The sequence below is a fragment of the Xenopus laevis genome, chromosome 3L, assembly GCF_017654675.1.
Source record: "Xenopus laevis strain J_2021 chromosome 3L, Xenopus_laevis_v10.1, whole genome shotgun sequence".
Classification (NCBI taxonomy): domain Eukaryota; kingdom Metazoa; phylum Chordata; class Amphibia; order Anura; family Pipidae; genus Xenopus; species Xenopus laevis.
The window spans coordinates 42,243,945-42,316,033 of record NC_054375.1 but is presented as its reverse complement, the minus strand read 5'-3'; positions in this window follow the sequence as shown (position 1 = coordinate 42,316,033).

Genomic DNA, 72,089 nt, shown 5'->3' with positions numbered 1-72,089 from the left:
TTTTCAGCAGGATTCGGATTCGGTCGAATCCTTCTGCCCGGCCGAACCGAATCCGAATCCTAATTTGCATATGTAAATTAGGGGCGGGGAGGGAAATCTCGTGACTTTTTGTCACAAAACAAGGAAGTAAAAAATGTTTTCCCCTTCCCATCCCTAATTTGCATATGCAAATTAGGGTTCGGATTCGGTTCGGTATTCGGCCGAATCTTTTGCAAAGGATTCGGGGGTTCGGCCGAATCCAAAAAAGTGGATTCGGTGCATCCCTACCAATTAAACATACAGGTAAAGAGATATACGTTCTAATAGTGCAAAATGTTTACACAACCATGGTGTCACAGTACTTTTAACATTTATAACCCTAATTTGGTTACTGTCTCTTTAAATAGCAATTTACCCTTGGCAATCCAGGGGCCCTGAGTCCCTTTTGCATATGAAAAGTACCAGGAACTGGGAATTACAGTGCAGTGCCTTCACTTAGTGAACACTGAGGAACACACCTCAGGGGGATTCCACTAGGAATAATAAAACACACACAGTTTGCAAATTAAACAAATATAAACGTTATATAAACTGCAGTAAAACTTGGGCAAACTAATACACCATGCACTCCTACAATGGGGACACGTGGGACACTACCTAAATCACTAGTAGGTACCTCCAACACAGTCCTTTTTAATATCAAAGTCCCTATCCTCCGGAATGGGTTAATAACCACACAGTTCAAATGAAATGTCCCTTCCCCAGAGCTCTTATTCCCCAGGTAGCGCTACTATTTCCCAAAATTACCTCTCCCATTGAAATTTAGCAGCAGCTCTCACGTAGCAGGTGAATACACAAGACTTGTCTTCACTTTGGGGCCCCACGCTTGTATCCATGCCAGTATCCTCCCTTGGGTGGCTTACACACCGGGGTGCTCTCAGAGGCAATCACATTGGAGATTACAGGCAGCTCTGCAGCAGGATAAATCTCACCAGTGGCACCTTTCTCCTTCTGAGTCTCTAGCAGCTTGGCAGGGAACAGGCTGGACTCAATCTGTACCTCCACAGATTCCACAGATTTAACAGCTTCTCTGTACTTGACAGTCTTACAGCTATTCATGCTGGCTCTGTTCTGTTCTCTGGGAGACCCCATACATTTGGCTCCAAAGTCAGGCACACCCTCTCTCCCAAGGATGCACTGGGGTGCCCAGCCAATCGGATCGCTCTCCAGCCTGTAACTGGGCTGGATGATGTCACAGGCAGAAAAACAGGGGAAGGATTCCTCTTGTCCCCTACACATTCACCTTAATAATATCAATTAAAAATGTGCTTTTATTATAATTCAATGGTAATTGTATAAAAGACCAGCAAATTCCACAGTACTGTAGATAGGGTTTATTAAAAATAGACACAGACAATCGAAGACAGTAGCTAATGAGACCTTCACATAAAGAATTACAATCTAAAGGGAGTGTGAATAAGTTAGACACAACTGAGAAAAAAAGGTTAAAAAAATGGAGGATGTCAACTTTAGGCATAGTTGCTTAATGCTTACCTGTTACAAGAATTTTTTGACCCATATAAAGGCATGAAAGGCCAAGTACTTTTACACTGGTCAAGGAACTTAAAATTGTATGTCAAATATCCTCATATTTTACAACAGGGGGGCATATTATTTATAAAACTAAACAAGTTTCATTAAATCATGTGACAGAAATTATATTACCAAGCAATTATTAGGGACCATTTATAAAGACATCATTTACAGGATATTATTTTAAGTCTTCTTCTGACTGCTTACGGCTTTCAAAAGGGGAGTTTGCTGACCTCAGCAGCCAAAAAAATGTTGCTCTGTGAGGCTGCTGTTTTATTGTTACTTTTCTCATGATTTTTATTTCCTATTCATACAGTATAATAGTCTAATTTAATTCACTGGTTGCTAGGGTAAACCAGAAATCATATTTGCAACCAGATACAGCTATGGGAAGTTATCTGGAAATCCGTTATACAGAAAGCTCTCCTATAAATAATATAAAATAATAAATAAAAAGTCACAAAGAATACTTTTCCAATACAATTTTTTATTCATCATTAGACAGGTGTGCATTGCCCCTTCAGTGGGTTTTGTCTATCAACATGTCTCAATCAAGAAACCTTGTCAATATCTATACATTTCTAGAAAGTTTTAGTAGCTGTTGGCTTAAGGATATTTCTTAAAAGAAAGCCCTCTAACATTTAATTGTTGTACATTTTCACTGACTTTTCATGAATCTTCTAAACTATTTCCCAACTTCAGTATTATTGCTGCTATTTATTGCTGATGCTGAAGTAAAGGTTTAAGGGTTAGGCCCTTCAAAAAACAAAACAATGATTTAACATTAAAGTGTTTTTCAGAATGAGGCACAAACATTTAAGACACAAAACAATGATAACTAAACAAATTATACATTGAAAAATAAACTATATAATGCTCCTATCTTCTGCCTGACTTCTTCACTGCAGGTCTATGTGGCATTTAGAGAAATGTCAAATATGGTATCTGAAATAGTTAGCAAATACACAGTAAATTGGGATTATTTTAAATAAAGCAGCATTAAAGACAAAGCTGAATCTAAACCAGTACAGTTTCAAGTATAATAAATTGACCAGACATAATAGAACAAAGTGCTCCCTGTAGCATCATGACAATGATTATTTTGTAATTCTGGTGATAGCTCATGTCAGGCGATTCTGAAGATGTTTACACAATTTCAGCACCATAGGGGAAGCAATATCCTAGCACTAGCCATTTTATTTGCTCTCCTTGAGATATTGATTTTGAGAGTATGTTCTCTATTTTGTCAATGAGACCTATTTAGATAGAATTTGCCTAGATCTCCTGAAACAAAACAACAGCCAAATAAAATAAAATGGCTGCAAACCAAGATTCATTTTGAAGTATCTTGTGATGCTGTGAAATACATTACACAATGATATTGCCAAAAAGGAATTATAGAGATTCAATTCAAGGGAAAATCACATAGTTTGAACTAAAACAATATTAATACAAAGTTATGTAACAACTAAAGAAAATAACACAAAGTAGTGAGACATCTTCAATCACATTTTGGAAATTACATAATAATTAAAAAACAACCTACAGCTCCAAAATAATTCCTTACAGCTCTAAAATGTTCTGCAAAGACATTGAAGAATCTGCTCCCCCCTCTTTGTTTTAATGAATATGCACTTATCTTCTGATCTTAATACTATTCCCCCCTACCCGCTCTCCTGGCCTAGATAATTCATTACCACTCATCAACTATATTAGTGCCTTCCTGTACTCTTTTTACTAGTGATGCCACATTGTGTGTTCACTGTACCTTTCAGAAAGGAAATTAAAATGAAATTGTCCACTGTAATTTCTGAGTATGAATCTTAGGGCTCCTCTGCAAACAATTGCAGAGTTGGCTGCCCCATTGTACAAAGCTGTATATATCGCAACCATGTGTTATTACAAGAATACTTCATGTTTAGCCAGTAGTTAAGGGGGTTTGTGTTGCACATTAGTTCTGTCCATTGCAGAAATACGAATACCTATTTTAGCCTCTGACAGATGAATGTGTTTATTTAGGGCTCTTACACATGAATGCACATGAATGCTTGAATGCCAAACATCTTTCTGACATTAATACACACAAGGACACTAATGTTTCTAAACATTTCTTAACAGCCTGGGTGGTAACTTGTCAAAAATCCTTTCCAAGAGAGAAGTTTTCTGTATTTTTAATCTTAAAACCAGGATACCTTTTGGTATGAATTCTGAATTTGATGTGTCATGCCATTATTCTTGAAATTATGTCAACACTTGTCGTTATATGTAGTATAATCTAATGAAAATATTTTTAACAACTAGTGTGTTTTCTACTTTGTTTACATATATTTTGTGCATTCTTGTTGTCATGATTCATGTCCATGCCTTGTTCTTTTATATATATATATATATATATATATATATATATATATATATATATATATATATATATATATATATATATATATATAATATACATATAATACACAAAAGCCATGAATATCTTGTAAATTATATCCTTATAAACACTGACTAGTGATGTCATCGGTTATAAACGGTGAGTAGTGATGTCATTTTTGTCACATGACTCACTAAACTTGTGTATTATAATAAATAAAGTACCCCTTGTTGGAAAATATGTATGTATGTATGTATATTTTTAGTAACAAAGTAACAAACAAGGGGTCATTGAAATAAAAAGGAACAATAAGTGCATTATTAAAAATACAATTCACGTAAATATAAAATATAATTACAATACAGATCAGGTGCTCAGTGTCAAGGAGATAAAAGGCTGGAGGACCCTACCCGTTGGGCTTACAATCTAAATGCGAGGGTAACAGACAGACACAATTCGGAGGGGTATTAAAGTACTGTAGGTTACAATTTGTTACACTGTTAAATAAGTGCCAGTTCCCAGTTCAGGTGTTATCCAGGTGCTCCCAGAGGTAGTCTTTGAGTTTAGTTTTAAAAACATTGAAGGGGGATTCTCTCTGGAGAGTTTCAGTTCTCTCTGGAGAGTTTCAGGAATGACATTCCAAATATAAGGAGCCACAAGAGAGAAAGGCTTAATACAGGAAACAGCAGTAGAAGTGTGGGGTACAACCAAGTGGTTGCTCTGAGAGGAGCGGAGGTTTCGGCCAGTAACATATAGAGAAACAAGAGATGAGATGTAGTTAGGTGCAGAGGAATGAAGGGCTTTGAAGGTTATAAGGAGGAGTTTATAAGATATTCTTTGTTTTATAGGAAGCCATGATAAGGACTTCAGCAGGGGAGGGGCCTGTACCCTTTTGGATGAGAGGAGGATAATTCTGGCAGCAGTGTTTAATACAGACTGTAGGCGGGTGAGATGGGAGTTAGGGAGGCCAGTCAGTAGAAGGTTACAGTAATCTAGTCGGGATAGGATGAGAGCATGCATGAGCATCTTGGATGTATCAGGTGAAAGGAAGGGACGGATTTTGGCAATATTGCACAAAAAAAGTGACAGGTTTTGACAGTGGTGTTAATATGATAAGAGAAGGAGAGAGAGGAGTCAAAGATTACCCCCAGCCAGCTAGCTGAGTTGACAGGGTTAATGAGCATGCCATCAATAGAGATAGTAAAAAGGGGAGTAGGCCCAGGCTTAGGTGGAATGATGATTAGTTCAGTTTTTGTTAGGCTGAGTTTGAGGTAGCGCTGGTTCATCTAATTTGAGATAGCCAGGAGGCAGTTAGAGATTTAAGGATATTAGAAGTCACCTCTGACCTGTATATGGTCATGGAACTCCTCAGTGACTTATAATATCCTTATATTTTATAATAGGGGGTACTTTATTCACTATATTTTTATTGTAAAAATCTATCGGATACGTTGTAATTTTTGGTAAATTTTTTTTTCATGTATTTACTTAGAGACCTATATGACAGACTGTCTCTTTAAGGATTGTTTTGCTCTTTTTTCTTTTTATTTGTGTTTCAAAAAAAAAATTTAGAGTGCGACAAAAAAATGTTGACGCCAATAGACTTTAATGGGCGTCGGCAACATTTCACTGGCCGCAAATTTTGCCGAAACAAAATGGGTCAAATTCGCCCATCCCTAGTCAGCATATGTAAGATAGAATAATTTAAAAAAAAAGGTGGGACACATTGTGGTATGTGGTTAAGCATACAGAGTGTTCAGGAAAAAATTACAGCTTAAAGATCTGAATAATTAATATACATGTCAAGGTTTCTTTAAATACCACACACACAACTAAGTTTTAAAATGCTGATACCATAGCTCATAAACAACCATAGCTCTGTAACGTCTATTATGAGAATGATAGCGTTACACGGCTAAGTAGAATGAATGGATGAAATCAAAGGATCTGATTATCCAGAGGTTCTGGATCAAGGGCAGTGAAGCATTATCTCCTAGAAGATCCCCCAGGGCTGTGCAGATACTATATGTAAGAACAACACTTAATGAATTAGGATGTTGATGTGTGTTTATTACACTCCTACTAAGCTACCAACCTAATAAAGTCTAATGTGAGAGCGGGAGCTAATATTGCAGCTGTCTGTGTTAAATTGTCTTCTCAGATATATTCTTTTAAGTTCTAAAATAAAAGGCAGACTCATTTATCTCCACTTACTACTCTCCTAGCATGTAGCTGCAAGCTCTAGGTTATTAGCCTCTGTATATTATTATGTCTAAAGATCTAAAGACATTTTCTTTTTTAAATATACTATATATTGAAATTTGATACTTTAATATTAAAATTGTAAAAAAAAAATGTAATACTTATGAACTTATCTCAGTCAATAAATACCAGATTATTTTATAAATCAATGGATTTGTGTTTCTAGTTTATATTTGATATTTTGTTTTACTTGTATGTGTCTGAAGTGCACCACTGTAAACTGTGTGCATGTTGTCTAGTTCATCAAAACTAACACAATTGCACAAGCTTTTTTTCATTAATTAGACACATTGTGGTTAACCTTTTCATAGTGGGGATGCCATTATTTTTGGCATTCAGTGATAAATGGCATTAGTATGTGATTTTTTTGGTGCACGTCTGTTGTGCCTATTGACAAAACCCACTTTTGGAACCCTGGAATTACCAGAATGTATAGCTGAGATATGAACTACAAGATTCTTGGCATTTTAAGCTTGGTTCCTTCAACTTGAGTAAAGGCTGTTGTAGGCCTGAAATATTGCTGTGTAGTTGGTGCTGTCTACATTAATCTTGTTGATTTTGGCTGGCCTAGTGCGGTTATCAAGTGACATGTGCCATCAATATTTATTTCCGTCGGTGAGTGCTGACTTCTTATTGTTTGTAGAACAGAACTACACCCACTTGGATTCTTTAATTACCTTGCCAATTGAATGTGAAAAAGTGACCATTGTAGCAGATTCAATTTTGTGGTGGAAAATGTTCTCCATTTTTATGGAGGGAGAGTTTGAAGAAGGGAGGGTTTGTCCCTCTGAAATATTGACTGTGCTTCACTGGTCACTCTGTGGTGCAATAAATTGTTAAAGTTTCTAAATAATCCAAGTGTGTGTAGTTCCTCTTAGCCAAGCGTCCAAAGAACTGAAACACCATGGGAGACTGGTAGAAGAGATGTGCGATTGAGGGTCTATATAGAAGAACCCTGAGATTAACACCACATTCAGAGTGGCAGTAGCTCCAGGGTTCTCAATAGGCATGCTTGTCTTTGCAGGGGATAGGGCAATGAATGAGTGCTCAACACAACTATGAGGAGAGTGTTTAGACCTAAGTACCTTTAATGTAACTTTTACATGCACAGCAGGCTAGGAATTACATTAAAGGGCAACCATACCCTTGAAAAATGGCAGATCTCTATAGAAGCATAGCAAACAAAAGTATTTAAAACATTTTTTCATATAAATATATAATTTTTTTCAACTATACCAAAACAAAACACTTTCAAGAACTACCCTTCTTATACTGCCATTCACCCAAACCCATATGTTGCTAGGTTACATTAACCAAATAAGCAAAATAAAATGTACATCCTTCTTTTGTGAGAGAAAGACCTATTTGAACTTACAAATTTTTATAAATGATGTAATGAAATATCTCTTTTTGAGGTAATGTCCTTGTATTTCTTTTTTTCTTCTTGAAAGCAGCATGCATATACAGCATTTTGTTAAAATATTTAGACCCTTGACCAATTCTTTCATTTGACTTAACGAAAGCTGCAGTAAAATGGTGTTCTCTGTCAAAGAAATAAAATACATTTTTTCCACTGTGACATTGCTGTACATTAAAAGGCCAGATTGGTCCTTGGTCTTTCAGGTTAGTTGCAAGTCAAAATTCAAAGAATGCTACAGACTCTACTAATGTTGGACTGAGATCAGTTTAGGCAAGAGACACTCCAGTTAATCTTTGCTCTTATGCTTGGTGTCATTATCTTGGGGAATAAGCATCACTTTCACCATGACTTTCCCTAAAAACTGTTCATTCAAATTAGAAACCACTACAATATGAAGAATGCAATTATACAATGTAGTGTTATAAGTTTAGTTACAGAGGCCCATGGATAACAGCACCATACCATTATTCCTTCTTCACCCAAGCTGGAATTATGCATTCATGATATCATTCAAAGCCAGTCTCGTCAATCAGGCTGTCATGTCTTTTTTTGTCTTACCTATGGTCAGATTTTCTCAAATTGAACAGGCTGTAGTAATGGGGGGGGGGGGCAGTATACAATTTTTATGGATTTATGTATTACCTTCTGTTCTGGTTTATATACCTCCACCATAAATGTTGAAACTGGCAGTTAAGCCTTACCTTCCAAAATATATGTCACATGGAAGCTATGTGTAGCAGCTTCAAAGACCATGCATTTAGTTAGTAAGGCCACTGTTATTAAGGATCATTAAACCAGGCCTGGTATCCATACCATTAATATTCATGACACAGCAGATCATACTGCTCTGTGCTCAACATGGAACTGAGTTGACTAATAATATAATTCTCAACATTAACTTTTATAATTTGGTAATACCTCTACAAGAGCAGTCCCATCACACAGTCTTTCTCCACTCCATTATCAATCAGAGTTCCCAGCACCAATCCCTTCTCTCCTTCCTTTTAATTTTGTGACAGCAGCCTGTGATAGGTGGGCAGGAGGAATAGGGTAATGGAACTACTTTCAGGCTCATTGGTGTCAGGTGATCCCTACAACCTTGAAAACTTTTTTGCCAGGAGAAACATAAATTGAATAATCTAAAAACACTAGAAAAAATGTATAATGATAAATTGCAAATTTGTTTTATTTACCTTGTTTTAAGCACTTTAAACATGAACCCATGGGCCTTCCTATGGGATCTACAGTATATATGTCAATGGATGGCACAATATTTAATATCAAAGTAATTCAATGTGTATAAGATGTGTATAAGAACATCAACTCTCAGCAAAGTATGTTTTTTCTTAGCCTTATAGACACAAGATGAGATGAGAAGTTAATATTATTTAGAAGTATGCGGAAAATGACAAATTGTGCAAATTCAAAGTCTCCAAAAATCTCTGAGTAAATCAAACAAGCCCTTTCCTCCTTCTCCCTGCTAGTTACCATTACAATAAAATGTGGCATAAATGCGGTAACATTTAAAACAATGGTGATATGAAATAAACACCTTGTTCTACATCATTCTGCAGTTATGTAATATTACCATGTACAACATCTAAATTCTGATGACTTATTTGCAATGAAACACAGTGCGTGCTCACAAGCCATACATAATTAGTCTATCTTGTCCAAGAGAAAATGTATAACTAAGGCATGTACTGTATTACTGAGCAATTCTAATGTGCTCTCTGGTGCCTTTGACAGCTTCACAGATAATTGGAATCTCAAGTCATGAGGTTATATTGGCCTAAAGTAGCCAGTGAGATAATTTCTTTAACATTTGTTTGATATTTCTATCCCTACCTGGCACAAAATACACTGGAGCATCAACCTATTTTTGAGGGGTGATACAGGGATAATTAAAATATGGGAATGACACTATTGATTGCCCACAATTATTTTGTGTATTCTGTACTTTAATCCATAATATTTCATTACTATGCTCCATTACATCAAACATTTTAAATAAAAAAGCAACAAAAGAATGAGATCTATTAAACAGTTGTAATGCATTCATCTGTAGACAATAGATACTTTCCCCTCTGCCATATAATTATACATTAGAAATGAATGTTACATCATTAAAAGGTCAACCACATTTCTCTGTCCATGAGATCTGATATAACTCCTTCACTATTACTCTTGATAGAATTCCTTGTTCAAAATCTAAAGCAGTGACATAAGCAATATCAGTCACTGACATTTGCTGAAAATATTCTGGAGGGGGGAGTAGATAACCAATATAATTAGACCAGTGCTTCCTGGTTATCCTTGACTAAGTGGCAGATTTATCAATAACTGAGGAATCGTCTCACCAGTGAGAATTCCTGTTTTTTTGCTGTCTGTAGTTTCTTATATTTTGCCACCCAATACATTTTTTTTTTGAGTTGCACAATGTTCCCATTGATTTCTGTTGTAGCACAACTCGAGAATTCCTGGGGGTGATCGAAATATTTAAATCCAAACACATGCTGATTTTGTTAATGAATAGTTGGACTTAAGAGCTTCTAAAAATGAATTAGAATATACCAGCAAAAGAGGTGATAACATGTAATAAATAATGCACGACCACTGATCTGCTGTGGAGACTATATATATGATTGCTAGGTATTAAGTTATGGAAGATTTTAAAAAATTAGATACAGCTAAAAGGTCTGTTCTGGAATTATTTCATTTCAGAGCAATACGTTGGCCATCAGTGGGGCCCAGAAAGTGCTTTGGTAAACTTGACGGTAAAAAATACCACCCTATTTTTTTTTTCAACATGAGATCATTTGTTTGGGCTTGTGTAGAAAGGTGGATAAGCACTAGGAGAAACCATTTCCCAACCACACTTACAGTGTTATGCAACCCCTCCCTCACCTTGTTCAATTGTAATGAATTATAGGACATTAGGTCTATCTGCCTTTCATTGTGGGTGGTGCACAGATTTTCTGGAAGCCAGAGAGACTAAGGGGGAAATTTACTAAAGGGTGAAGTGGCTAAAGTTGGCGAAAATTCGCCAGCGTGACGGCATTTTGGCACTTTGCTGATTACTAACGGTAGCTGGCGTAATTTCGCCAAGGAGACAGACTCTTTGGACTCTAACGCCAGGCAAATTTTTGAGTCTGGCAAAAGAGCGTTACTACACAAATTCACGAAGTTTTTGATTTTACTGACCATTACCCCTATCGCCAGACTTGCCTTCACCACCTCAGACCAGGCGAAGTGCAATAGAGTAGCTAGGAGTTCCTCAAAAAAAGTTGAGGAAAAAAAACACTGGCGTTTTTTCCTATTTAAAGGGTGATAGACTGAAAAAGATCGTAAATTTTTTTTGGGGTACCCTCCTTCCCCCCTACATTTGCTAACATATGGCACCTAAACTATACTGTGGGCAGATGTGGAGGGCATTATAACAACTTTATATAATTTTATGAAGGTTCCCTGGCCTTGTGTAGTGCAATGTATTTGCTGCAGTATATACGCTATTGTACTTTAAATGCACGCCGTATGCTAATTATCTAACGCTAGTATAACTTCGAACTACTGAGTGTAATTTCGCCAGCGCTCGGTACCCTGTGCGCAACTTTGGATCTTCGTGAATCAGCGTTGTCCATGTGAATTTATGCCTGGCGAAGTGTTACGATGTGCACGAAGCCAGTGCTGGCAAATTTTCGCCGGTTAGTGAATTTGCCCCTTAGAGTCCCAGACATCCATTCCTTCACAATGGAACAAGGTGAGTGTGGGGTTCATCTATATTGTCAGTCCAAGGTGGTGGGGAAATTGTCCCTGGGAGCAGAGACAGATCATCATGGTTTCCTTTCAATCTGTGGAATCAGGTATGTCTGTTTTAATAAAATACATTTGTAAAAAGTGTTTAAGTACCTTTTCTACATAATCCCAACTAAATTGTTCATGTCAAAAAGGAAGATATATTTTCCCATTAAACTGGATGTTGTTTAAGTGATGGTGCTAATAATAAAGTAGAAATGCGCTTTGGATAATACACAAGAAATGACAGAATTTTGAAACACAGGCATAGTGGTCTAACTACTATGGGCCACTAGGTTTGCCACCTTTTCTGGGAAAAAATTCCGCCTTCCTATATTTTTTGCTGTTTTTTCCTATTGAAAACCTAGGCATCAAGCATCATTGTTACCAGCCAGGCTGGGAAAATACCGGCCAGGTGGCAACCCTATGGTAAAAGGAAAGGCAAAAAGGCCTAGTGAGAGTGACTACCATCTAGCAGACCCTGTCGCCTGTGTCCCTGGGTCTCTCCTTCTGTCGCAGAGTCTGCTGCATGGTAGTTACACCACGGACGAGGCTTTTCCTTATAACACAGTTCCATTATCTCTTTAATTGATCCTTTATTATTCATCATTTTTATCTGTAAGTCTGGCACCGGTATTTTGGGACACCAGTGAAAAACCCAGTGGGCCCCGCTGGGCCAGACCCACTCCCCGCATGAAAATATTGCTGCTGCTCCCGACTTCCCTCTCTGGCATTAGAGAGAAGGTAAAGGCGGGGAGGCCACAGAGGGACAGGGGTCCAGAGGAAACCTTGCAGCTGGGGGGTCTGGTCCCCAGTGGAGTAAAATATTCAAAAAAATTTACAAGTTATATAAGATAACTACTTTTGATTAAAAATGCAAAAACAATTATTGAAACCAATATAAAGTGTAGGTAGAAATCTGGCCAGCCAATACTAGTTACATATTAAATGAATAATACATGGTATATCATATATCTTATCAAACAGGAATGGAGATACCAGTGAATTAGGAGACTGATAACAAACACACTTCCTACTTACTGCACTTACAATCCTTAATTTATTTAAAAGCAATAATGCGGAAACACAACTGTCACACACAGGCAGATAAATTCAATATTTTCACTCACACTCAATTAGAAGCAGACTCAGGCTAACAAGGCCAATCCTTCACACTCACCATGCTGCAGCTCGCTCTAGCTGCCAGTTTCCCTTGCTCCCCCCCCCCCTCCCTTCTTCTGGCTATACTGATCATGTGAGCAGGCTGTGTCCCAGGCTGTCTCTGGATGAAAAGAAACAAAGTAACAAGGAGCAGACTGCTTGCTGCCTGGCTGAGAAAGCCTGCATTGTTATCAGAAGAGAGGCAGAGAATGAGCAGATGCTGCAACCCTTTCAGCATTTAAACAGTATTGCGGGGACCAGGGTCCCCCTGACCTTGTACTGCTTGAACGGAAAACTCTGGGGTGGGAGGGGGGGCACTTCCAATTCACGTGTTTTCGATATAAATTCACAGGCCTAATTTAAAGGGTACAAAAACAATTTGTTGAATACAAATAAGCATTATGGTGTTTTTCCATTTCCCTGCCAATGCCAAGTTAAAACTCCTCCTTTTTTTCCATTCCAACAAACATTTTTTTTTTCTCCTTTTATTAAATAATCATTATAGGCTCATTTTCATCCCTCCTGATGTGTGAATGCCAGAGGTACGTGATTGCTTCTATGCAGGATGGTGGTGTGTGTGTGGGGGGGGGTTAAGGCGAATAGATTATTATCAGAGATCTGGAACACAAGTGGTGAATCACTGGAACGCAGAACGAGCTGTCCAGGGAAGGAGCTATCCAGGGTGATTCGTGTCCATCTGGGCTCTTTTTTCCCCTGGCCTGGAAGCCAAGTGGTAGCTCTCAATCTCCCGTGTAAGTGAGCACTGAAGCTGCAAGCCTGGGGATTGGACATCCTTCTCATTCAGCCCTCGCCCTGTCTTGATTCAGAAGCAGGTTGCACATTACACAGAACTGCAGCGGGTGCTTCTCTTATTTGCCTGGCACTGCATAGTAAGCAAGGGAGATCTGTTCCAAGGTTAGCTGCTCGGAGGGGGGCAAAGCTGATAGATCTCACTGGGCACTGTGGGATATCCTTGTGGTGTTACATTCCTGGACAATTTTGGTGGAGACACACAGCCGGAAAATTGAAGTTACCGCTTTGGATTGCTGTACATAGCAGGCAGGAAGAAATGGTAATAAAATCATATTCTTCCCATGGATTGTTCAGCTATAATTCACATATCTGCTGTTTGTTACTCGGGTTTGAGCTCTTCCGCAATCGGTTTTTCTATTCAGGTTTATTGACATTTATGCAGTTTTTTTTTTCTGTTTCAGCTCCATGTGCGTTTACTATGAGTGTCAGTGCAGAGTTATCTTCAGTGAGTGGGAAGGGGCTGGAGATGTGAGCACTTTAGGAAGTGCAGAGTTCTGTGCTGGGGGTTCTGAATGCCATCATTGATATTGCCTACAATTTTCACTGCTAGGTGAATTGCCCTTTGCTATGGTCACTGTAATTCTGAAGTCTTTTTTTGATAGAAGACCCTCCTGGGATTTCTTACAGTTTTCAGATTAAGGCAGTGGGGATGTGCACGTGATTACATACAGTAGACAAGGATTTTTTTTTTATTTTTTATGGATAGAAAGTCATCTGTATTCTAAATAGATAAGGGATGCTGTGTAGCATCATTGCAGCAGGAGGCATTAATGGACAGCATTACTTGTGCCGTGCTGTTTTGAAAGGATAAACATAGAAGTGCTTTAGTGCCTTTCCTACTATATTGTCTGCATTGACTTAGCTTGCTGCTAAACTGCTCATAATGAAGAATTTCTAATTGGCAAGCTCCATTGTAAAATATTAACATCTTGCTAGGTTGATCTGGAATTGTACAATATTGTAAGACATATATACTGTATATATATATATATATATATATATATATATATATATATATATATATATATATTCTTAGAATAACAGTTAGTTAGATAAAGTTGTAGGTTTCTTTTTTCAAATCTTAGTTGAAGGGAAATCACAGAAGTCAATACGTAATGGCAGGGCAGTATAGTTAGAAACAAATCAATTCTGTTTACAGTTGTAAAATTTCTGTTAACTAAAGCATTATTGATTGTGGAAACCAGCTTTTACACAAACTGCCCAAACAAATAAACAGTTTTAGACTGCTTGCTGGCTGCTATACTAAGACTGAGTATTTTTGCTTTATGTACTGAAAAGAAAAGTTGGAGTTGTAAAGAGGAGTCTGCCGGAATCAAACATCATCAGCTTCACACTGAAAACTGCATTAAATCCTGACTCTGATCCTGACACCTGGGTACCTATCATGGGTTCTCAAGTTGTTGGTTGATCTGAAAGAGCACACTTCTCTCAAATGAGTTCTTTGAACCCTCCTTTCAGGCTTCCACCTGGGCTGGAGGTCCTATTGCAGATTGTCGGTCAACCCAATAAGACCCAGATATTGTCTATTTTCATAACTGAGTGTGTCTCATGGTACTGACCCTCACTAGGTTTCCACTTGGTTTGCAGGTCCCACTGCATGCGGTGGGTCAACCAAATAGGATGTATAGATATTCTTGTCTGTGTTCAAGAATTTAGTAAGCTTCATGTTATCAACTATAATGCTTAGTGCTGTAGCAATAGGCATATGAGACTACTACAGAAAGTCAAGTGAAAGAGGAAGCTTGTTAAGTACTCCCCAGCCTACTCTGTGTAATGTACAGTATTTTCACAGAATGTGAATTGAGATATTAGTTGTATCAAATATTAGAATTAGGTTGAGTTATCCAAATCCCTATTAGGTACCACAGAGAGCGTGTCAAGCTACACTGCAGTCTCATGTATGATTATGACTCTTAATTATGGCCTACTGTACATTGGGTTGTCACCAAAGGTATTGTTGAACATTAGGCCACAAAATTTGTTGCGACTGATGGAGTGTCTTATGGTATAACCTAATTTCTTTTGACATAGTATGATGAATGATTCCTTATATTTCAAAGCAAAGCAAATTAGTTCTGCAGACGGAGCCTTGAAATTTATATCAGAGTTATGTATTGTAGTCTGTAGGGCCAACTGGAAACCTATAAATAGACATGTATATCCCTCAGCAACATTTCTTGTGACGCAACAGTGTAAAGTATAAATGTTGTCTATTGAATTCTTTCTGTAGGGGAAGTTAAGAAAAGTTGAATCATTATGGAAATGCGCCGCTAATGTGTGATTTGTGTTCTTATGATTACATACTGACATAGAAGCCTTTTGGCTTGTCTTTTAGCTGTACTGTGAAAACTATTCAGAGCTTTATGAAATAAAACAGATTCATGATTTCTTGCTTTGCTGATCCTAAATGAACATTTTATTATACCGACCCACATTTAGATGGAAAGTTGGCATAAAAGTCACTGCTGTTCTCGAAATGAAAGAATTATGACCGGTGTTAAATATTCTCATGGTTGTTTGATTCCATAATATAATGAGAGAGAAAAAAAGTCTGCTACTTTATTTCATGAAGAACAAGATTCATCAAATCACGCATTTATTTTTCAAAGCTGTTTTTTTCCCTCTCTAAACGTGATTGTAGATCAATTTACCTGTAGTAGGGCCCACAATGTCTTTTCAAATTATGCTATTTACACTTTAATTACAGATCTCCACAATGGTGTTGGTGGCCACCTAATTTGCGTTCTCATCATGAATATATTTTAGTGACTCAGGCCACAGGTCTGCTCCAAGTATAGTCACCAGTCACTAAAATCTAAGCCAGGAATGTAAGGGACTTTTTCATTAAATCAAAGATGGTGCCCACCAACACCACTCTACAACTCTGTTGCTTTGGACATGTGCAGAGGAACAGTTAAGTTGGGCCAAGTGATGTATTGGGAAGGTGGCAAGGGGTCCTAAGCCAGGTCATTTTTCTACTCCTTTCAAATTAGAATTTAAAATTCGCCAGCTATTTAAATTAAATACTTAGATCATAAACATTGTATCTTGCTGCACATGAACCACAAAAACCTCTAATACAAAACTTTGCCAGGTAAATGTTGTCAAAGTCCTATAGACATCAACGGGAGCTATGATGATCCTATTGGACTGTTTTAAATCAATTTGGACTTTAAGGGGCAGATTTACATAGGGTCGAATATAAATCCTTCAACTTTGAATATCGAAGTCGAAGGATTTACCGCAAATAGTTAGATCGAACGAAAAATTGAATCGTTTGAATCCATCGATCTAATGATTTTTCTTCGACCAAAAAAACATTAGAAAGCCTATGGGGCCTTCCCCATAGGCTAACATTGCACCTCGATATGTTTTAGGTGGCCAGGTAGGGGGTCGATTTTTTTTTAAAGAGACATTACTTCGACTATCGAATGGTCGAATATTCGAATGATTTTTAGTTTGAATCGTTCAATTCGAAGTCGAAGGTTGAAGTAGCCAATTCAATGGTCGATGTAGCCAAAAAAAAAACATTCCAAATTCAAAGTTTTTTTATTCTATTCCTTCACTCGAGCTAAGTAAATGGGCCCTTAAGAGGTTTTCTGTTTTTTTTTTCCCACTAGGTTTATCTCATGGAAACTAAGTAGAAGTAAAGTGGGACATATTTGGATAAGTTAATGGGTTCCCTAAGCTAAATCTTTAAGGAAACCTTAATGTTTGTTGTGCCGACATGTTTGTTGGGCTGTTGTTTATTTTATTAGATGATGCTGTTGTAAATGGTTGGTAATGTTGTAATGCTTTTGAAATTTTAATTAAAACATAATACATTTTAATTGGGAGAAATGTAATAAAAGTAGCAACATTTGAAACAAGCCTGGTGACCTACAGTAACAAATAAGCAGGTAGAATTTACTGGTCAATTGTGTGAAAGCAAACAAAGCATTAGTTGTTATAGGTTGCTAGACCTGGTATACTAGTATACTAGACCTCTTACACCTGTTACAGGAAACGTCATCAAAGCTTAGATCCCCGACTTCCAGACCTTTAAGAGATGACATGCAGGGCAAAATACTCATTTTAAAATAAAACAAAAATTGTTTAAGACAACCAGTTAATATCCCTAAAACTATAAGACTATAATAGACAATTAAAGAACCTTTATAAATAAAAAAATACAGATAGGTAGGCTAATACATATATTAAAGAAACTACTAACAAAAGATACCCAGAAAGTAGAGTATGCTCAAAAATGGGAAATGGAGCTCAATATTAATCTTACTCAGGAAACTTGAATAAACATACAGAGAGACACTTTGCAGAACTTTACATCTATTGGACGACAATGGAATACAACACAACTCTGAATGCTCATGAGAAAAACCAGACTGAAAATAATGGAATCAATTAGCGAATGCTTTTAGGTGCGCTCACAGCTATGTCTCAAATGCGGGTCAAATTAATAAAAAAAAATGTCCATGTGTATGAGCCCTAAAAGACTACAAAAATATTTTACAACTATACATCTACAAACAGCTTTATTGTTAATTCATTGGAGGTGGCAACAAGCTAATCCTTGTACAATATCACAATGGAAGGAATAGAGTAAATAAGATGGAATAAATAATATGGAATGAATATGCTTTTATGATATTATGCTTACCAATAATAACATAAGTAAATATACATATGCTGGAAGCCCTAGACGAAAACACTAGATGAGAGTCAGCTACCTTAGTCCCTCTACAGCATACTAGTATAATTGATGAATAATAGAGATATTGCAAAATATTCATTGTGAACCTAGATCTGTGGCCTATAGTACAATTGGGGGTTGAAGTGAATATGGGTAATTTTATTACTTTTCTCTCTGAAATAACTAAGTTGGACATACTGTATTTTTATTTTCCATACTTACCTTTGACATCTCCACTTGCCTTGCATGATATACTGCTGTTACAGGTGTTCCAGTAGGAGCACCTATAAAGCATACCCTTTTATGAATTTAATTTTAGGACTTAGATTCCCTTCTTGTCCTGCTTATAATGATAAATAAATATATACTGTATATATAATCCAAGACTCTTTTCACCCAGAGTATATATATATGTTTTTGTTTTCTTTCATTGATGGAACTGAACTAGATAAGTAAAAGCTAGCTGCAGATATTTTTTATCACAGTGCATCCTAGATCTTCAGAGGTTTGCAGTTACTACCATCCCTACTAACACATTGTGCTCTCTCTTTTCCATTTGACACACTAGTCTACAAAGGGCTTAGATTAAGTTTTTATCTATCACAACCATTTAAGGGATTGGATCCTTCAAATAAAACCACAACATAGAGCAAGAACCTAAGGCAACGAGAATGAAATCCCAACAGAACTGGTATGAATAGTGGGTCACAAATATGTTTCTGATCCTTGCCAGGTGACAAGTTAAGATGTGAATCTTTTAACTACAGATATGAACCTTTATAGATACTATTTTTTTATTTAATATATTTTATTCAGGTACACAGGTCAGGATTTCATGTTTCAATAAATGTAACAAGGATGTATTTCACACCAGTCCAGCAGGGACGTTTCACATATTACTGAAAAACTTAATCAATGTCTCCATTAACTTCATACCTTTAATTTATAAAGAATGAATCAAGAGTAAGTGAGGTCTTTCTGTTCACTCACTCATCATTCTGTTGAGAGTATTTGCTTAAAATAGTTTCACCAGCAGAATTAAAACCTCTGATCACATTATGAAATAAATCTGCTTTGGTTAAGAATTGTTTCAGCTTTGACCTGTCAGAAGTTCATAGTGGCAATTTTGGCCACTAAGGGATGTAATTTATTTGCATTAGAGACAAACATCACCAGTGATGCTGCCCATAGCTGTATGATTTAAACAGTAACCTTCAAGTTATAAAACAAAAACAAAGATCTGATTGGTTGCTATGGGCAACATCACTGGTGATGTTTTTCTCCAATGGTAATAAATATGCTCCAAAAGTATGTGAACACACCCCATTTTGATCATCCAACATCAGCTCTCAACTTCTTACATGTGAACGAAGGCTTATCCCACCAACAATGTCCCAACAACTAGTTGACAGCCTTTCCCGAACAGTACATTTGCCATTACAATTTTAGTGACATAATGTTGACATACTTTCTATGTTCTACCTTCATACCAAATATTCTCATTCTGAAAGCAGATATTATGCATTTCTCGTAATAAAAAAAGCTTTTGTTTTGACATCATCATTTCTCATTTAAATACCATTTGGCAAACTGGGGATTGCCAAATTGATGCTCCTTTTTTTTAAGAAAATGAACCAGCTTGTGGTACTGTGAACTGAGAACCACAATGCAATCTATTTCATGTTCTATGGGATTCATCATAGTATTGATTCTAATCAATTTAATATAATTAATGATTATGATTAAGGGCAGTTGAGCCCAAAACGCGTCAAGCAGCGTGTATTTTAATATGGTCCAATAAAGATGGTGATTTTTAACTGATGATTTGGTGTGCGGAATCTACCTTCCTTCTCATCTCTGCTAATTAATTTTATATGCCTTGGATTTTACTATGAATGCCGCTTATGCCATGCTATTCCTAACCTCTTGCAAGCAACATATACATTAAGCATTTATACTGCATGATATAGTAATGTTATTCTTTAATAAATAATATAGAACTTAACAATGTCAGGTGAAATATAAGAGTAGGTTTTGAAGGCCAAATACAAACAATGTCATAACGCCCATTCTCCAAATGATGGGCAGAAGATTCACCACAATATCTTGAAGTTCACCATTGCTTAGATTCTTTCTCAAGCTGCCTTTGCAGAAATGTTGCAGAATAGATCATGCTAATGGTCACTAGCGCTGGTGCAAAGTTTGCAACTTTGTTACTACACATTAACTGCTAGATCACCTGTCTGACAGCAAACATCTGATTCTATGGATTGTTTGTTTTTTTTTTTTTGTAACTTGCACTTTATTGATTTTCCAAAGAAAACAAAAAATAGAAAGTACATACATTTCCAGAAATGCCCAACAGTCATGGTAAATAACAACGGCATATTATTAGCAAAAGTCAGGTACATGAAATACACATCCGTGAAAAGAGAAATCATAAATAGCAAACAAGGGAGGGGAGGGGTTAACAAAAAAGAAGAGCCAACCCTAATCGATACCTTCAAGCGTATAAGGCGAAATCAGCCCAGGGATCCAGTCCCTTGCACACACAAAAAAAAAAAAAAAAGGATACAAGAAATCATCAGACTTCGTACGAGTGAGCATCTGCAGTCGTGAGGAAGTAGTTCCAATTACCCCAGACTTTATCATATAAATGTAAGGTGTTACTTATTCGGGAGGTCATTTCCTCAAATTTCTTATTACTATCCAACCGCGAGATGACCTCCCGAATAGTAGGAAGGGTAGAGGACTTCCATTTGGAGGTGATCGCCAACCGTGCCACCGTCGCCACCTGATTAACCCACCGTTGACCAGCGTTGCCGACCCCAGTGACAGGTAGGGCCAATAACAAGTGTGGCATCTCAATAACCAGAGGTTTTTTAAAAACCTTCAGTATCAGCTGAACAATATCCCTCCAGAAAAGTGCTAGTTTCGGACAATCCCATAAAACATGAAATAGAGTGCCCTTGTGTAGGCAGCCCCTCCAGCATAAAGGACTACATTGAGCGAACATTTTAGAGAGGCGGTCCGGGGTAAAATACCACTTCATCATCGTTTTATAGATACTCTCTTTTTGCTGGGTGCACACCGTCATTTTCCGTGCATTCTCCCACATCATCCCCCATTGGGAGGGAGACCATTCCTTCCCCCATACTTTTTCCCAGTATTGCATATAAGTGTGTTTAGGGAATGGCTCTCCTGGAATGGTATTAAGCAGACTATATAATTGAGAAATCAGCCCCTTGCAAGGGAAGCCGCCACTCAATATTCGCTCAAATGGAGTCAGCTCTATCCGGGGGCGATGCCCAAACAAAGATGCAATATAATGTTTGATCTGGAGATATTCCAGCATTTTCCCTGTGTTCCAATTACATTTTCTAAACAATTCGTCATAAGTATACAATTGCTTCTTCAGCGGGTTAACAAAGTCATGTATCCTATTAAACGCATGGGCTGCCCAATCTAACTGATAGGATGGCCCTTGGCCAGGTTGGAAGTCCGGGTTAGCAGAAAGCAACAGCAGGGCAGAGGGGCGTTTGCTAATTCGATATTTCTTTAAGCAACGGTTCCAGACCGAGAGGGTGAAAGCAATAGGCTTCGGGGCCAATGCAGATAACTGGACTCTAGGGTGGTTTGTTAAAATCAGGTTACTGATATGGTAGGGGAGGGTCCACGTGGCTTCCAATCGAGCCCACTTGGTAGGCGCTTGAGGTTGTAACCAGGCCAGAGTTTGGCGCAGATGTGAGGCCTCATAGTATTTGCTTACGTCAGGCACCGCAAGGCCCCCCTGATGCCGCCCCGCTAAGAGCACTGAACGCGGCAATCTGGGTTTCGTTGTTGGATTGTTTGTTTTATAAATGTTTGTGTGTACAAACATTAAAAAACAGAGTGCGCAGCAATCTTATGCAGTTTCAGGCAATCATACTAGATTTATCTAATACAAGTGTATGCTTAAGATATCCTTTGCCATTTTAGACAGTCATCCACTTGCTGGACATTCCCCAAAATATGATGAGCTGTTTTTTATCTTTCAGTAATCAGTATATTGCAATATACTTTATTTCTCATGTAAGTACATATAAATTAGGTTTATGCAACTGTTAATTGTAGCAGTTCACAAATCCAAGGTATAATGGCATTTTGTTATCCATACCTCTGCTCAAAGTTGACCATAATGGTAATAAAATATGCTCACTTTGATATCTAGGATGCATAATAGAAACTCAAAAGGAATGTAAAAGGCCATGATGTTATTTTCTCATCAGGCTCCAATATGCCATTCATATTTTGCACTGCTTTACATGCTTTTCGTGAGCATCTGACATGCATAGATCACATACATTAGTCATTGGCTGGACTGAGGAAGATGGATAGACTTCAAGCACCCTTTTAACAATTAATTAGAATGCATTGAAGCGACAGGCTTTCAGTTAACATTATACAAATTATTTAAAATTATTTAAAAGAAATTAGACTGCAAATCATTAAAATGAACCTACACTATAGATGGAGGATCAATGTACCTTAAATTGAAAAGAGTTTTCTGATACTAGAAGATAAATGGTTTGATTGATTTTTTTTATTAAAAAATGTTAAGCTGTTAGAAGTTTATTTTACATTGAAAAAGTAAAATTTTGTTTGCTAGGCAGAAAAATGCTAATCTGTAATGTACTTCTATACATTGCAGTACACATTTTTATTACATGGTTAAAATGATTCTTTCGTGATTTTTATGGTTTAATTTTAAATTACAGTGTTTGCATTCCAGATAACAAATGTATTTTTAAGCTGTAATATTCATGTGAAGGCAGTCATCTCAGTGTTTTGTGCCCGATTCTGAGTTTTGAGAAGTAGCCAGGGCTGAAATATAGAATAACTTTCAGACAGCTGTACTTCAATACGACCCAGGTTGTGCAATAGCAAAGCAAGTTTTTCCATGCTTGGGTACTATATGGAGCAATGCAAATGAGTTTTGACTTCATTTAGATCTATACAATGCTCATATCTTCTCCAGCCATCAGGAAACCTATTGTTGGGGGTCTGGAGTGTCATAAATTATTGCCTCACATTGTACAAGCTTATTGAGGGAAATGGTACATGAGTTTGTTTTTCCATAGTGTATTTCAGCTGGCAGAGAAATGTGTGAAGCCACCCTAAATTATTGGAAGACTATATATAGAGTTTTGCCGCCTGTTGTTGTGCCATTTGCTAAAATTAGGAAATTAGCAGCAGGGCTATTAGTCCATGGAGGAATTATCAGTTCAGGCAGCTAAATCCTTCAGCAAACTTATTTTAGCAGGTAGCTGCTATCTGGTTAGCTGCCCATTGTTCTTTTGATGGGCTGCTGGGGGAGGAAAGATGGGGGTGATATCACTCCAAATTGCAGAGTAACAGTAAAGACTGACTGAAGTTTATTAGAGCACAAGTCACATAGTCGAGGGCACCTGGGAAATGGACATCATGTCTAGCCCCGTGCCAAATTTTAAAATTAAATATATTTTAAAAAAAATCTTTTTGGTATTGTAAAAAATGTATTTCAGTGCAGAATTCTGCAGGAATTAACAGATTTTTAAAAAAAAAAAAAAAAAAAATTCCTCCACGAGCATCCCTTTTAGAGAGAGGAACAAACATTGCAATAACTAACTTTATACAGTTGTAGAGAGTGTGCTTTATTAGGAGACACTGGATAATAGAGGTCCCAGTCAAATGATTACCTTTGTTACTGAATTTAGTAATTTTTTATGGGGTGCTGCGGGTTCAGAATAAAATATAAAATGAATTCATACTTGAACAGGATATTCTATAAATTTTGTAACAGTCGATATTTGCATGCATATTTGTTCTGAATGCTATGTGTTAGCCTTAGTATCAGTTTCAAAATTATGGCCTCCCTTAATATTTGATAAGCCTTTCTTCAACTGGCAGTTCATGGAGAACTACTGTACAATAGAGAAAGACCCCTGGTCTGCTTCCCCCCACCAAAATAACCAGAGAAGCCAAATTCAGCAAATAAGTGTTAGTTTGGGGAGCAATATGACCAGTGAGTGTACCTTTAATGTTTACAGTTAGGGTTAGAGACTCTATATAAAAAATGAAAGCAAGAACGGGTGGGAGGAGAATTGGTTGAAGAGAGCAGGGAAAAGCAGATATTCTGAACTATTTTTCATCTGTCTACACAACTAAGGAACCAGCTAATGATGGCTTCCTTTTTAATAGACATAATTTTAATAATATAATTATTGATAGATGGGTGAGGGAATTCAAAAGAGGCTAAAACATCTGAAGGTAAACAATGGTGCAGAATAGGATGTTATTCATTCCAGGCTACTAAAAGAGGCTAGTTCTGTGATTGCCAAACCGGATTCCTTGAGTACCAGCATGGTGTAGTGAGATTTGCAAATTGCTGGTGTCATAATTTAAAAATTAATCTTTTGAACTTGATGGACTTTTTACAAGCCAAATTATAAGTTACATATAATGAAGATTGTTTTTATATATATAAGATGATTAAATAACAGGCCCCCAAGAACCTAGAGGTGGGATTTGTTGTATTGTGAAACTGTCTTCAGTTGAACTGTTCTGCACTGTTTAGAACTGAACCTAACCAAAACTATACATACCAATAATGATGAGCAGGCCAATTTACTCTGGTTTTAATTATACAGGTAAGGGATCTGTTATCTGGAAACCCGTTATCCAGAAAGTTCCAAATTACAGAAAGACCATCTGCCATACTCCATTTTAGCTAAATAATCCAGATTTTTAAAAATGATTTCCTTTTTCCTCTGTAAGAATAAAACAGTACCTTATATTTGAGCAAAGCCCAAAGATAAGTTCATGGGGTTTATTTAATGTTTAAATGATTTTCTAGTGGACAGAAGATATGAATATCCAAATTACAGAAAGCCCCATTATCTGGAAAGCCCCAGGTGCCAAGCATTCTGGATATCAGGTCCCATACCTGTATTTTTTTCCACAGGCATATTTGTTACTACAGTACTTATAGTACCCTCATATATGAGAATGTAGTTGATGTATTACAGTATATTTAGTTAATATAAAGCTATATTTATGAATTGTTGTCATCAGTGGTTAGACAGTTTCGTACTTTGTGCAATTTGAATCAATATTGGATTTTGCATATGCACAAACATTTCTCTATAGAGGAGAAATCAACACCAAAAGGATCAATGACCAAATAATTCCCTCTAATTATCTGGCCTATGTTCAGTCCTAATAAGCATGAGCCTGTTTAATTCTGTTCTTCCCTTCATTGTGAAGGCAAACAATTGCATTTTTAGACTATTGTACAAAAACATACTTTTGAATTATGATCATTGATTAGACTGTAATGTCGGAGAAAGAAATGAAATAGTTATTTAATGGGTACTTGCGGGAAAATGGATTGATATAGTAGGTCAGATGGTAATTAATCGTTTTCTTTTGTGTTTATTAAACTGTGTTACTAATCCTGGCAGCAGTTGATGTGAATGTATAAAAGTTATTAATTTTAAAACACTAAAATCTGAACCTGTGTATTCCACCCACTTGTTAATACACAGTAGGAGGAACTAGCAGATACTGATAATACTGTATCATGTCTGTGCTACAGCATGTTGTCTGAGCTAGTTGTTCTTTTATTTATTTTTTTCAAATCTACTTAAAAAAAAACATTACATAAAAACGCAAATTCAGTTCCATTTATCAGTGGAAAAAAGAAGTGGCATTTAGTAACAATTTGCAATCTGTTTTGCATTTATGGAGGAATGGGTTTGCAGCAATTAAAAAAGGCTAAGAAAATTTGACAACCACACTAGGTTATGTACAGTATATGTGTATCAGATTGGTTTGCTTGAGAAATTATACATGTCAAAGAAAAAGATTCATGATAGGCAATGTATATTGTGTCTGCAGCAACTTTAAAGTTCAGCTGAGAAACCGAGGATGTTTCTAAGGCTCGTTGAAATCTGCTGAAGGAAATAGAAGTTCTTCTTCACTCTGGATTAATAAGTATTTTACTGAGGACTATAATTATGGGGATGTAGCATATGCAAAAATTTGTTTTTAAAAAAACCCATTTTCTCTGTTCAATAATTAAGTTTATGCAATCTCTTTCATAGTCCAACTAAGTTATTTAAACTATTATGTAGTTTAAATGTATGGAGTTAAAAAAAAAAAAGATTACCATGGGTCACGTGAGAGACACTCAATAAACAAATAACCACACTGCAAGTCTATACTGGCTTTGATCAGCATATGCATGATTGGTTACCTTCAACTTGAAATAGTTAAAGGGCATGTAAAGGCAAAAAAATAAAATCACATTTTTACTTTCTTTAATGAAAAATAAATCTATCTCCAATAAACTTTCATCAAAAAATGTGTACCGTTTTTATAAGAAACCTGACTGTATGCAGTGAAATTCTCCCTTCATTTACTGCTGTGGATAGGAATTGTCATACAGTCTCTAATTGCTCTGCAGGGAAACAATCATGATTATGAACAGCAGGGAGAGCCCCCCATCTTACTTCCCAGCAATGCAGAACTCAAGCAGCTTTGTTGGTTTCCCTGTAGAGCAGTCGCCAACTGTGTGGAGATTTGTATTGGATTTTATTTTTGCCTTTACATCCCCTTTACTGTTTCCAACTCCAGCTGCAGGGACAAAGATAATTGAGGCAGATTTAAACAGATAAACTGGGATTCTATTTGGAGGATTATTTTGCTAGCGCCATTTAGGGATGTAGCGAACTGCCGTTTATGTGTTCGCGAACGCCGTTCGCGAACACCGGCAAAAAATGCGAACAGTTCGCGAACTGTTCGCGAACTTCGAACATCCGAAAATCGTTCGATTCGAACGATCGAAGGATTTTAATCGTTCGATCGAACGATTTTCGTTCGAATCGAACGATCGAAGCCATTCGATCGAATGATTTCATTCAATCCAATGGCTTCTATCGTTCGATTCGAACGAAAATCCTTCGATTTTAGCGATCGAAGGAATCGAATGGTCGAATGGTCGAACGATTTTTGACGCGAACGCCTATTGGCAAACGTCGCGCGACGTTCGCGAACATTCGGCGGACGCGAACAGTCGAAGTTCGCGCGAACTAGTTCGCCGGGGAACAGTTCGCTACATCCCTACCGCCATTGGTTCTGCAGAGTTGGAGAAAGTTTGTATTAAACAATACAAAAACTATAAAATCCTCATTAGATTACATGACAACACATGACCAAGTGCAGTCTGTATATTCTGATTATTAATCATCTTCTGGCAGATATTATTTGAATTGTGCTGTTTTGATACTTTATGATGATCCCTAAGCAGCTCAGACCACACTGAGCACGTGCATAGTCTTGGTCTTGCAAAGATGTTTAGCAAAGTTACAAGATAGTGACCCCCTGTGGCCAACTTTGAAAGCATAAATCATTTGTCTTGTGGTGCAGTAAGATGCATGTTTATTTTTAATATACAAAATACAGCATTTCTAGCCTATTTTAGACTTTACTTTCCCTTTAATGGATGGGGTTTAGCATGCAACAAACTGCAGGGACATTTGCGCAAGCACAACTGCACTTGTGGTTGTAAATGTCTTTATTAACTCATTGTACCTCAACAGTAGTCAGTGGGAAGTATTGTGTCATGTTTTCTGTTTTGTACTTTCCTAACAGAAGTGCCCACCACCCCAGGTGCCGCAACACCCCACCATTGTCAACCACTGCAAACTTCTGACCACCACCAACACCCTCTCTTCATCCACACACTCCAGGAAGGCAGCGAGAATATAAGAACAAATGAATTACAGCTACAGTTGTTTAAATGCGGGCTCGTGCTAGTTTCTCAAAAATACAGGGATTTAAATCTACACTTCAGATGTTTTTCTGGAAGGTAAATAGCACTTGATTGCATTGATTCTGATTACTCCATGCCAGCTGAACCTTATTTTAATTGCATAGACACAGGCACAGCTCAGGACATCAATGCATTTCCATACAGGATATTGATTGACTTAACTTTTTGCAGTGTAAGGGCACTCAATTTCAAGGTGCAGATTAAAATGTTTTATCTGTGCTATGTAGAAAGTGCTCGTTCTTTGTGCCTGTTATATGCACATTATTTGTATTGAACAGGGTCTCTTATAATTCACACAGGAGGGATTTTTATAATTTAAGACAGGCTATCCTCCAAAATCAATTCTTACTGAAACCGAGACATTGTTGCATGAATGCGATGATTAGTGATGAGCGGAATTTTTCGCCATATTTTGCCACAAAAATGATATCCATATGAGTGAAAAAAATTGTCACGCATCAAAAAAATTGTCGCCAACAGACTTCAATGCATTTCGGCGTATTTTCAGCAAAGTACTTAAAGGAATTGTTCAGTGTAAAAATAAAAACTGGGTAAATAGATAGGCTGTGCAAAATAAAAAATGTTTCTAATATAGTTAGTTAGCCAAAAATGTAATGTATAAAGGCTGGAGTGTAAACCAAGAGAGCTGAAAAGTAGTGTTGTGACTGACGTGTTATACATGAAATCACTCCAGCCTTTAGAGTGATTTCATGTATAACACGTCAGTCACAACACTACTTTTCAGCTCTCTTGGTTTACACTGACTGGTTACCCTGGTTAACAGGCAGTAACCAATCAGAGACTTGAGGGGGGGCCACATGGGTCATTTCTGTTGCTTTTGAATCTGAGCTGAATGCTGAGGGTCAATTACAAACTCACTGAACAGAAATGTACCATGTGGCCCCCCTTCAAGTCGCTGACTAACTCAGAGTTATAGAGCTGAAAAGCAGGAAGTTGGATTCTGGCTGTTTTATTAGACATCTGTTCACTCCAGCCTTTATATATTACATTTTTGGCTAACTAACTATATTAGAAACATTTTTTATTTTGCACAGCCTATCTATTTACACAGTTTTTATTTTCACACTGAACTGTTCCTTTAAGTACTCCCATCCCTATAATTAATTGCTGTCTGCTGCCTGTCATACAAAAGACTATCACTGCTAAGAGGTATACATTCATGCCATGCACATCACAACCATAGAAAAGAAAAGAAAGGACACACTGTCATAGCAGGGTATTGCTGAACTACAAAAACAACTTCAAATGAATAAATATTAATATATGACTGAATGCATCAAACACATGTAATGACTGTTTGTGGTGTTATATCCAGGGAATCCTGTAAAGATACAATAAGGGCTGTCTACCATGAAATGCTGGGGTGGCATAATATATTGCAGTGAAATATTGTCTCTGTTGTTCCAACAATGTAATCATTTAGATGTTTGAATTTTTGGATGTTTGAATGCTCTGTCATACGATATTGCTGAACTATACAGAATAACTGAGAGAAAAGAGTGTCCAGTAGCAGGATTAGGGATATACAGGTATACAAACTATGCCAGTCATAATCTCCATCTGGTTTCACAGTACCACAATAGTTGAACCACAGTCCCAGATACATGCAAGTGTTAATTGCAACATGCTCAGCTCACTGCTTTGATTGATTTGATTGACTCTACAAGATATTGATTCACGTTCTGCAGTGTAAGGCCGCTAGCACATACTATTGCCAGCAATCCCTATGTGTTCCTCAATAGCTTGTATTTCTTGTGTTCAGTGCTTGTTCATTGCTGCCTGAAAGTATATAAGAATTTTCTTGTTTTAAAGCCATATATTGTAGGATGTGGAGTTGTTCTTTCTGCTTGTTATTTTTGTGGAGGAAACCCAATTGCCTGTATGGACTGATTGACAGGCACACTGCACAGAGGGATACATGAAACAGCTGCCATTTTATTTTCAAGCTAACAGCAAGTCTACCTCAAGACAGAGCAAGTGCCATTCCATTATAAACAATAATGAACCGAGGTCTTACATGAAGCAATGTTATATTAGAATCATCCTAGAAGAGAGGAGTGTAACCTGTAATACTCTACTTTTCATCTGCACACATATACATATTTTCTCAGTGAACATTAATAAGGTAATAAATATACATTAAAGCCAATGATGCTAGAAACATTCATTTTTACTTTATCTACACACACACACACACACACACTATAAAGGTCATTTAAGACATGACAGAATTTATCGAAGGTACTTTTGTCCAAACACATCCCTTTCACTTGTCAATGAAGATTCTCATGTATCCAGGTCATGACATACATTATCTAGTAGAATTAAATCAAAGGCAACTGGACATTTAGAGTTTTCCTTGAAAACATTTCACCACTCATCAGAGTGGCTTCTTCGGTTAAACTAAACTCAGATGAGTAACATTTTCAAGGGGGTTATTTATCAAAGTCCGATTTTATCTCAACATTTTCTGCTACAAACTCTGATCAAATCCGCTCAGGTTTTTTATGCTTATTTATTATTACACTTTCCCGAAAATTTGCTTTGCGGGACAAAAAAAATCAGATTTTCAGGATTTTTTTTTAGAAAACTCTATCATCTGCTTTTTTGCCCGAAAACTCAGAAAACTTTGGGATATTGCATGTAACCCAGTGCACATCAAAAAACTATTGTGACTTTTCCCACTGACTTATATGCAACTTCAACAGGTCTGAGATGCCGGATTGTCTGATTCAGACTTTTCCATCCTCTGGGTTTAATAAATTCCAAAAAATGTGTGATTTTTTTAAAAGTCAGATTTTATAAAAGAAATTACACAGATTTTTCAGGATTTTTGCATTCAGAGTTTAGTAAATGACCCCCTAAATGTCCAGTTGCCTTTGATTAAATTCTACTAGATACTGCTTTCACTTATGTATACTTGCTCTTAGCACCATTGTGTCCATCTTGCCTACACTTGTGCTCAAATGTACTGTACATATTGATGCTGATGAACAGTGGAGCAACTGTCATCCTGAACATAGCAGTTATTCCAAGGTTCCTACAGTGAGTTGCGCCAATAGGAGCAGCTGACTTGCACCATAAGAATCACCCGCTAATGCTAATGCTGCATTTATTAGCATAATACCCACTCAAAAAATGTTATCCACAACTTGAATCTCATTTGTCATCGCACACACAAATTTTGTTCATTATGATTTATGAACTCCACACTAGAACAGCACCAATTTTTATTTTCCAAAACCACTTTTATTGCCAATCAAGGGCCTAGTCTTAGCTTGATAAAGAACCATTTGCTACCTGAAAGCAACAAGAGTTGCCACCTTTTCATTAAGTCTGGATTGATGGATGTCATTGGGCGGTGGTCAGGTGACTTTTGGGGGTGGGTTCGGTTATGACATGAATATCAGTGATTGGCTGATGTCCACTTTATGAGAAATTTCTGTCCAAATTTTCTTATTAGGAAACCCAGACAGCCCTTATGAAAAATGAGCTGTCGGGGTCATAACCAGACAAATTGCAACCCTAAAACAAACTGCTGTAATGTTCCTTTAAATTGTCAAAAAGTGGTTTGTGTAAATTAAAATTAGTGCTTTTGTGTAGTAGTGTGGCAATTGTGTTTATGACCACTAGGACATGGTCAGTGAGGAACGTGCAACTTAAAAAGATCGGTGTTACTGAATACAACTAAACATTCGTATACATAATAAACTCAGTTCAGCTACAAGAATAGAAGTGCAGACCAGATTAATTGTTAATTTTTGCGTACATCGGTGAGGGAGTGTGTTATGTACATTCACATTATTTTGCATTTTTGGAAAGAATGGAATTATATATATATATATATATATATATATATATATATATATATATATATATATATATATATATATATATATATATATATATATATTAGATTGCTTCAAGAAGGGGTCTGGTGCTTTTTCTTGCAAGATCAAGGTACTGATCCAATTTCTCTCTAGGAGTCAGGAAGGAATTTTCCTCCCTCTAAGGCAAATCAGAAGGGTTTTTTTTGCCTTCCTCTGGAGTCAGTCAGGCAGGTTTTATATAGATATATTAGGATAAACTTGTTAGGCTTGCCTCTTTTTTCAACCTAACTTACTATGTTACGAATGATCAACTTACTATGTTATGAATCATCAAGCAAGAGACAAAATGGCCTTTGTTCCTTGGCTAATTTTATTTACAATATGAAAGATAAAATGCTTGTTAACTTTTTTTCAAGGTCATACCAAAAGGAGTGTTTTACTATATTATACAAAGTCAAAACTAGGGTGGGAAAAGGCGAATTAAAAATGAAAGAAACAGGCAGAAACTCAGCTCTATTAGTCATTGTTAGTGTCGATTTATACAAAAGTTTAAATGTCAGCAGCAAGGAATCAAGGTAATTAAAAGCTAATTTATGTTTAATGTAACCTAGAAGACAGAAAATGGTCCTATATCCACTCCCTAGAATGGGATGGAATTTCAATAAGGTGAAGTTAAAAAAAATAAATAATCATGCATATTATTGGACTCAACCCTGTCATTTAGATATATATGATGCATGGATTTGTTCTTTTAATATGAACTGTAGAAGTAGTTCTACTTAACCTCTGCACTCTATACAATCAGTATTTGTTGCAGGACAAGGAATCTCCTTAACTTACATATTTATTAAGCCTTAATGGGACTGACTAGGCCAAACACTGGGCTTAGAAGGATCTAAACTTTGTTTTTCATGAACTACAGTCTAAGAAATCTTCATTTTGAACAACTACTATGTTGCTGCAATTCTTTTATATATTATTTATATATCACATTGGCTATAAGGGGCCCATAATTGCGAACCTCCATGCCAGCCACCGTCTGCAGTTGTATGAGGTGGGCAAATAAAGGTAGGCAATTAAATAGAACACCCAGGGCCCTGTGACCAAGGAAACCATTAACCAGCACCCTTGTGCTTTTATGTAGGTTGTATACCCCATTACTCCTGGCAAGCATTCCAGGCAAACTGTGATGATCTCACTGAAAGACTTAGTAAGGGAAGATGGGGTTCTGGTCACAGCTCCCTTATACCCCTCGACTGGACCTCCACCCTCATCTTCCTGACTCCATATATTGTACCTCACCTGCACCTCCAGTGCCCAGACTGCCATCCTACCCAAAGAACAACCTCTAAACCACCAATGCACCTTCCCCTAAAACTCTGCTAGGTGTAGAAGCTCCATTCAAATAATATATATTTGTATTAGTTTTGTTGTTTACTCATATCAGTACCTCATATATGGGAATGAGTGGTAAGCGACACTTCTATGTTCTTCTGTTCGTATCTCTATGATTTCATTTTGGGGACTGATCTATAATTATTGCTAATTTTTCAACTAACATTTTACACTGGTAAAAAAAACAGCAATGTTTCACAATTTATTTTCTGTGCATTTGTGCATTGTAAAATCAATCCAACATAGAAAATAATTGTCTGCCTCCTCTCTTCCTGCATGTATTACACACCAGGGAACAAGGATTCAGATGGGTGATAGAGCACAATGGAGTTTAATCTCTCCAAGCAGTCAAATAGATTCTGCCGCATTGATACAAGTATCAGTGTTGATAAATGTGTCGATTTGTTCAAGTTTTCCTATCAGGAAAATGTTCCTGACAGTCAGGAAAATATTGATAAATCATATAATAGATTGAACTGCTGGGAATCCTTCTGGATTGGCCAGTTCAATCTAAAGCAATTGAGCCCTATTCTGTCATTTTATAGGGAAAAAGTGCTTTGTTACAGCATGTTATAAGGAGCTCAGTGGAAGAGGACATACAGGCAGTTGCAGATATTTTGAAGTTGCAGAACATATTTACAAAAGTTTTATAAGGGAAATGTGGCATAGCCACAATTTCAACCCTTTACCTTTTTCATGAACATTTTGATTGTTCTGCATATTACCAGTTCTTGAGTGGCAGGGAATTGTGTTTGAAAATGGAACTACTATAAGCAACATATCAGCGCAATAAAAAGACGATAGCTAAACTCTAACTTTCTAGCTAATGGCAGTTTTATGTTTTGAAATCTTCCCTGATCTTTAACTAGGGTAAGAAGAATTTCACCGGCACACAGGAATTGTAGTAGCAGGACAAGCCCTTGCCATTTTATTATGCAGTAGTGCAACGATGCTTGACAAAGGGGCGTGACCCCGAAACGTTGCACTACTGCATAATAAAATGGCAAGGGCTTGCCCTGCTACTACAATTCCTGTGTGCCGGTGAAATTCTTCTTACCCTTGTTGTGAGGCTGCCGATTCCTCTATCACTGGGCACCAGGATAAGAACCTTTGGGAGTGTGTGGTGTGCGGCTTCTCCATATTCTATTGGACTGATCTTTAACTATACAAATGGTTGGTTCAGCCTATATTTTTCTACAAGACATTTTACAGCAGCAATAACATATATAGCTATTTTTCCACTTATGGATTGTGCTTTTCATACGAGATTTAAAATACACTCAATTCAAGGCAGCAATTTTTGGTCATTCTTGAAAGAAACTTATTTAAGGAACTATATGACAGCAGTTAACACGTTGTTTAAAAATGAACAAACAATATTGTTATACATTTAAACACAGAATATGAAAGGGTAAATCCTTCCTGTACCAAAACCCCTTTTTTCCCTTGAAATGGAATGAAAATCCAAGACGTTCAGAGGTTCAAGTGGGCTCAGTACTACTGGTAGGATCAGATGTTAAGTACAAGCCTCAGAGTGTAAGAGGGTTTTCAGTACCTCTAGCTTCAATTATAGATATTCAGTATAACTAAGATTGGTTTATAATAGCAAACCGTAACGAATGTTTTATATTGAACGCAAGTGCAAGTGAAACACAAGAATGCACCCATTAATGCTCATTGCCTAAGCACTTGAACCCCCCCCCCCCCGAGTACTGGGGCCTGCATTGAGTGCCAGATGAAAATCCTATGAGTTCCCCACCCGTCTCTGTGAATGGAATTTCAGCACCATTGTGCCATCTTACCTTGCTTACCTGGTTTCTCCATTAGACTTGCGCATGTACAGTAGCAAGAAGACCTGAAATCGTATGCGATTGTGCATGTGTGAATATGAAGCTGATAGAGAGATGATTGTGAAAGCAAGGTAAGAAGGCATTGTGTTGGTGTGCAGTGCAGTTTTCACCTTACAGGAGCAAGGTTTTTTTTTAACAATTCTTTATTTATTAAATTTTCTGAAAGGGAGGGGTACAGAAGAAAAAAGGGGGGTGGGAATAGGGATGGGGGAATAAAGTGACAAGAAAGTTCCAGCATAAGTCATCACAGCATTTTTGTATATACATACATGCAGCTATATACGAATTGTCATAACTTCCACATCTATTAAGCTGGTACAGGGGGAGAGGAGAGTAGTATAATCCCATCTTACTCATATTATGGTGGTAACTATCATTACTAATGGTCTACCGTTCCTATGTTATGTAAGAGATTAAAACACTTTTCTTTAGCATTAGCACGTGCCCGAGTGAATATCATATGTATCGTCCATGTGACAAATTTAACCTTTGCTTAGTTGTCTAGTTGGAAGAAATTTATCCATGGGTTCCATACCTTCCAATAGTTTGGACTTTTATTCATACCAATTGCTGTCAATTCCTCCATCTTTCTAGTCTCTTCTACTAGTTTAACCCAATCCCGATACGTAGGAGGTTTTTCCTTTTTCCAATTTTTCGGAATCAGGGCCTTTGCAGCCTGTAACATATGTATCAGCAACCTATTTTGGATCACTTTCCCTGTCTTTATGTCGTAATGCAGAATTAATTTAGGTAAGAAATCAAACCCAATCTTTTCCTGTATAATGGTCTCTATTTTTTCTTGAATGTCATCCCAAAATCTTTTCAAATTCTTACAAGTGTACCAAATGTGCGAATAAGTCCCCACCTCAGATTGACATCTCCAGCATACACTAGGTGCATTTGGAAATATTTTCTTAATTTTTTCAGGCGTATAATACCACCTAGATAATAACTTGTAGTTCATTTCTTGTGTCTTAGTTGCTATCGAAGTCTTATGGATGGATCTATATATAGCCGTCCAATTCTCTTCTGTTAGGGACACTTTTAGTTCATTTTCCCATGCCAATCTGTGACTCACATTCTTTGGTAAACTCTCTGAGCTTAAAAGTTTATATATGGTAGACATAGGTTTAGTGATAACTGAGGGTGAGTTTTGAAGTTTCTCCCACCACGACTTGTGTAAATTATCCTGTATATGTTCTAAGCTATTGATGTAGTGATGCAGTTGATTATAACACCAAGAGTCCCTTGGGTGGATACCCCATCTCTTTTGAATCTTAGCTAAGGGTAAAACTCTTTTATTCCTTATGAAGTCCGTTATCATAGTTGGTCTATTTTTATATATTCCCCAATGACGGAAAGCTTGTTTATCTAGGCTTGGGGGAAAATTTAAATTCTGCACCAAAGTTTGCATAGTGTAAGGGGAGCTTTGCAACTGATATTTTTTATGTGCATTGCTCCACAGTCGCAAAGTTGCCCCAATTGTTGGATGTTGTCTGATATTTCTTGGGATGTTACTTTCTTTTGCTCCAATTAAATTTGGTAAGGGTATACTGACTTCTGCTTGTTCCACTTCTAGCCATAATTTGTCTGTACCTGTTGGTTTCCACTGTAATATTCTAGATAGATGGGTTGCTACATAGTAAAGATATACATCTGGTACTGATAGCCCTCCTTTTAACTTATTTAATGCTAAAATATGATGACGAATTCTCGGGTTTTTTCCACCCCAGATAAATTTGGAAATGATTGATCTCATCTTTGTAAAAAACATTTTTGGGATATATATTGAAATATTCTGTAAAAAGAATAATATCTTGGGTACTGCTATCATTTTGATCGCTTGGATCCTTCCCATCCAAGACAGACACAATTTGTTCCATTTATCCAAAAGTAACGGGATTGAGTCCAATAGGGGACAAAAGTTATCTTTATATAGTGACGATAGATCATTTGATATTTTAATCCCCAAATACGAAATTGTCTTTTTAGTCCACTGGAATGGGAAGGATTTACAGGCTTCTGCACTTTTACTCGGAAACATCAAAATCGATCAAATCAAAACCTTGTGACTACTGATGTAAAAAAAATTTTTATTTTACCTGTATACCTAAAGTTATTTTTTAAAAAATGAATCCATATTAAAACTATAACATTATATTAAGGCTATAATAAGTAAATAAATACAATAACTAAACATGCAATAAATAAATAACCAAACATGCAATGAATAAATGCAAATGTTTGCACATCTCTGCAGCCTCAGTGCAGAGAGCACAGCAATTATATTCATCACACACACACACATAGTACATTAATATCCACAGACACCTCAGTACTTTATCTGCATCCCAAGCATTGCCTTATTTCCATTCACAGTGCCAAGACTGTACTAAGTGATTTCTGCTATCTGTGATGCTGAAGAAAGAGGGGGGGAAAAGGCAATATCAATAAAGAAATAAATGAAGTCTGTAATTGAATCTATTGTTACAAATCAAATGACTGCTTATTACATTGTTTTCAATATGCTATATAGATTTAAATATGAAAAGCCTCACAGACATTGATGTTCAGTTGTTATTTCCGTCATTGCTTTCTTTTTTTTTTTTCTTTTCTCAGTTTCTGTGTCTGTGCTATTATTATTGGTTCCTGTGCTCCACCTAGTGTATTTCTTCACAACGTAACATTTTCTAGTTCTCCATACATTAAGTGAAACTAAAACTTTCTCAGAGTAGCTTTTATGGGATTCTTTTTTCATCGCTGGCTGTGATAGCAGCAGAGGATATGTGCCATTAATTTTGATGTTTCCTACGCTTCTAAGAAGGAAAACAGGCTGCAATAAAGCACCCACATTTTATTGTTAGCTTTATAAGTTACTGCAGTCCCACAGGAAGTGAGCCCAGGAGGTAATTTTCTTATTAGTATGGAGAAATATCCCCATCTATATGATAAATTTATGTCTAAATTCACATCCTGTGAATGATGTTTTGGCCATTAAACTCTGTTATTCTTGGGATATCATTCAATGTATAACACAAAATAAAGGATCTGCATTCTGTTTGTATATGTAACTGGGTGGTTATAAAGATATGTATGTATTGTCCAGACTAAAGGTTAATTAAACCCCAGGAAAACAAAGGGTATATATTTTTTTAAAAGTTTAGGATTTTGTTTTGTTTTAATGCATGAATCATTTTGTGATTCAGCAATATTTTGCAGAATCTACCCTCCATATTTAATTTGTCTCCAAAAATGTTCATCCATACATACATGTGGTTATTTTAAACATATTGATATTTTAGCTGCCTCTACAATATGGCAAGAAACATACAGTAGCTGAACTGGACAAAGTTTACAAAATAAATGCATTGGACTAGAGTTTTGACAAAACCAAACAAGTAAGCACAGCCATTTGTCTACACTGCAGGTTGCATCTAGTGGCATATTCATTTTTTCATCACACACATCGGCTGCTGGAATGTTGAAATTTCAACGAACATCGCTACAGACGCATTTTTTTCTTGGCAGTGGTCTACAAATCTCCAAATGTATAGTTTTGCCAGCAGGGAAAAATCATGTTCTACAACAACAACATTTTTGCATTGGTTCCATAAACATGAAAATGAATTTACAGTAGCTTAATGCATTGGAAAGGTCCCAGAAAAAGTGAAAAGAATATATATATTCCAATTGAAACAATATATATGTTTTCTTGTAGAACAGTGCCTAAAGCAAACAGAGAGAGCAAAAATACAGGGGCATAATATGGTGTAGTATTTTCAATTTGTTAGAACACCCTGGGATGAAAAAGTATAAAAAATAAAAAAATGAAAAATTAAAATCAGAAAAGGTTTTAAATGTGTTGTTTTCCCTTTAAGGTGGTCTTCCTTTCCCAAAGTGTATAGAAGCAAAATTGGTGTTTTCTGAGTCCTTCACCAAATTTTAGTAGAATTGCCTACTTACAAGATAGTGGCAGTTTTATCGCATGTAGTTTTAATTTCCTGTATTCTCCTCTCCTGTCAGTCACCATTGGGCTCCCAGATAGGAATACAAAAGGTACATAGTGCAATAACGTTTTATTAAAATTTTTTCTAAAAACATTAAAAAATTTACACTATGTACCTTTTGTATTCCTATCTGGGAGCCCAATGGTGACTGACAGGAGAGGAGAATACAGGAAATTAAAACTACATGCGATAAAACTGCCACTATCTTGTAAGTAGGCACTTCTACTAAAATTTGGTGAAGGACTCAGAAAACACCAATTTTGCTTCTATACACTTTGGGAAAGGAAGACCACTTTAAAGGGAAAACAACACATTTAAAAACTTTTCTGATTTTTATTTTTCATTTTTTTATTTTTTATACTTTTTCATCATAGGGTGTTCTAACAAATTGAAAATACTACACCATATTATGCCCCTGTTTTTTTGCTCTCTCCGTTTGCTTTAGGCGCTGTTCTACAAGAAAACATATATATTGTTTCAATTGGAATGTATATATTCTTTTCACTTTTTCCGGGACTTTTTCATGCAGTTGAGATACTGAAAGAGAACGTCAGGAGGGAGATACTTTAAAGGGTTAACTTTTTTCTTTATTATTGTATATTGTTTTATAATGCATTGGAAAGCCCATTCACCAGCTATCACTTCAGTTTCAACATTTGTGGAACTCACAGAGACCAGGATATTTAGAACAAATATTTCTTGTCAACCAACTATGTACAACAGAGGGTAGAAATGCGGTCTGCATAAGCCAACATTGCATAATGCAGCATGCTTTCATAGAATTCCAGCTTAACGACTATTACAAGCTAAGTTGTTTCCACAACAATTGCATGCAATATGCATGGGTTTTGAGTGAAATGTACAAATGTTGCACACAACTTGGGGTGGCATCACTTCTAGTGTTCCAATCCATGTGGCATTGATAACAACATTAGAATGTAATTTGCTTGGTGCAGTTAGTAGTGCCTATTGATGCAATCCACTGAGACCCTTGATCTGCCGCCATATTTTCTTGCATCAAGAAACACACCTTGTGCTATTCATCAGAACAGGACAGCTTGCAAGTAAAGGCCAGAAAGTACGAGTGCAAGTCCTTTTATAAATTACATCAACATGTGATCAATTTTGCATCCATTTTAGAGCTTTGTGAAGGAGATAATACATTTTATTGCTGTACCCTAAATTTTTATTCCAAGTATAAATATATGGGAATAAGCTACCCTACACAACTAATGACAATTTCGAAGAAAGGCATTACTTCATTAGGAGTAATTAGGTGCAGCATTTTGTGTTCTCTAATTTAGGACAATAAAGCACTACTCCTCAGTGTGTAAACAGTACAAACTGCAGAAAACACATTTTGTGCTTGTTTTTGGCACCTTGTTAGTATATGAAGCTGGGGAACTTACAGTACATGTAATACTCATCAGCATTTCATGTTGCGCCTTGTTAGTATACAAGGCTTGGGCATGTACAGTACAGTACATGTAATGAGCCATGAAGCTTTGCGTGTTACATAACCACAAATTCAACTGTAAAATGAGCAGCAAGCAAAGTAAGAAACAAAGGAGTATTATCCCATGGGAATTAATCATCAGCACTTATGTCTGGAAAAAAAAAGAGGCTAGTTTCATCCAGAAATGTTACTACTTAGGACTGTTCCTGGACAAAATAAATAAATTAATATTAGTCATTTGGTGTATAGGTTGTGTTTTAACTGTCCTGACAATGGAAAAATGGAAGAGCATTAACATCACAGTGCTAATAATAAAAATAATTGTGTTTTATACAAAATTCAAAAGCCAGCAACAACAAGGAAACCCATGGCTGACACCTTCCCAGCCAGGGCAGCCCCTAGGCCTTTACTGTGAGATGTAGGCATAACATACTTGATTTAGTTGAACCAAGGAAAACATTTATTGACAGCTCTCACAGGAGCAGACCGGAGTCACAGTTGGCCAGGGCCTTAATTATAAATTGAATTATTAAGCTACTCAAATATACTTCCAAGGAGATCCTCACGTGATCCCTCTGTCACACACACTCACATAGCATGTCTCCCTAAAGCCTCCAGAACCCCTGCCAGGCAGAATGCTGTTAGCTGTTGAAGGGGACCATCTAGCCCAATAACTCTTCTCCCCTCCTCTCTGCGGTGTCTACATACAGCGCTCAAGCTTCCTCTGAACTGCCGGCCACAAATGTCCCACAAGGCATCCTCTTCCATGTCTACTGCACAACATTCCTGGGGCAGTACCCCAAAACTACACTTCTTTTTGGGACACAGGCTGTCCTTGCTAAGTTAGCCCTTGCTCCTAGTATGAGCTACTAAAATCTATCCATCCATCTCTAGCAAGGATTAGGTACCCAGTTGGTCTGGTTTAGTAATCTCTGTCTCTCCTGTGGATAGTGTGAGGCTAAACAGGAAGTGCAGAGCTTCTAAACTTCCTTATACAGGCTCCTGTGAGGGAACCTTATACTGTATGTTGGTGCCCTCTGCTGGCTGCTCTGAATATTGCCAGAACTGTTTACATAAAATAGTACTCACCAAACAGTACAAGGGATGTTTCTTATGTATTTAATAAAACTCTTGCACTTACTGGACAATTTATTAACATTCCAGAATACATTTTGCCTCATTTCACAGAAAACACATGTTGCAATCAAGTAACATAATTTATCTATTGAATAGAAACCTTTTAAAGGTGACATTGCTCCCTGTATATTCATCATAGTAACATAGTAACATAGTAACATAGTAACATAGTAAGTAAGGTTGAAAAAAGACACATGTCCATCGAGTTCAACTTTTTTTTTTTTTTTTTTTTTTAACAACTACCTATCTGCCAGTTGATCCAGAGGAAGGCAAAAAAAACCCATCTGAAGCCTCTCCAATTTGCCTTAGAGGGGGAAAAATTCCTTCCTGACTCCAAAATGGCAATCGGACTAGTCCCTTGATCAACTTGGACTATGAACTATTTCCCATAACCCTGTATTCCCTTACTTGCTAAAAAGACATCCAACCCCTTCTTAAAGCTATCTAATGTATCAGCCTGTACAACTGATTCAGGGAGAGAATTCCACATCTTCACAGCTCTCACTGTAAAAAACCCCTTCCGAATATTTAGGCGGAACCTCTTTTCCTCATCGGGTAAGAGTATGGGTACAAAATTACATACAAGTGCTCTGGGGCCCAGGAACATTAACGAATGTTAGACACTCTGACCTATGTGAAATTACAGACCAACTACCATTATTTTTGTATATTGTATGCAACCTATTAGACGTGGGTTTGGGTTTCAGGCCATCACTTGTGCCCCTGCAAACTTGCCACTTAAAAAGAAGTGATACTTTCGGTACTTTCTTGTACAGGAGGCTACTTACTGCTCCCATAGTACTCTGCACTGTCCTTTGGACAATCAACATGCTTTGTTGGCAGTTACTTTGTCGAACTGTTTAACCTTAGATTGTGCTAGCCAGGCACCAGATAAAAGGGTGCCCCACATCAATATATGAGCAGTTCACTACCACAAAATTCAATAGTTCAGTCCACTGTGTCCCGAATACATCATGGGAACCAAGAGACAAACTTAGTGCCATTCTGATTTATTACGTTTGTTTAACTAGACGCATATGTGCTCAACTAGTGCAAGGAGCTACACAGTCATGGAAATAAAAATGAGATTGTAGTCCTTGAAGTAACTTATTTCTCTAAAGCCTCAAACATTTCTACACTTTTAACCTCTGTTCTTTTCTGAAAACATGGCATTGTACTCGAACAGTCACTGCAACAGATTTATTGTGTTGCGCTGCTGCAACCTCCTCTTGTAAAACTATTCTGTCCATTGCTTCATTTTTATTCTTTCCCCAACAGTATCTTAGAGTTTGGCTTTTCATCTTTCCTAATGAATTGGTGTCACTGTATTCTTTTTTATTTATTTTTTTGGGGCGGGGGGGGGGGAGTTTGATTTCTAGCTTTATAGGATTCCAAGGAAATGTTAGTAGCAGTATCATCCTTGCAAGAACTCAATGTGCATGTAAATGAAGACATAGCTCATTTAGCAAAGAATTGCTTTCTTTCAATCTGTTGAACTTGTGTCCACTTTAAAACCAGAAGCATCGCCATCACTAATTCATACAGGTGCACTTGCACCCATAGCTTCCTCAGCAGCAGTTAATTTTTAAAAGGTAGAATCATTTTCTTCCTGCAAATAATAGTTCATTGTGTTATTCTGTAGAATACTGCCATGCTCTTCTATTTATTATAATATGTCTTTCTGAAAGGTACTGTCTTTTGTGTCTTCTATGGACATTTTATGTGAGAAATCTATAACCTTTCTTAATAAAACATCAAGCAAATATGTTTGGGTGAACTCTTCATACCACAGCGCAAAACCATACTTCTAGAATTTCAAATGGACTCTTTTAAAAGCAACCTTTTCATAAAAATTACATAAGGTATAGAGCATAAATTGCAGCAGCTAAATGCAATGTGTGGGGATTTATATACTTCTGCCTGTAAATATATTAAAAAAGTCTATACATGGTTAGGACTTTGTGGGTCATTTTCTAAGAAGTTTATGAGCACTAAGGAACACAAGAGTGTGCTCCATTGTGTTAGAGTACCTGGTGGTTTAGCGAGGCGGCGGGACGCTCCTGTCATGCTCACTGCAGGGATGGCATGCAGCCAGGTTTCGCTGGCGTCCATTTTTTTTTTTTGCCACAGGCTAATTTTCGCAGCGGTTTCGGAAAATGTATTCGCCATCGGCGAATCGCGGGAATTCGCCCCAAATTCGCGCCTGGTGAATAAATTCGCCCATCATTAGCAATTTCAAATAATTAAAGGGGACTTGACCAAACATTCACTGCCCAACGTAGGTCTATTTTCAATAGTTCCTTGGTGCAATTTATAGTCTGTCTTGTCTGTTCCTCACATCCATAGTTTGCTGCCTGTCCTCACCCCTGCCCATATATTGACCATTCTCTAGAATCTCTGTACAGCAATACTGTTGGTTTTGAATCAGCCTTTCCCTCGACCACGCGCCTTGTTCCTCTTGGTTCCCTTGTCTGCCCAAAACTCTCTCCTAGGGCCTCGCACTAGAAGGCCTGGTGGCATCCGATTAGCAGAGGACGAAGCAATAGACAGCTGTTATAGGACAGCCGAGGCCCTGTAAGGCACCGCAGCTCTGTCATGGAGTTTGCGGCCGCCTCCCCCTCAGCCTATTTAAGTTTGCACAGGTGCAGTAACGATGCGCAGTTATACTTACTCTATCTGGAAGTAAGGCTGGTGTCTCTCATGCTCGAAGATCTTCATGTCAAGAATCATCTTGCCTGCAGTCTCCTGTTCCCAGTCCTTCTACCTTTTCTCAGCCTTGCCTCATCAGTTCCTGGCCTGCTCCAGCACCTCACTTGAACCGGCATCTTCAAACTTTTGCTCGATCCGTTGCTAGACAGATCTACCCTAGCAACCACAGCTTCCTTCTCCTCATTTCAGTAATCAACGTCCAGCTTCAGTCTCCAGGCCATTGCTAACAGTTTCCTCTTCACCAACAATTCTTCCCCGGCAACATCCATAGCAACGGTCCGCATGGCAATCCCTCTTTACCTGCGTGAGTTATAATAAGCTTATATTTACGACTGCATTGTTGTTGCTGCAAAGACTGTTATTTCACCCCTGCTTGATATCCATATCAAAGACTGTGTATTGAATCTTTACTTGCACCCTGCCTGTGTCTACATCAAGTCTGTGCTCATTACTTCATGCTTGCATCCAGCCAAGACTGTGCTCATTAACCCTTGTCTGCAGCCTGCCTGTGTCTACACCAAGACTGCTCATTAACCCCTTGTCTGCAGCCTGCCTGTGTCTACACCAAGACTGTGCTCATTAACCTTTGATCTATTGCTTATTTCTGTTAACGGGGGTACAGATGGTTACTCCCCAATCCAAGACTTTCATGCTTGTTCCAGTTACCGTGTGTATTGCTACTTACCTTGAGTATTAATTTGCTCTCACTCTATGTACAGTCAAGTTTCCTTTCCTAAAAGAGGACTTATTCAAGGTCATATCTGCTCCTCTGATTTCCTGTGGGAAGAAAACTACTTTTTCAAAGACTGTTACTTTCTAAGGACTTTCCTAACAAAGTACACTCTCCTAGAAGCTCCTGCTTATTTCCAGAACTACTGCGGGTTTTCCTTCTTGGGATGTGCAGGGATTGTCCTTCTGTGAGACCTGAAAATAAAGAGTTTAATTGAATTCATCACGGTGTTCTTATTGCTGCACAATACAGGGTTCCTAACAGGCCCGGACCACAAGGTTTATTCTGGGTTTGGAATACCTTATGCAACACATAGGCTTAAATATGTACGATGGGAATTTATTCTATTCATTAAAGATCCAAACATGCTCCTCTCACCATATATGTCCTGTCCCTTTGATTTAATGTGCATTTGATTAAATGCCTGCTTGGTAACCTTGGAGCTACCTCCATCCTGAATGTGGTGTAAATACAGGGTTCCCACAGCCGCTTGAGTAACTATTCACTTGCATCCAGCAAATTGCTGTTTTTAACATGCATGCCAGCGAAATGCCTGGAATGCTTTGCCCAACTCCCACCTAATACATAGAAACTCAAAATTGTATTTCTTTGTATGTATTTTACAGAATTGCAACAGATGCAACCTGGCTATAGTGTTGCTGCTGCTATAATAATAAGAATTAGGAATACAGCTCAAAAACAAAGTTCCATTGACTGAATGTAGTCACCCCAGGGTACTAGTTGGTCTGAACTGAGTTTGACATAATCTGTTGTAGCTTGATGCCTGACATTGTATCAAGAGATAATAAAATAATATAAAGTAGACATGCAAAACCACCTTCATGTAGTCACCCCAGGGTACTAGTTGGTCTGAACTGAGTTTGACATAATCTGTTGTAGCTTGATGCCTGACATTGTATCAAGAGATAATAAAATAATATAAAGTAGACATGCAAAACCACCTTCATTTTTTTTTTTATCTCCTTGACTAACTTGGAGCAAATGTTCCTACAAAATAGGGGCTTCCCAGTTGCATCCAGTAAATAAACATTATTCACTGAAAAAATGTCAAATTGGTTTTCCTACTTGTCAGTTACCTTATTTTATTCAACAGCTTTCACAGTCTACTGGAAACAACAGGTTTTGATATTTAGTTCCATATTTCAGAAAAAAAAGGAGTGTTTCCAGCTTTGGCATATTTACATCATTTTCTTAGATGTTAAGTATGTATGGATTATGAGGCATTAATAGGAAAATATAATAAATGTTATACGGAAAAATATTCTTGATGCAAGCAATATTTCCTTTGGGCAAACAATATTCCTTAGCATTTAATATAGTGTGAAAGTATTTAATGACCCATTTGACAAAAAAAATGATCACACATTTTATAGTTTACCGTGTTTTTAAAAAAAACTATTGAAAAAAGTTATTTTTTTCACTAAAATATACAGGGTCTAATCATTTAAAAGGTGTAGTTAAGTTAAGAGTTAGTATGACATATTCTTAGCAACCATTCCTTTGGCTTTATTTTAAATTTTTTCATTATTCTTAAATTATTTGCTTTCCTCTTCTATCTCTTTCCAACTTTCCAATAAGTGCCACTGACCAAAGCAGTCAAAATACTTTAGCAGTCTAAAATGTTATCCTATTCAGACCCTCCTCTATTCTTCTTCCAGTCTCACACTCAAATCACTTCCTGGTATTAGGTAAATTGGACCATAGAAACTTGAAAGCTGCTGAAATATCTGCCGAAATTCCAAACTAGCTAGGCAGTGAACAACAAGTTCACATTTCAAAAACCACACAAATAAAAACTGCGTATTTTCTCAGAATATCATATTGCTGAATTTAATGTCTTCCTGTCTATGCAAATGTATTTTCTGTTAACAATGTTTATAACATTTCTTTTAAAATCTCAACTGATATATTTGCCGCCAGTTTATGAATTTTGACACAATGCGAAACATGGCAGATTTTTTGCTCAAAAAAACTTGAAAGTAAGGAAAAAATATTTTACTGGTAGCCCAAAAGCAGATAGGTGCTACGAAAAAATGCTAAAAAAATAAAGCCACTGCGACAAAACAAATTGCAGTTACAAACAACTTTCATGTGTATTGGGAATTATTTGACGAATTGGGACAAATTAGTCATCACTAGTTAAGAGTTCATAATATTTATTAAAAAGGCAAAGCGTATAATTTTTTACCTGATCTATTAATCGTTTGAGCATTCCCTTTGCCAAGTGAAAAAAAAACGTGTTAGGTCAAGAGACAATATTTTTTATCCTATTTCACCATATCTTAAAGGGATACTGTCATGGGAAAAAATTTTTTTTTCAAAATGAATCAGTTAATAGTGCTGCTCCAGCAGAATTCTGCACTGAAATCCATTTCTCAAAAGAGCAAACAGATTTTTTTATATTCAATTTTGAAATCTGACACGGGGCTAGACATTTTGTCAATTTCCCAGCTGCCCCATGTCATGTGACTTGTGCCTGCACTTCAGGAGAGTAATGCTTTTTGGCAGGCTGCTGTTTCTCCTTCTCAATGTAACTGAAGGAGTCTCAGTGGGACATGGGATTTTACTATTGAGTGCTGTTCTTAGATCTACCAGGCAGCTGTTATCTTGTGTTAGGGAGCTGTTATCTGGTTACCTTCCCATTGTTCTTTTGTTTGGCTGCTGGGGGGAAAAGGGAGGGGTGATAATCACTCCAACTTGCAGTACAGCAGTAAAGAGTGATTGAAGTTTATCAGAGCACAAGTCACATGACATGGGGCAGCTGGGAAATTGACAAAATGTCTAGCCCCATGTCAGATTTCAAAATTGAATATAAAAAAATCTGTTTGCTCTTTTGAGAAATGGATTTCAGTGCAGAATTCTGCTGGAGCAGCACTATTAACTGATTCATTTTGAAAAAAAAATTTTTTCCCATGACAGTATCCCTTTAAGCCACCTTGTTACACCCAACCAAATCAATTATACTTTCACAGGGGATGCATACAACAGCAGGGCCTAATACCACAGCATTTAAGCCAATCCCAATCCATTTTACACTAGCTTTATGCTTTGGGTCTCAAACATTACTTGGAAAAAAAGCCTAAGTTATACCTCACTGCTAATATTAGAATAAAAACATTATTACTGCTTAAACAAGTCTACACCAGCACTTCTGATCCCAATATAAGACCACTGTGGAGCAAAGAACATGGCAAGACATGTAATCAGCTGCAGTAGCATATGGTCAGTATGCTTTTCTGTTTTACTTATCACCAATACTGTTTCTAATCAACTGTTTACACCAGCAAAAATATACCAATTACACTTTCATATTGATTTGTAAAGTTGGAGATTATAGAAACTTTTGGAAATGTAATGGCCACATGACATTACAAATTTTATTTTAGTTAGTACATTTGTAGAGTACCTTTATTATATTGTGTTTGTATAATATGAGTCAAGGGTATATGGGTGACATTTTGCAATTTACATGTTAATAAAAATTCAGATGCATGGAAAACCTATTTAGCGGTTTTCATTCTCCATCATAAATATATAATATGTATTGGTTATATTACTTTTAGGGGTAAGTGGGACACACAAAATGCACTTGGGATGGGATTTTTATGGAATTGAAACATCAACTGTAAAAAATGAAATATGCTGGAGTTTGGGGACTCGACATGTAACATAGTTTGGGTAATTATAAACTGTATATAGGACAATATTAATGCTATCTTTTCATTGTAGTCAATTATCTGTGACAAATAAGACCCAAAAATACAGTATTTTAAGAACTGTAGTATCCATTTAAAAATTTCAGAAATCTATTTAAAAATTGTCTATATGAAGAATTTCATTCATCCAGGTCATGGTATACAGTATCCAATAGAAAAAAGTCTAAAGCAACTGGACTTTCTAGGTGGTTTGCTCCCCCCCCAATGCACATTTTTTTTTCAAGAATATCCATTTGCTTTAGACATATTACTAAATAGTGTATTTAAATATCTTTTTTTTATTATTTTTTTAAATCTCATGTGCCCTGCACTGGCAAAAATGTGTAGCTTTAGAAACTCTTATCACAGCTTGTATAATAAGCTGCTTTTTAGTCAAGAGGGCAAATATTCCAGCTGGAAAGGGTTCATGCTTACACTGCAGATAACAAGCTCTGTAGAATACAATGGGTTTAGTCCTTACGCGGGAAAAATACAGAGGTTAAATGCCATTCATGAGTATTTACTGAAAACCACTCTCATATAAAATTAGACATTGGTTTCCAAGAAAGAGTTTTTGTAGTTGCTGAGTGAACCTATACAAATTTAAAAAAATATATATATATATTTCCATTGGTTGAATTGACTGGTCCTTTCAGATGATCCCAAGCATTCCGACTAATGATATGCTGGGTCATTTTGTAGACAGCATTCTGCTTATGCGGAATGGCCGCAGGTCTCCGAGCTCCATTTTGGAGTGCTGGGAACTGCAGATATCTCCTTGAACAGAATTCTCCCTGTGTTATTTAATGCTTTCTCAATGAGTAGGAGGGGAGGCAAATAGACATCCCATCTCCTGCCCCCTACTCATCCAGTAATTTGCACATCATTCATACTGTCATATGTACTGCTAAACTGCATTTCAACATGGTTTAAAGTTTAGTATGGGTTAAAATTCAAAGAACCATGAAAATGATTAAAGCTGTTGGTTAGTTTATTAAACCTAGATTTACCAGGTATTTCAAGGACACTGCACAGTCTGTTCCATTTGTGTATGATTAATCGACAGTCCACAAACAGCTAATGAGTAGGATTTCTAAAGATACCAGAAAGTGCTAAATAACAATAATATATAAAATCATAATAATATTAATGATATACTGTACTTCATAGACTATAAATAAACTTGTTTTTTATCCAGTTATAGTTATGCGTGGTATTGAAATCCATAAAGAAAGATAGATAAATAGAAATGCAGATAGAATAAGACAACGATTTGGCAGGTATTGTGTTATACAGTTTGGTTCATAAATAATAAATTGCACACCAATTTAGAATTTTGATCACACAGCTTTCAGGATAATCTGCTGAGCCATCATTCTGTAGAGCCTAATGGGAATACAAAAACATGTTTAAATGGCTGTAAGGTTGACTTTGTAATCTAGAACTCTAATTTAGCTGTTGACCTTGTTGTCACTATTGACATGTGAACCACATGGAGAAAAAGAGGGAGAGAGTGACAGTGCCACCCCATGGAAGACTCGCCTAACATTATTCTAACTCAAACATTGATTGATTTAATCAGGGTTAAAAGATATGCCCGGTGCTGACCAAAAAAAGAACATTAAAAAGATCTGAAGATAAAAGGATCCCTAGAGTGTGATGAGAACAAAAAAACTATTGACACCTCAATGGCTTGAGAAGCTCTCTCTCTATAAATGCAACATAAAGAAACAAACACTTGATCAAAGTATAACTCATAGAAACTATTGTATAAACTATATAAACACTTTGGCAGAATGTATTCTGTAGCTGAAGAATACATGAACAAAAATGCAGCAGGCTGTATAGAAAACCATTTACAGGCTCAGTGCAAATTTGTAGAAATCCTATTTATCAAATATATTATATACATACATAAAATCATAGCTCACTTTTTATTTTTCTGCTTTTAACTGTAGAAAATAGGTGGATGGATACCCTTATTTACTTATTTATAAATAATGTTACCCTATTGGTTACTGCAGGGGTCTGACCAAAGTCAGAATGAGTTAATTGAAAGGATTTTTCAAAAAGAAAAGTACCCGCATGTAGCCAAAGTATCAAAGGTCACTTAAAAGACTACTCACTGATTATCGATACTTAACTATATCCTAAATGTTATTACAATAACTGTCATAACTGTATAAAAAAGTGCAGTGCAATTAATCCAATTAATTAAATTTAATAATTAGTTAAAAAGATCAATCAATTGTTTGTAACTTGCTTATTAGAATGTAATTGATTATTTATAATAAAAAACATAGGAATGAGTTCATTCAAAATTCATCAAATAGCTTAAGTAGTAATATGATTAAAGTGCAGTGCAATAAATAACAATACTTTATTATTTAATTGTATTAATTAATTATAGCAGTTCATGTTTATCAAATATGAACTGAAGAAGCTGCTCGGATGAGTAGTGAAACGTCTTCATTGATTACTCAGCAAGTCCAGTTGTTTTTAGATTGACCTATACTAGATATTCATCAAGAATGAATTACTAATTATATATGTTTTTAATCACGATTTCTTTTTAATCACTAACTTTTATGTATTAATGATAAAATATTTAGTATCGATTATAAAAAAGGGAATTGTTGCTTGATTTTTAATTTCAACATTTATTTATTAAGAATGAACTAATAGACAATATAAAATATATTTATAGCCCTCTATAAATATTCTGCTGCTGCATGAAGTCTAGCATGCATTTAGTTGCGTGTGGCGCTACAGGTGTCCTGTGCCTCCGCTATATTGGAGAGCAGGTACACTTTAATATGGTGTGCCTCCACCCAAGGTCAGGACAGACTGAACTGTAATGCCCCTCCCTGGGAACTGTTGATGGATTTATTTGGCAGGACACTATACCTTTAAAATTAAAGTGATACAGGTAGCCAGGAGCAACTTCACTGAATTAATGCAGCTGATGATCTCTGAACTGCTGAGGGGAATCCCCACTTATGTGGCAGTTGCTTCAAAGTCCTGAGAAGACCTCCCTTTGGTTTTCCGTGCCCTGAGAAGAACAAGCTTTGTTCTTCAGAGCCCTGACAAGGGCTCTTCCGCACCCTAAAGAGAGTGAGCGTTTCTGCCACTTGGGTTCCCTACTAACTTTCCCACACAGAAACTCTGGGAGTATGTACACTTTGCTTGTACTCTACTGCTTCTCTCTCCCAGCAGAACTTTCTCTCTTCCTTCCTGTCTGCTCACAGAGGTTATGGCTCCTCCCGCTGCTTGCACAGAATCAATACAGAGGAGAGACAGTGTACACAACTCTCCAATATATTTAAAAGATTTTTATCAAATAAAAGCAGTAAACAGATAGTTTTCATTGATTCCTTTGGGGGAGATGGTATCTAATTTAAAAATCCAATAGATTTCGTGTTTTAAGAAGGGTTTGTTCAAAATCCCCTTTATGTATCCCTACATTGATTTTCTCTAGTGCCCAAAATTTAATCAACGCTGGATTCATGTTATGAAATCTTTTAAAATGTTGAGCAACCATAGACATGGTTTTATCCATTTTGGTCAGACTTCCGGCTCTCCTTATGGAACTGCAGTGCTGCTGTAATCTTTGTTTCAACATTTGGGTTGTCATACCTATGTACTTTTTCTGACATGGGCATTCTACACAGTAGTGGGTTCTGCAGTTAATTTAGTTATTAACCTTATGTTGATTACCAAAGCGGTCTACAAAGGAAGAAAGTCTGTGTGTCTTGTCAGCACAGGGGAAGCACCCCCAATTTGTGTGATTAATATTTGGAACTAGAGGTTTGAAAGTGGCCAGATGTCTACTATAACAGTTTGATCCCCAATACAATTAGTTTACCCAAATATGTGCCATGCAGAGGCAACGAAATAAAACAATTGTATATAAATTAACAAATATATCAACCCCTTAGTTTCAGTAAATACAGAAATAAAACACTCTAATAATGATTATCACAAGCTGAAAATTAACACATTTTTCCATTAACTTTTTTTTTGTAGGCCAATTCATATCTCTAAGGCTGATTCTCGATAGTTTTACTTAATCCATACAGTAAGCTATGAGATATAAAACATTTAATTCTGTAAATGCTCAGTGCTGGTTCATCGTTTGTAAAACAGTAAATATGAGTTGAGGTATTATGTATTATGCAAGAAACCAATATATAATGATTGCCATGAGCAAATTACATACGTGTTTAAAATATCTTTTATGTACAAAGGATACTTTAAGATACTTGCTACGGTAATGTAAGGCACTCTGTGTCTTGTTTATATTTCATCAAACAAAGAAAATCAAATGTACTCTTAGGGGCAGATTTATCAAAGGTTGAGATGAAATTTCAAGCTTTTTTTGTGTACTTCGACTAGGGAATAGTCCAAATTCGAATTGAAAAAAATGAAAAATTTGAATATCGAAATTTATCATGTACTGTCTCTTTAAAAATTCGACTTCAACCATTCGCCATCTAAAACCTGTCGAATTGCTATTTTAGCCTATGGGGGACCTCCTAGAGCTTATTTGGAGTCAATTGGTGGACTTTGAGAAATCAAAGGTTTTTTTGGGAAAAACTTCGAATGGAATTCGATTGAATGAGCTATTCCTTCTATTCGAATTTGGCCGAATACGTGCCTATTCGATCGAAAACCGACCTATTCGACCAAAAAAAAAAACCTTAGACTTAATTTCGGTTGGTCTTTTTAAATTCGAATTTCAAAGTTTTTCAATTCAAAATTCGACCCTTCATAAATATGCCCCTTAATGTAAAGATTTAATTTCCAAATGTCCATGTGTGGGCATCATCAAACTTAACTGTCCCTTGCTTCCGATGGAGATGATCAAGATTATTACAAGTTTCAGAGTTATAATGCCTTACCCGAAAAAGATAATTACTAGATTTTGTTTACGTACCGTGTTTGTGTGAAACAAATTAACCTATATCAACAATGTGATATGTATGACATTTTGTAAGCTTAGAGGGTTCACTCATGTAGCTTCCTATTTTAAACATTTATTATAATCCTATATTTATATAGGGTCAACATGTTTCTGCTGTGCTGTACAGAAATGCTCATCATTCAGATCACTGATCACTCCCTGTCCTGGGGGAGTTTACAATCGAATGTCCCTCTTTCATACAAGCACATTATATAAGGAGTCAATAAACTTGCCTGTATGTTTTTGGATTAAGGGAGTGAACTGGAGCTCCTGACAAAAGGAAGAAAATATACAGTAGATGCCATGCATATTACATAATTTGTATCAGTTCCTGTCCCAATCGTGCTTTCCCTCAAAGGTTCCTATCACATAACTGCACTAAGGTCAATTTAATCAGGAATCAGTTAACCTGACACTGGAGTACCTGGAAGAAATCCACACATCCAATAATATACACCCACATGTGCTAGTGGAAATCATTATGGTTTCACTAATATCAGGCAAGGTTACATATTAAATAGCTATGTTGACTTGGGGTGGTTCACCTTTAAGTTAACTTTTAGTATGTTATGTAACGGCCAATTCTTAGCAACTTTTCAAATGGTCCTCATTTTTATTATGTTTTAATTATGTGCCTTCTTCTTATAATTCTTTCCAACTTTCAAATGGGGGTCACTGACCCCTTCTAAAAAACAAATGCTCTTTAAAACTACAAATTTATTATTAATGCCACTTTGATCATTCATCTTTCGTTGCAGGTCCTCTCCTATTCGTATTCCGGTCTTAAATCAGTGCATGGTTGATATGGTAATTTAGACCCTAGCAACCAGTTAATACTGCAAACTGGAGAGCTGCTGAATAAAAAGCTAAATAACTCAAACACCACAAATTATAAAAAAATGAAAACCAATTGCAAATGGTCTCAGAATATCACTCTCTAGACATAGACAGTTAACTCAAAGATGAACCAATCCTTTAAAATTCTCTTCAATTTTGCAGTATAAGAAAACATTTCATTGTTTATTTGTTTCACCTTCTTACATACAGTACAAAGAAGGTATATATAAGGTATATATGCTTCAACATAGGATTAACAGTCCTGCTTCAAAAGACAAGGTGTACAAAAACAAAACATGTCCAGCACTTACAGTATTGGCAGCATACATCTCTCCAGTCATTTGGTGCTAACTCACAAAATTCCAGCTCAGAGTGGAAAACACAATCTCCTTCCCAGCAACTAACCTACTCACACACTCTGAGGAAATAACTGTTCAATTAGCCCATCTGTGTGCAAGAAAACCTGGCCTGTCCACATGGCCCAGAACCATTCTGACAGATACCTGGGACAGATATAAACTGCGTCCAGGACTTTCCCAGGTATTCTGTTAGTCGCGCTTTTACAACTCCTTCCAGGAACAACATTTCCAGAGAAGTGAAATTTTATTGATTAATAAATGTAATTAATGAAAATAAAATTAAAAGTTGGGCTGAATTATGAACTGCTGGACAGCATTTTATATCAGCCAATGGCTGATTATCACACAGCAAGTAGAACAAAGAAAGCAAACATTTAATTGGTTGCTGAGTTACTACCAAGGTGCAAATGTGGCAAGTCTTTTAAAAAAATTTATTGAAATACATTTGTAATTTTATTTAATATAATTAAAAAGTAGGCCTGTAGTACAGATATGGGACCTGTTGTCCATAATGCTCAGGACCTTGGGTTTTCTGGAAAATAGATCTTCATGCCTTAAGTCTATTTGAAAATCATGTAAACATTAAATAGACCCAAAAGGCTGGATTTGCTTCTAAGGATTAATTATATTTTATTTTGGATCAAGTACAAGACGCTGTTTTATTATTATAGACAAAAAGGAAAATGTTTTTAAAAATTTGGATTATTTGGAGAAAATGGAGCCTTTTGGTAGTTCTGAGATTTCTGGATAATGGGTTTCTGAATCAAACATATCCCATACCTGCCATTTGTTATCCTGAAGTGCCATCTTTTGCCTGTTTTTCAGCTGTGGAAACTTGTTAAATATTCCAGATAAAAAAAGCATGAATAGCAGGTTAGCTTGGTGATCAGTCATTGATAAGAAACCATACCATTTTGGTACTTTGCTTTATATACTATATTTCCATTTCACTAAAAATTTTTACAGTATATTCACTATACAGAAGTGAACAAAATACAGTTCATACATGTGGCTGTTTGTTTGTGAGTTGGGGGGCTCATTTATTAAAGGTCAATGTTAGAGGTATTAGAGCTTTTTGAAACCACTATTACATTCTATTTCTCTAAAATCACGAATGCCATGAAAGTTATTAAAAGATCTAGATATAAAAGCATGTGCGGAAAAAATTGTCGGAAAAAATATGAACATCTCTAAAAAAAATCTTTAAAAATTCGATTTTTTTCAGATAATTACTATTGAAAAAAATCTAAAAACCCTCTAAAAAGTCTAAATGGCTAAAGAAAGTCCAGTAGGATCAGGACAGCTCGTAATGACTTCTATGGGGCCTCAATGGTTTGTAATTGGATAAGTTTTATATTCGAAGTTTCCGTGGTTTTTACTCTTCATAAATCTCAAATTTTTAGAGTGTTTGAGATTTTTTTTAAAAAAAACCTCGAATTTTTAGAGAAAAAAAACATATGGAAAAAAGGAAATCCGAATGTAAAAGGCCCCTAAATGTATGTCTAGCTTCAATATACATACAGAACAGCCATTAAGCAAGTTGCATTTTGAAAGATGGTTGGCATCTCCCATGCCTGCTTCAAATCTTTTTATCTACAGTATCTATCTATCTATCTATCTATCTATCTATCTATCTATCTATCTATCTATCTATCATCTATCTATCTATCTATCTATCTATCTATCATCTTTCTATTTATCTATATAAGAATGTAATTTATGTACTGTCAAAGGATCATTATTGTGAGTTTCAGATTCAAGGACATTTTGTAAAGGAATTTATGATATAACCTAAAGGAAATCACCAAAATAGCAATAGCATTAATAAGAGTTAAACACCTAATTAACCATGAGTGTCGTCCATTATTCTGCTCTCTTTTTTAAAGCTAACATATTAGAAAACTAAATGGTAAAGAATAAAAAAAATAAATAATATAAAAAGCTAGTGTTTTATAATGCTACAATGGGACATTGTCCATGATGCCTGAAGGGAACAAATGTTGATGGTATACAGTATTTACAGTATCGGAATAAAGTCATTCTCATTATAAGAAAGTGTCACTTTGGAAGACTTATTTATTGAACATTATAAAAGATTATGGAAATAATACATAATTTGTTTTTGGGTGTTCAAATTTTATTTCTGTTAAGACATGCCTTTTCATTCAAGTATTCAAGCTATTTATGGAGATCTAGCCTAAATGCCTTTTGGCTGATATTATAATGTCGCCGTCGCCCAGTAAAGTCTATGGGCGTCAAAACACTTTTGTCGCGCAGCGAATTCTTTTTTGACGCGCGTTTTTTTTTTTTTTAAGGAAAGTCTGACTCTGTACAAGTCTATGGGCGTCATTTTTGTGGTGAAACAAGGCGAAAAAATTCGCCCATCTCTAATAATGTATGATTGATCTATTGAATCATATTTACTTCTTGTTACAAGATCCAAAGTTAACATATTTTCTGTACTGTGATCATAAGTGAATACGCTGTTTGCTCCTTTTGTAAATATACATTTTATTAAATAGATAGACTTAGTAGGTATATATATATATATATTGACCGGGCACCCACTACGAACTGAGAGGGTTAAAGTGCAGGTACTTTCTGAACTTATATATATATATATATATATGTGTGTGTGTGTCTGTGTTATTGTGAATCTTGTCTGTTTCTGATTTTACCCACAAAAATAACCACTTCTATTGCACTAAGCATTTTGTGATGGTCATGTCAGGAAAAAACCTTGTTATCAAAATCATGTGAACCCTGCTTTTCACTACACTGTAAAGGCATCATGAAGTCGGGATGTGCATTAAGTATAAGGTTACCTGTTACCTTATGGAGACTTGATTGTGTTGTATGTTTATTATATGCAATATGTGTATAGTGTATATATACATTGTGATTGTGACTGTCTTTCCCCCTTCCATTGTCCTGATTCTTGAATGAACTGCCTCAGGAATCCATGCCCTACTCCCCAAGATTAATTTATTGGTCACTGACTAATCATAACCTGACATGAACCTATAGTCAGTCTATAGGATAAGTATCAGAGAGGCAGTGGATTTAGATCCAACATATACATATTTGTAATTGTCTTTTTAAATATTTGTTATACATTCTATGTAGTGTAACTTGTTTTACGTGTATTATTTCTGTAGATATGTGTCAATAGTTTTGTAAATAAATATATATATTTTGATTGAACTATCTCTTTCGTTAAAGAAACCTTATAACCAGGAATACTTATGTACATGTGTATATGAGAATAAATCTACATATTTACATAAATATATAATTAATCATCAGTGAGTTATCCTATGTCAGCTATTGACTTGACTGAGATCCAATCAAGGGGGGTCTTGGAACTCAGACATTTATATTGTATAAACTGAAGAAAATAATTGATTAATTTGTTTTTTTCTGAATCTTTTATAACCAAATTATTGGTAAAACTATTTTGATGACTCTCAAAGGTGCACTGCTGCAAAACAAGGAATACAGATTTCTTTCTAAGTCAGATATTGCAGCCACAGTTCAGTGCATGGCCTGAAAGTACTTTTATTGCTTTATAGCAATATCCTTTATGGGACTGCACAAAACTCAAAGTATAAGAGCCACAAGACATTACAAGAAACAGAAGTTGTGCATGAGGAGAAATAGGAATATTCAAAATCAGGATCAGAGGTAACAGAAAAGTCAAATTCAGGTTGAAGTTCAAGGGCAGATTACTGGCAAGAAACATTCCAAGATCAGAGTTCAGTCTAATATAAGAGCACGCAGAAAAATAGCAGTACTGATTCAAAAATATAAAAAAATGCAACACACCTCCATAACCATCATATTGCCAATATATCATCATGCATTTATCACACTGCAATAACAACGCAACCTCCATGTCTCAATTAAAAGGAAATTACATGGTTGAGCAAACATCACCATTTGAAAATGATGGGGTAGTGGAGGCTTCCCAAGGCATGTTTTATTGTGAATTATTTTTTCTGACTTGGATCACCTTAGTTTCTCACATTCCCTTGTCAAGTGTCTTAAGGGAGAAAAATAATATATTTTCAGTAAAATTAGATTTTATGTTTCATGCTAACTGTGTGAAGTGTTAACTGGATATTGGTTGCAATTATATAATTTTTAAGAGTACAGTCATTATGGATATAATACTTAAATGAAACTGAACTTGAATATAACTCACTGCAACTTTAATGTGCTGCTGATATAATGGAGTACATATATAAAAATTTGATATTTATTCATAGATAGAGAAACCATTACGTAGATATCAATAATATGATACTAGTCTATATTGTGTTATTTAATGAGTTTAACATTACAGATTCACATAAAAATGTAATTCCCTTTAGAGGTAGTATTGGCAATGTTGGGTTACTAATAGATTGGCAAAATGAGAACTATCATATGGCTCTCATCACCAAACAATTATGCTACCACTAATAGAACCCAACGGGTATGAGGATTGGGATATAACGCAAGCACAGAGCAATTTTATTCATTTATTATCTGGGGAGACTTGGGTTAGTTTGTTACCATGAACTAATTCAGAACACATTTTTTTGTTGAATTAATTGCTTGCCTCTCTAGTATCAATATGGTAATCAGATGCAATCCCAAACCTAGACTTCTTTCTAATGGATTATGTTTGAACCAGTCAAAGCAGACTATGAAAAACATTAATATTACAATAAACTGGTTCACAGGTTTTCATAGTTTTATGAAATGTTACATATATAGAATGACACACAGGGGCACATTTACTAAGCTCGAGTGAAGGATTAGAATGAAAAAAACGTTGAATTTCGAAGTTTTTTTTTGGCTACTTCGACCATCGAATTGGCTACTTTGACCATCGAATTGGCTACTTTGACCTTCGACTACGACTTCGATTCGAACTGAAAATTGTTCGACTATTCGACCATTCGATAGTCAAAGTACTGTCTCTTTAAAAAAAATTCGACCACCTACTTCGCCACCTAAAACCTACTGAGCCCCAATGATAGCCTAGCTTTTTTTTGATCGAAGGAAAATCGTTTGATTGATGGATTAAAATCCTTCGAATAGTTCGATCGAAGGAAATGCGGTAAATCCTTCGACTTCGATATTCGAATATTGAGGGTTAGTTAACCCTCGATATTCAACCAATAGTAAATGTGCCCCCCAATCTACCGAGCACCAATGTTAGCCTATGGGGACCTTCCCCATAAGCTTTTTAAGCAATTTCTGATCGAAGGAAAATCGTTCCATCGATGGATTAAAATCCTTCAAATCGTTCAATTCGAAGGATTTAATCGTTGGAACAATTTTTCCTTTGATCGTTCGCTCGAAATTAAAGGGGTTAAATCCTTCGACTTCGAAGTCGAAGGATTTTACTTCGATGGTCGAATATTCGACTCTTAGTAAACGTGCCCCACAATGTTTACTAGTATGTTTGAAAACTTCTTTAGACGTGTGATTGCAGAAAACAAATTCTAGACCAACAAATCAAGACTGCAGTGTTGTTGATCTGTCCATATCATTTGCAGAGGCAGACTGGACATTTGAACAAGCGAAGGAGTAGTATTCCACCAAAAATTGTAGCTAATAATTGTATGAAAACCATAAAATATGTAAAAATATTTATATAAGGCTGCTTGAATGCAATAAGTTTTTTTACTGAAAAAAAAATCCAGATTTAGTACCGGATTCAAATATGTTTCTTTGTAATAAATCATTAGGAACAAAATTAATATGGTTCGTTCTAAAGCACACTAAAAATCTAAGCAAAGGTACCATAACTTGGTAAACTCTTTACTTGTATAGAGTTTCTAAACAAATGTTTGTGACCCTTTTAGCTAACCCCCTTTGTTACAGACTACATAGATGACCACAGGGAATCTTGGTTTGTATAGGTGCCCAGTGCATATTTCAAAATTTAGACTTTCCTCAGTTCAAGAAACACCTCTTTAGGGAAATACCATTTAGATTACAGTATATGATACCTTTTAAATCAGTAAATATCAATAAGTTTATACATCACCATTTACTGCATTTTTCTCGACTGACCTCTATTTGATATTGCAGGAACATAGTGGCCATATTGATAACGTGGTGACATTCAAAACCAGCATTAACTCTGTTTTTTTTATATTGCACATTAACATTTGAATACAACTTTATAAATTATGGTGATTTTATCTGCCATACCAAAAAATAAATGTTGCACATTTTGGTATATTCAGTTTCTTATTGATGCACATATCTGACATGATAGTTAGATGATCAGTATGTGCAAATGTATGAAAGTAAGAAAACTGAGCCGAAAAATACAAGAATCTTATACAGAAAGAATGCCTGAAGTAAGTAGAGGATTCTAACATCTTAGGTGAAAAAAATTCCTAAAGATAATCTGTTTACAGCTATACATATAGACAACAGTTACTACAGGTAGTCCTTGTACGGTTTTGTAATGATATATTACACATAATTTTCATGTTTTAAGATTTTCTTAAGGATTTTATACTTATAAATTAAGCTTTCTTGTGCATTTATTTATAAAGTATTTAAACAGTGGACTCAGGGCTGGGCCAATGGGTAGGCAGAGTAGGCACGTGCTTAGGGTGCAAAGCTGGGGGGGCGCCAGGCACATACCACCTCAGTCGCCTACCCCCAGTCCAGTCCCCTCTGTGTCCAAATCTCTGTGGTTTTTACTTCTTTTTGCACTCCTCTGCATGCGCACGAACGCAGGCTCGCGCCAATTGGCTCAAGCATACTTTCTTGCAAATTCTCACGCCGAAGCACGCGAGCGCCACCTTCCGCACACTAGCGTCACCTTGCGCCACCATGTGCATGCCAGCGCCACTCTGAGTGGACTAATGTACTTAAATTTCTAAGAGAAAATCCTGGGTGTAAGATTCTTCTAGTTTATTGTCCCTCACATTTCATACACATTTGCCTAATAGGGATGTAGCGAACTGTTCGCCGGCGAACTTGTTCGCGCGAACTTCAACCGTTCGCGTCCGCCGAATGTTCGCGTTTTGAGTTCGCGTCCGATTCGAATACAAATCGTTCGACCATTCGAATTCCTTCGACCGCTAAAAATCGAACGATTTCCATTCGTTCGAACGATTGTAAGCATTCGATCGAATGAAAAGCATTCGATCGAATGCTTCGATCGTTCGATTCGAATGAAAATCGTTCGATCGAACGATTAAAATCCTTCGAATCGAACGATTTTAGCGGGTGTTCGAAGTTCGCGAACTGTTCGCGAACTGTTCGCGAACGTTCGCATTTTTTGCTGGTGTTCGCGAACGGCGTTTGCGAACACCAAATCGGCAGTTCGCTACATCCCTATTGCCTAATCCATTTGCTCTTCTCTATTAGCGCAACATATGTTAATAATATTATTCACTGCATGATTCTTATGTAGGACTCGCTGTGCTACATTTGTATAGTTTTGTAATATTAATATTGTGCTACATCAGGATTTCTGGCAATATTTGGTTGCACAGTGGTAAAGGGAAGTACAAGTCTACCCTGGGAACATTTTACTGGCTTTTATTCTTGAAAAAAACCCATTGATATATAATATGATACAGTATATGGATTTGGAATAAATATGATCGTCATCTGTATTCCCATTTTTAGTCAACAATATATAGTAATGCTTACACTGCTAAACAATATATTCAGCTCTTTAATCAATATACTTGATCATTACATTTATTTAATAGTCATTAGATCATTTTATGGCATATCCTATTACTATTTTTCAAGCTTGACATGTATTTTTCTGTTGACTGTGGAATTTTCTTTGAATCCACCATCTATAATGACAATATTTTTTCAGTATGTGATGTTGATAATTGGTAAAATATGCATATAGCCTAATTAAAAGATTCTTGGGCTCATTTATTAAGAGTGGCTAGTTTGCACTGGGTCAGCAACCCATAGTAAACAATCTGTGACAGACTTTGTTCAGTGAATTTCAAAAAGTAATGAAAGCAAAAATGTGATTGGTTGTCATGGGTTACTGCAGAAGTGCAAATTTGCTTATGCCTAGTAAACGAGACCTACTGTGTATTGTAAGCATGTGGAGAGCTATAATATAATACAAAGTCACATAACATGTTTAATGTTTAATTCTGCAGGCAGATTACCGGTTTTTCATTAATGGAATGCTTTCAGGAAAAATAGAAGAAAGCAGCTCATGATATCTCTAAATTTCATTGGCTATCTGTAAAACAAAGATGCTTTACTGTTCACTGTGCCTATATATATATATATATATATATATATATATATATATATATATATATATATATATATATATATATATATATATATATATATATATAAATATATATATATATATATATATAGATATAGATGTAGATATATATATATAAAAATAAATAAAATAAAAAAAATAAAAAAAAATAAATAAAAATGTTCTGCTGATAATCCTTGAGAACTGGGGGATGAAATGAGGCACATTCTTTGGCTACAGGAACAGGATGAAATAAATCTGTGACTAGTTTGAGATTAGTTGAATAATGGTATTGTGAGTTTTTTCGGAACACTAAGGGCTTGGAATTTAAATATATTTAAAGAAATTTACTCTTCACAGGTTCATAAGTGATGTACTCTAGCATTAAAGAAGTTAACTTTTAGTATTTTTTTTAAATGTGGTATTCTTAAAAAACTTTAAAAATCTTAATATTGCCTTCTTTTTTTGCCTCAATGCAGCAAAGAAACAACTCTGCAAGGCTACCATTTTTACTGGTGGCTTTTTTTGTGCATTATAATACATATACACAAGATCTGACTAACCATAGTATTCTCCTTGTTGACTGGGAGCACACAATGGTAAATATAATAAAAGGTGCAGAAGAATGGGGCTGGCCAACCTCTGCTTTTACATGTGATGGAAATTACAAAAATAAGCCTCTGCATGGCAACAAGCCCTAAAAGAAGTATTGTAGTAAACGATACACCTCAATCTATTATACCTCAATCTAATGATAGTTAATGTAACCTACTATATGTGTGCTCTTGTCACATATGAGTCACATGTACTTTAAATGGTGGTGTTTATGTAGGTTTAATCTACTGGCACATATTATAAAGGTACAGTTAGTTATATGAAAGAAATATGGTATTTTTACATTATATATTTTTATAAGAGAGCTGCAATATTCAAGTGTATAGTTTTCCTTTCAACTGTTATAAACTACAAACTAAAACCCAGAAATCACAATTGAACAAATCTTACCAAATCTTTATAAAGTAAATTTTTTGCCACACTTTTTTTCAAAATTAATTGGACTATTAAAAAAAAAACATGACAAGCAAGTTTGTGCAACTGCAGTAAGAGGTATCTGGGAGAATAAAAATGTTATCTGATATAAGCAATTGTACTCTGGGAACCTTGAAGCCTTGCACAATTTAACATTCCTAATGATTCCCTGCTTTGGTCAGAACTTATTTTGGCAGCAGTTTCTGTTAATGCAAAGGCACAACAATCAATCAGTTAATGATCAGTATAAGACAATTCAGTGACTTACAAAAATAGTGATTAAATGTAGATTAATAAGATTAACCCATCCTATCCAAATATGGCTTGCAGTACTCAACACATTCACTGAAAATGATTCATTTTATGTTAAAGCCTGGTTTTAAGTATTTTTCTTCCTTCGTATTCACAAGAATTATATTACAAGACAAGAAATATTATATATATATATTGTAGGGATTTCAGGTAGCAGGATGTTGGTCTCCTGGGGCAGACCGGTCTCACTTTTGCTCAGACACCCACAAAGCAACACAGTTCCCGAAAATAGGGTACAACTGACTCGCAGTCAGTTTTATTCATAAGGAAAAAAACACAACAGAAAATAACAAAAACCTAGGCCATCTTGGCGCTATCTAATACAGAGAATCAACCCTCTCTATAAAGGGGAAGGCCTAGAGCCCAGCCCTTCCAAAGAAAATACAGTTTTGTTGAAAAACTCACAAAAGTTCTCTCATGTGTTTGAAGCTCCTGCTTCCCCCAGGCACAGCCAGACAAACTCTCTCACTGAAAGCCTCTATTAGCAGGGATCAGCCCCTCCTGCACACCTGCATGCTAATTAAGCAACTACCTGGCTGATGAGCTGCAAAACTCTGGTCAGCATATAGAACACAGAATGGAGGGCCCACCCTACTCTCCCTCCATTCGCTCCAGGGATCCCTTATCCAGCTTTCCCAAGCCAGCAAACTAAATGTAGCATTTAGCTGCTACAATACAACTTTTCCTTGGAGCTAATGCATATACCGTTTCATTATTGGTGAAATATACACACCATCAACTACCTACCCAGCACTTCTCTCACAATATATATATATATATATATATATATATATATATATATACACAGTATTATATATACAATCTATTGCAGATTTTGATGTGCACTCTCTGACCATTATAAAGGGGTACAATAGTTCACCAACTGGTCCGTATTATTCAATATGATAGTATTTTTAAAGGTGAACTTTTGATTTTTAGCTTATTTCACAGATTGCTCACTAATTTATTGATTCTGCTTGAGGTCATCACATTGTTATCCTATGGAAGTTATTTTAGAATATCGATTTTAGGTGAAAAACTGAAAAGCTACAACACAGAGCAGATATGATTCCCACCTGCACAAAGGCTCAGGCAAAAGACTAGAAACACCTCAGATGGGCTTTTAAATAGTGCAGGTATCCGGATTGGGCCTTTGTTAAAACTGGAAGAAGGAGAAAGAACAACACCAAAACTACTGGTCAAGGTAGAAAGCAGAACAGACAAAAGACAGAGAGAAAGAGTGTAGGGTGTGATGGGACCAAAGCCACCCAATGTGCTGACTGCTATGGCAGTTGTTGGAGAAAGATCATTGGCTGCAAAAACCAAATGCCTACCTACTGGGTATACCCGCAGCAGAAGTGGAACATTTCAGAGATTGGTCTTCCTTGACTCCTGGAGGCCTGTTTATTAATGGGCAAATTTTGGTGTTTTTTATAGTTTTTTTAAACCATGAGTAACACAGTTTCTCAAAAAACTACAAAACTATGAATGTCATGAAATTTATTAACAGATCTGAATAAAACAAATCCAAAAAAATACGAATACCTCTAAAACCTCTTAACGTCTGAATTGATTAAAAATGGTTCAATAGGATCAGTTCAGCTCCCATTGACTTCTATAGGACCTCAGCAACTTTTATCTGGTGAAGTTTTGTATTAGAGGTTTTCGTGATTTTTACACTTGGGGCAGATTCATTAAAGGTCGGGTTGTTTTCTCTATGAAAGGGTATTTTTGAGTCAATAATAAATTTTTTGGGTTAAAAAAAAACTCATACTTTTCGAGCTAAATTAAACCCCAACCCTGGAAATAGCTTGAATCTGGAACTAAACCATCTAAAATATGTCGAGGTCATGTAGAAGTCAATGGCAGAGGTCCCTTGTACCATCTGAAGATGCTCATATGCTTCATGATGTTTGATTTTTTTCTGTGGGTTTCGCTCGAAAACTCAATTGGAGTGATTCTTTCTGCCAAAAACTCAATTAATTTGAGTTTTCAGGTTGTTAATCCTGAATTCGCTGATTCAAGTTTTTTTTGCATTCTAATTTTTTCTTAAATAAGAAACCATTTGAATATGTTTTGTGTGGTAGTTATGCTATATAAACCATCATTTATTGGAAACCCCATTGTATATTTGTATGGTCCAGACTAGGAAAGCACTTCTTTCAATATGAAACAGTATAATAAAATAAATTGAAAAAAGACTTGAAAGAAATCTAGTTAAGCCGTTGGAAAAGCTTACAGGATAACAAATGTAAAAAGCAAATGACTTGTTCTCACACAAGAGCACCATTCTAAAATTATCTGTTTAAAAACGTATTTCACTATTTTATGCTGACAAGCGAATCGTAACATTATTCTTATGATAATATATTTTACCTTGGTGATTCAGTGATTGGAGACATGACAGCTGCCTTTTTAAATACATCTTTTCATGTATAGTGTATGTTTGAAGGAAATATGCAGTGGGCAGTGGAAATTCCCATATGATATAATGACCTTGCAAAAATGGCATGGATATAATTATAAAATGATATATTCTGACAATTATATGACCCCTCTAACTTGCTGTCCATATTATTTTGACATTATCTATGGCAAATTTTCTCGAGACATTTTTGTTTTAAAAGTATTAGCTTTCCAAAAGTAGATCTTTCTTTTGAATAATGCCAAAAGTACTAATTGCAGAACCACTCATTCTGAAAAAAAATGTGACTTTACTTAGAAGCCTTTTGGAAAAGATATAGCATATATTAAGGGGTCTACCTTTAGCGAGGGAAATTAAAGTAATGTAAAAATGCAATATCTGCGACCCAAAAAATCTAAAAAAGTCATATCATTTTGAAATAATCTGTGAAATGTTATTGGTAATAAAAAAAAGTATGAAAAATATTGTATCCCCTGTAATAAAGCTGTGTTGAGAAGGGTTCTTTTGGGTTCTGTATAGTGAATTAAACTAACCCCACAAACTATACACTTAAATACATCTGATAAAACAGATAACTAATTTATTGATACTTAGCACACAAGCTGAGGGAATTCCAGCCTGCATACTATATATATATAGTAAAATCAAACATTACGTGGTTCTACATTCCTAGCAAAAGCCTTCAGCGCCATCTTTAAAGTGTTGTTCTATACTCAATCAGTAAATCACTATTTTCCATTACAAAAGCTAGTAACAAAAATCCATTTATTGAGGTTTCTCAGATGACTCACATCCAGCCCCTACCAAATAATTTGTCTACCCAGTCAACCACATGCCAAACCCTGGCACCAGGGAGACAGCAAACTGTTCGGCTGTATCAGGACAACGGATTACCCTATACACTTTCTCAATAAAGGAATGCCCTATAATCACAATCTGTCTCCTAACCGCCACTACTAGAGAAACACTGTACTGTAAGAGAGATCAGCCCCATCTAGAACTGCCAATCCAGACTTCAAACTATCACACACATACAATATTTCAAATCTGTTTGGATGCACACACCCTAGAGCAGCCTCCTTTTTCCTATTCCAAACATTAGGCTTTCTTACTGCTAGCTAACTGAGTGCCTCATTATCATGCTGCTGCCCCCCCCCCCCAATAATATCTGACCCTGATAGGTCTTGCTCAAATAGCAAGAAACTCCTTTCAAAACTGACCTCAGAGATATAGGGGCAGATTTACATAGGGTCGAATATCGAGGGTTAATTAACCCTCGATATTCGATCATCGAAGTTAAATCCTTCGACTTCGAATATCGAAGTTGAAGGATTTAGCGCTAGGATTAACGTTCGATCGAAAAACTGTTCGATCGAACGATTAAATCCTTCGAATCGTTTGATTCGAAGGATTTTAATCCATCGATCGAACAATTTTTGTTCGACCAAAAAAAGCTTAGAAAGCCTATGGGGACCTTCTCCATAGGCTAACATTGACTTCGGTAGCTTTTAGGTGGCGAACTAGGTGGTCAAAGTTTTTTCTTAAAGAGACAGTACTTCGACTATCGAATGAGCGAATAGTCGAACAATTTTTAGTTTGAATCGTTTGATTCGAAGTCGAAGTCATAGTCGAAGGTTGAAGTAGCCCATTCGATGGTTGAAGTAGCCAAAAAAAACATTCGAAATTCGAAGTTTTTTTCCTCTATTCCTTCACTCGAGCTAAGTAAATGGGCCCCATAATGTGCTGCTAGATCTCCAACTCAAGCACCTAATCTGGAAATTTGCAGGGGTTCCAATTATTCAGTCTGTTCTGGTGTATCTAATCAAACCCCACCCACCTCAAACTGAGGTAAATCTAAAGGTAATTATTGCAGTCTTTGCCAATCTTGCTATAAGACAGGAGAGGAAAGATCAGCATGGAGCTTCAGAAACAGAAGTCACATTAAACAGATGAGAACACTAGCATTTCATAGGGCTATTCAGTGTTTAATTTATTTCAAAGTAGGCCTACACATACACACTGCACTTGTATTCTGTTGTTATAACAGTTAAAATTAAAAAAAAAGTTAAAACTTTTAAAAGTTTATAAGCTGTGTTATGGTTTGCGGCTCCAGACTAGCGATGGGCGAATTTGCGCCGTTTCGCTTCGCCAAAAAATTCGCGAAAAATTTGCAAAACGGCTCCGGCATCTCGTTTTTGACGCCGGCCCCCTTTTTTTGACGCCGGCGCCCGTTTTCGACGCCGGCACCCGTTTTTGATGCCGGCGTCCGTTTTTTCGAAAAAAACATTTTTTGACGCTGGCAAATTGCTGACACCTGGTATAAAGATAGATAGACAGATAGATAGATAGATAGATAGATAGATAGATAGATAGATAGATAGATAGATAGATAGATAGATAGATAGATAGATAGATAGATAGATAGATAGTTAGATAGATAGCGAAAACATCCCATTTACTGAAAAGGCTAGCAAATGCTCCAGATGCAGAAAATAGTTCTCAGTCTGTATAACAAGAAAAAAGAGAGACAGACCGGCAGGACAAACCAGAAAAGGGGTTCCAGAATGGTAATGTAGAAGTACAAGGAGGAGCCAAATGAAAGGCAGAAAGTGAAAAATAGAGTAATCAGCAGTAGAAGAGCTCATCTTCCAGCTTAGAGGAAGTGCAGGGACAGCAGAAGGGTAACAGCCTTCAATAGCATGTAAAGGTGTATCAAGGAGTGGCCAAGCTGGACCTGGGTTTTTTCTGATAAGGGATATTTCCATAATTTGGATCTCCTTAAATCTACAAAAATCATATACAAATTTAACCCAGTAGCTTGTTTTGCCTTCAATAAGGCAAGGATTAATTATATCTTAGTTGGGATCAGGTACAAGGTATTGTTTTAGTATTACAGAGAAAAAGGAATCAATTTAAAAATTTGAATTATTTGTTTATAACTGCGTCTATGGGAGACGTGTCACGTCAGAGCTTTCTGGATAACAGGTATAGGCAAAGTCCATGATTCCAAGCTAGCTAGCCAATCTGGAATGAAGAAATTCATTAATCTGGCTAAAAGGTGGATGCATTGACTTCAGATTGTGTATGAATTAAGTTTATAAATCTGCCTCTATGATATGACATATGAGTAAGTAAGCTTGCAGATAAGAGAATTGCCTATGCACAGGTATACAGAGGGGAAATGAGTGCAACAGTCAAGCAGGATTGTGAGATTTAGCTAAAACAAAAATATAGAAGATACTAAATATAGAGAGATCTGAGTAGAATAACATACAATGTTGGTCATAAAAAACTTTGATTTCGTCCCCCACCAAAATGTATTTCATTTTTTCTATGTTACCAAGGCAAGTACCTTATGGTCTTACTATTGTCAGAATAGGGTTATTAAGCATTTTGACATTAATTAACTTGCTTTCAGGAAACAAGGATTTTAAAAAGTAGAAGTACAGATACAGGAGAAATGGAGTGGCTTTTTTTGACAGCAGTTGTACTTGTACTTTGTAAATCCACAAGCAAATCTCTTTTTTTATTAAATAAAATACAGGCTATATAGCCAATTGCCATGACATTGGTGACATTAGATATAGCCAACATTATTTCATATTAAATGTACAAAACTCATGATCCTGATCCTCATCTGCTAAGCAATTCTAATACGGGGTATAGAACTGAATGGAAAATGGTTATTTTGCTAAATCTGGGGATTGTGGATGCAGATATACAGATGAGAAAGTGTCACAGATACTTTTGGCATTTCCAGCTGCTTTAGACAGCTTTAGAGCCTTTTCTCTTTTTTCTTTTTCTCTTTTTTCTCTTTTGCTCTTTTCTCTTTTGCTTTTTCTCTTTAAAGTGCAGTAACCTTTTCTTCTTGATTTGACTTTGATTTAGAAAGTAATATTGTTCTCTTCAGCATTGTTTTTATTAAAAAATATGGTTAATTTATAGTGCATACATAATTACATACAATATCTGTACTGGGTTTCATGCAATAATTCGAAGATTTTGTGGTTTTTGGGCAAAAATCCAAAAAAGTCTGAGTTTTGTGCGGAAAATTCAGTTTTTCCTGGCCACTCCATATCAGCATTACAAGTCTCACATCCCCTGCCCTGGGAAAACGCGGCACCTATTTTGGCTGAGGGCAGTTTTCAGGGGAAGCTGTACTTCTGGCCCAGAGGGTTTATTAGCCTAGGAAAAGCAGCATTTTTAGGTAAGTCTGCAGTGCTTTTAGCTGTCCTCGCTAGGGGGTTTTCATGTCTCATTCTTTTTAATTGTTGTTCTTTTTAGTATTGTGCTGTTTTTTTCTTGTTTGCACATGGATTCCTCAACTTCAGGTGCCTCTGCTCTCCAAGCTAGGTAGGTCCCTCCATTTTTTTTCTCCTTTCATTCTCTGTCATTTCCCTCTCTCTCGGTTCATTGGGTTTTTTTCTTTTCTCCAGCTTTCCTGAAGATGGGTCTTCTAAGAAGCGAAAATTTAGAAATAACCTTTCAGATCATCCGGAATACATGGGATGCTTTAACCCTACACTACCTGGCAAAAAAATTTGTAAATGTTGCTGGAAGGATTTCTGCAGTTCACCCTCCTCTTTGTCAGCTATGTCTCCAGGGTATGTGAAAGATAATTAAGTTTTATATACCTTGTCGGGCGGTGCTGCCTGGTGTAGAGCTGAAGCCACCTCCAATTAAGAATTGTATCCGGAGATGTTTTCTGATACTCTTTTTCTGATGAGGATGCAGATAGCTCCAGGGGCGCGTTTGACCTATCTTTGGTTGTTCCACTCAAGCAGTGAGACTGACCATTGGGGCAGAAGAAGATGTGGAAGGGTCTATCACCCTTAAGGTTCTACCAACTCCCTTTAAGAATCAACAGATTTATCCTCTCTTCCAGGAGGTTTCTGACCTTATCAAATCCGAATGGCTTAAAGGAAGTTCTCGTTTCTGTCCCAGGGTATGAGATTCTCCAAGCTGTATCCTTTTAAAACCTCAGAAGTTAAGGACTGGGTTTCTGCTCCCTCAGTTGATCCGATGGTCTTTCATTTAGCAAAGAGGACCACCTTACCTTACGATAGCTCTGTCTTGC